The sequence below is a fragment of the Lactuca saligna genome, chromosome 2, assembly GCF_052625555.1.
Source record: "Lactuca saligna cultivar CGN05327 chromosome 2, ASM5262555v1, whole genome shotgun sequence".
Classification (NCBI taxonomy): Eukaryota; Viridiplantae; Streptophyta; class Magnoliopsida; order Asterales; family Asteraceae; genus Lactuca; species Lactuca saligna.
In genome coordinates, this window is record NC_136418.1 from 158,677,709 (window position 1) to 158,749,580 (window position 71,872).

Below are 71,872 nucleotides of genomic sequence, written 5' to 3' on the forward strand. Positions count from 1 at the left end.
AGCCCCGAAGATCCTCAGAAGTGCAATTCCCGAGCCAAAGCTCTGCCCGCGAGGAGTCCGGTTTTTGGGAAGATCTTCCAGATCTGCCGAAGAATACTACTTCTATAAGCCGTAGTGTTGTCCGATCATCTTCTAATCAAGTGAGTGTGTGGTTACTTTTTCCTAACGCATAATTACGAAGTATTTTATACGAAATACGTGTTATGTGTATATTTTGTTGTTATATGCGTGAATGTATATTCACTTTCTTCTATCTCATAGATATGATTTATTCTCTATGAAATACGTGTTATGTGTATGTGTCTCATCTGTTGTTTGGATTATGTATTGAATGAGAATGTTATACATGTTTTAAACTATGTATAAAAATATATATTTTTTTATCTACTAATATGTCAGGTAGAACATGGGTAGATAGTTGTGTGATAAACAGATGAGAGGCCTCGATGTTGTTTTTTGATTCGGTCATCTAGCGGAGTTTAGATGACGACCACAGACTTTTCTAGACAGTCCTATGGAACGCTAGCAGGTTCGCCACCTGTAGGTGTTAATGAACTTGGGTGTTCATCCGCTATACTCCATCCCTCTCATGGTTGCCTTATTTGACATATATTACCGGGAAACCCCCGAATGCATGTGTTGTTGCCCCGATGAAATATTCTAAGACTAGGTCTCTTGTGTTAGTTGTTTTAGGGACGTAAAGTGAGAATAATGAGAATGGGTAATTGGGTTACTATTGGATGGTGGAATTAAATATAATTATTTATTGTAGGTTGAAAACCCTATATGCTCACCAGGCTCCCAAGCCTAACCCACTCAGTTTTATTTGAATTACAGGAAGTGGCACAAGTGCATAAGATGGATGAATCATCAAGTTGTTTTGTTTACAAGTCTGTATATGTATATATTTGTTGAATGACTTGTAATGTTATCGTTGATGCTTTATGGTCTGTATCGGAACCTGACATCCCGAGTTTTGATTATATAATGAAGATGTCCAAATGTGGACTAAAAGACTCTCTAAATTCTAAGAAAATCGCAAAAAGATATGGTGATGTAAAGAGACCGGATATGGATTCTACTCGGGGACAAGCACCAATGCTTCATCCTAACAGTTCAAACATGATCAAGTGTGATCCTCTCCGCGGTAGTGACCGCAAGGCTAAGAACACCCATTGCTATAGTATATCCTACAGTTGTTAGTATTGTATGCATAATTCTTCATGAAAACTACCTGTCCATGATCACTTACCCCTTTAAGCTACCAGCATCTGATCCCAAGTATGAAATCCCAAACTGCAGCTAGTGGTCCCGGTTCGATGGGTGAGATAGCAACAAGATCCTGGACCAATAATGATACAATAACTATGAACCTGTTCCATGGCATCCAAGAGAGGTGAGAATAAACAGACAACAAAAATGCATGAATGCTAATGTCTTAAGCTAAATGTTATGCAAAAAATAAAAAGTAGAAAAGAAGAAAATAAAATCTTTTTTTTAAAATTTAATAAAATAAAAAAATGAATGCAAATTAACTTAAACTAATATGTTATGCAACCTTACTAAAAATGCATGAAAAAGAGTAAGAAAAAAAAGGGAAATGCCCCACCCCAAGCTTAAGAACAAGCATTGTCCTCAATGCTTAAGGAAAGGGCGGAAAGGACCTAAATCGGAGGGTCGGGCGGCGGGAAATGTCTGTGGCGGTGGTTTCGTGAAATTACGACCGGTAGAACTCCGCCAATCTTGAATTTTCAAGCGAGGTGGGTGCTGGAAGGTTATATGAGAGGAATGGAGTGGGAGGTCAAGATGATTAAATGAAGAAGAAGAGAAGCTGAACATTTTAATCTATGGGTCAAAAAGGGTCAATTTCGGTCAATGTTGGTCAAGAAAAGTCAAAAGGTCAACTCATTAAAACCTTTGGTCAACACCTGGTCAAATAATAGCCAAAAATAGCCCAAATTGCCCAGCACAGTGCGCGGGTCGCGCAGTGAAGCACGCGGGTCGCGCAGACCTTGCAGTTAAGTCTTGGGCCAATGTCGCTTCATCACACCTGGCCGCGCAACCCACCCGCGCAACAGCACGCGGGTCGCGCAACCCCCTGATCCTGATCTTCATTTTTGCTTCATTTTTCTTCGTTTTTCACCCGTTCTAGCTTTGGAAGGCCCCAAAAACCTAGAAACTCTTGATTTCTTCAAAAACAATTCTTTTGAATCCCAAAAGCATCTTCAAAAGTCATTTATTCAAATTAAAAACACAAAAACACAATGCTTTCCAAAAATGCCATTCTTTAACGTCTTTGGCGAGACGCCTCCAAACTTCACTTTAACACTTTGGGGCGTCCAAATGGACGACATCTTGGACATTTGAATCAAAAACTTCATTGAATGGCTTCAATCGATGTCCATTAACCTTGTAAATTTTCCCCGTGTCGACATTTTTTAATTTCCGCACCTCCATTGGGACTCTTTTCTTGTATTTGACTTTCTTTTTACGGGAGAACCATACCGGACTCAGACCTTTGATAATAGCAATCATCCAACCATATTCTTTCTTGTACTTGTTTAGTAAGGTGACCAATTCTTCCCTCTTTGACATGGTGGTTGAGTAGGTGACCGGTTGGGCGTCTTCTTTCTCGGGATAGGTATCCTTTGAAGGGTCCGGCAGATTTATCGTTTCCGGATCTTGTGATTGTTCTACCACTAGAGTTAGTTTCTCATTGGTAGTGGGTGGCTCAATCTCTCTTCCGTTAACTCTTATTACTTCGTTTATAGTTTCATTGACAACATTCTCAATTTCTTCTTCCTCTTCTTCATATAACACTCTTAAGCCATCAAAAGTTTTCTCATCTTTCAAAGGAATGCAACATGCGTTATGACATGGGCTCTCTTCAGATGGTAATTTGTGTTGAGCTTCCACTATACTTAATGATTGAGCAATTTGTGTTATTTGTTGCTCTAAGCTTTTGAGGCTAGTTTGAGTTGTTTCATGAAAAATTTGGGTATAAGTGGCAATGCTTTTAACAATGTCCTCTAAGGACATGCTTGGCGTTTCAGTTTGTTGAGGAGGGTAAGGATAGGGTTCTTGGAACAGTGGAGTTGGTGGGTATTGGTTATTTCCCCAAGTTTGGTATGGGTTTTGGTATTGGTTATTTCCCCAAACTTGGTTGTTGTCCCACCATTGATCATGTTGAGGTTGATCATAACTCGATTGGTTTGACAAATAGTAGCTTCCCTTCTCTTGCACGTCTCCCCATTCTCCTTGTAAATATGAACACATGTCGGAATGATGTCCATTTTGGGCACAAAAATCGCAAAGAAGAGGTGTGGGCTGCACACTTTGGTCACTTTCAATCATCATAACTAACTGAGCTAGCTCAGAAAGTCGCTCTTCGGTGCAAGGAGTGTTCATCTCCGAACCATACTTCTTTTTTTTTTTTTTTTAATTTCAGGAATTTAAATTTGAGTACCTGCACAATGAGATCTAGGCATAGAGAAACAAATTGATTAAAAATAAACCAATCCCCGGCAACGGCGCCAAAAATTTGGTGGTTGTCGAGGCCAACACAAATAATAACCCTAAATGTTACACACTAAAATAGTGTATAGTGGTAAAGGGATCGAATCCACGGAGATTGGTTCAATTTCTAACTCTATGAAAAATCTCTTTGTAAAAATACTTGTAAAATAACAATAAAAATAAAATGGGGGGTTTTGGTGTTTTGAATACTTGATGCTAACTAGAATTAACTATGATTTAAATAGACAATTGCAACAAAAATAAGAATTTGATGTAAAATCAATAAGGGAAAGATGGTTGACTTAAAGTTTTCTCACTTTGACTTTTGATGAATATATCATTAGAATTCAATGGTGCAATACTTGTTTTAAATCCTCAATTTGGCTATAGTAATCCAAGGAGCTTGAGATTACCTAGACTTTTCTTAATTGTTGAAATGGCTAGAGAAGCTCATAACAATTTCCTTAGTCAAAGTCACTAATTCCAAATAGCATGTAATTAGTGAAAGTCAACTAGCATTAAGAACCAAAAAGTCACCAAATCCAAGAGGGGTCAAATGCTTTCACCACCATGTTGGAGGAAATGTTTTTATGATTGTGTGAAGTAAAAACAACACAAAAATCATTTGTTGCTTGCTAATTTGAGGATCCTTTACTTAATCAAGAAATTAGCCAACTAATCACCACAAACACATTTAAACTCATGAACTAAAACATACAAGTAATGATAAGATGTTAAAACACAAAACATTTCCATAAAGATTCAAGAACATGTTCATGGATTCTTCAACATTCAACAAAAGTTCAAAGGATTAAACAAAAGTCAACCAAGATTAGTTTAGCCAAGCATGGCTAAACACAAAGAAACAAGGTTAGAGAAATTTGTACCAAACATTAAGCAAGAATCAAGAGGTAAAAATATGATGTTCTTCAAGGGTTCTTGGCCTTCAAAAGTCTCCAAAACTCCAGAGAGAATCTCCAAAAATCGGATGTGCAAGTGTATGCAAAAGATGGGCACCAACCTTCCTCAAATAGCTCAAAAGAAGGATTTCCGAAATTGCCCCTGCAGGGCCTTGCGCGACCCGCGTGCTGCTGCGCGGGTGGGTTGCGCGGGTGGTACCTGACATGGGCTCCTTTGAGATTTTGGGCCTCTAAAGCATATCCCACTAGCCCAGATCGAATCCAATCACCTCCTAGCCCACTTTCTTCAAGTTTTTCTTCATTTAAAGCCCAATTTGACCTCTCTAAATCCTCCAAAGCTCGTGAACTCGCCCGATTAATAATTTTCATACGCTTGAATGTTCCCCCGCATCTTTCAAATTTAAAGCTCAATTCTTCCAAGCCTTCAAGCAATTGACAAGTCCACCCCATGAATCACCTTCATAGCCATCAAGCATGAAATCTCCAATTCCCTTCAAGCCCAATCGCCTCGCAAGAGTGCCACCCCGCTAGTTTCCAAGAAAATCTGCAATAATGCTCAAGAAACTAGAAAGTACCCCGAAATGGTCATAAAAATAACAAAAGGGAAAATATGCATGAAAGTTAACTAAAATGCGAATGAAATGTACTAAAATAAACTATAAAAATAAGTAAATAAAATGAAGCTATCAATTATTTTATCACGTTTTGTTTTTGGAAACAAATTCCGCAACTCTTTCAAATCAAAATGATTTATTCTGAAATTATTTTAAAGACATAAATGAAATCGGTCTTTTCTAGCCGAGATTTTGGGGATGTCACACTTTCGGTTTAACGTATTCTACGACTTTCATTTAGATTGCTAAGGCTAAATCTCGCTCTATCGTAAATTCACTATTTATGTTTCCCGGTATCGTGTCGGTTCCGTCACGAAACTTCGACGGGTTAACTTCTTCGTTATAACTCGGATTTCGACGGTCTTTATATGTACGGAAACCTTGTAACATATACTACAACTTGATTAAGATTATTTATTCTAAATAATATTTTGTCGAAAATTCATTTGAACACTTATTGCCTCTAAATTGACTAGCCCGGATCTACGGACGTTACAAATTTGGCTATCTCCTCTCCTCTCTCTATATTCATCCTCTTTCTAGCTTAGGTGTGATCCATTAGAGGCACGACAATTGTAATGTTTGCTTCCAGTAGATCAACAAGAAGGTGTTCATTGTTATTTGCTACAATAACAAACAAGAAGGTGTTCATTGTTATTTGCTACAATATCCGATATTATCCACAGCCGGGGGGGGGGGGGGGGGGGGGGGGGAGTCAGCGAGCTGATCCTCATTACGCCCAGCGTAATTTTAGATTACGCCCAGCATAAATCGAAATTCCATCCCCTATAAAAGGATGTCGAGGGTAACCGAGTTCTTTGCTCATTTCTTCCCTTTTTCTTGCGTTTTTGCATCGTTTTCGCGCAAGAATTATCCCGAAGCCCCGAAGATCCTGAGAAGTGCAATTCCCGAGCCAAAGCTCTGCCCGCGAGGAGTCCGGTTTTTGGGAAGATCTTCCAGATCTGCCGAAGAATACTACTTCTATAAGCCGTAGTGTTGTCCGATCATCTTCTGATCAAGTGAGTGTGTGGTTACTTTTTCCTAACGCATAATTACGAAGTATTTTATACGAAATACGTGTTATGTGTATATTTTGTTGTTATATGCGTGAATGTATATTCACTTTCTTCTATCTCATAGATATGATTTATTCTCTATGAAATACGTGTTATGTGTATGTGTCTCATCTGTTGTTTGGATTATGTATTGAATGAGAATGTTATACATGTTTTAAACTATGTATAAAAATATATATATATTTTTATCTACTAATATGTCAGGTAGAACATGGGTAGATAGTTGTGTGATAAACAGATGAGAGGCCTCGATGTTGTTTTTTGATTCGGTCATCTAGCGGAGTTTAGATGACGACCACAGACTTTTCTAGACAGTCCTATGGAACGCTAGCAGGTTCACCACCTGTAGGTGTTAATGAACTTGGGTGTTCATCCGCTATACTCCATCCCTCTCATGGTTGCCTTATTTGACATATATTGCCGGGAAACCCCCGAATGCATGTGTTGTTGCCCCGATGAAATATTCTAAGACTAGGTCTCTTGTGTTAGTTGTTTTAGGGACGTAAAGTGAGAATAATGAGAATGGGTAATTGGGTTACTATTGGATGGTGGAATTAAATATAATTATTTATTGTAGGTTGAAAACCCTATATGCTCACCAGGCTCCCAAGCCTAACCCACTCAGTTTTATTTGAATTACAGGAAGTGGCACAAGTGCATAAGATGGATGAATCATCAAGTTGTTTTGTTTACAAGTCTGTATATGTATATATTTGTTGAATGACTTGTAATGTTATCGTTGATGCTTTATGGTCTGTATCGGAACCTGACATCCCGAGTTTTGATTATATAATGAAAATACATTTCTTTTATGAAATGTTTTGGTAAATATTATTTTATCACGTTTTGTTTTTGGAAACAAATTCCGCAACTCTTTCAAATCAAAAGGATTTATTCTGAAATTATTTTAAAGACATAAATGAAATCGGTCTTTTCTAGCCGAGATTTTGGGGATGTCACACTTTCGGTTTAACGTATTCTACGACTTTCATTTAGATTGCTAAGGCTAAATCTCGCTCTATCGTAAATTCACTATTTATGTTTCCCGGTATCGTGTCGGTTCCGTCACGAAACTTCGACGGGTTAACTTCTTCGTTATAACTCGGATTTCGACGGTCTTTATATGTACGGAAACCTTGTAACATATACTACAACTTGATTAAGATTATTTATTCTAAATAATATTTTGTCGAAAATTCATTTGAACACTTATTGCCTCTAAATTGACTAGCCCGGATCTACGGACGTTACAAATTTGGCTATCTCCTCTCCTCTCTCTATATTCATCCTCTTTCTAGCTTAGGTGTGATCCATTAGAGGCACGACAATTGTAATGTTTGCTTCCAGTAGATCAACAAGAAGGTGTTCATTGTTATTTGCTACAATAACAATCAAGGTATGTAGTCCTTAACCCTAATTTGGTATTTTCGAAAATAGCCTAGTGTTCTTAGGATTTCCTTTTGTTGTTCATAGTTATAGGTTCAATAGTAAAAACATAGATATTTATTAGGGTTGCATGCACACTTAAGAGTTTAGGTTTGTTTGTTTTGCATAAAGAACATCAACGGTATTAGAGCTTGACTTGTTTTCTATTAAATTTGTTATAATGGATGAATTGATCAAATTAGGGTTTATGGAAATTAAACTCTAAAATGCCCAAATTTCTATTTTAAAGTTAGGTTTTTGAAACCCTAATCTTGTAGTGGTAATATGTATACAAAATAAAAAATGTAAATGACTATATATATATATATATATATATATATATATATATATATATATATATATATATATATATATATATATATATATATACAAAAAAAAACATAAATGACTAAATATGTACAACTAAATATAAATGATTAAATATGTACACAATCTAAACTATCTTACTCTTCTAATTTATTATCCCTATCTAAAATCATATTATTTTACTTGGTGGTGTTAGACATAAAAATTAAGGTAAATTACATCAATCTTCCCTCGTGTATAAGCCAAAATGCACGTTTAGTCACTACTTTCAAAAGTTAACTCGGACCGTTCCTCGTTTGTTTACAACTTACACGCTTAGTCCCTCGTTGCTTTAAATTTGCACACTTAATCATTTACCATATTTAAAATGACTATACTACCTTTACTATTTTATTTTTTTATTTTTTTAGAATTCATTATATATTAAAAAAAATTATAACCATATACTATCTTCCCAATTTACATTTTTTCTTCTTAAATCAGTTGAAAGCATAAAACATCTTCACCACCACCATCAATTGATGACCACCGTTAGTGACCACCGCCTCAACTCTTAAGTAGATGTCACTCAACTCTGACTACCTACTACGTTTCTCCTTTCTCTCATAACATTATCAACGACCACCACCGATATAAGGTTCCCTGATAGAAGATGGTTTCTAGCTAGGGTTTCTTTTCGGAGTGCAGATCTATAACCTTCTGTTGTAGTTCCATCAACGATGGTCTCTTTGTCTCTCTTGCACCAAAAAATATTGGAAGAGGAAATCGATATGAGGTTCCTCGACAACGGCGGGATGAACTCCAAACCAAACCAATATAAAAAAACCATAATTGGTTCTAGAAATCAAAATAAAAATGGTTGCAGAAGTTAAAGTCGAAATTGAAATCATACAAATGGTGGTAATGGTTGCTCTATTACCTCTTCGTCGGATATGGACTCAGGTTTAGAGAACGTTGAGTGGTCAACTAGTTTCAGACCATGGGCGTTGACTAAAGAGTCCATATCGAAAATGTTTGTTGGTTTGAGATGGAAGGCTCACTGATGAGAAGCCATTGTAGCCGGAGATTTAGAGGGAGATGTATTGATTTCTTTGTTTAACATCTTGAAGAGGGTTTGGATTTTGGAGTCGGTGGATCTGATTTCACCTACTTGAAGAGGTTTTGGACTTTGGTCTCAACGGAGAAAGGAGGAGGAGTGTCGAAGAAAGTATGAGGAGGAGTGTTGTTGGGTGGTTACAGGCAGTGAGTGTGAATGAGGGAGACGGAGAAGGAAATAGAGGGAAGGGGAAAGAGTGGGATATTAACTCTTTTTTAATCTAAAACCTAATAAATAAGTAACAGAAAGATAAAAAAGAAATTATTCATGGCAAAATAGTTTTTTATAGCCATATGGATTAAGCGTGCAAGAAAAAAAAACCAGTGACGATCTAAATTAACTTTTGAAAATAAGGATTAAACGTACGTTTTGGTACATGCACGATGGACGAATAATACAATTTACTCTAAAAAGTACAACAAATTTAACATAAAATTATACTTACAGAATTTTCCATTACATATGTATGACAGTTCACAACAGTATACCTACTCACAAGTCCAAAATTATATACTAAATAAAAAGGTTCCTTTTATTGAAGAATCAAATTCCTTTCTAGCAATTTCCACGTTATCCTAATATCCTTTATGCTTGAGCTAAACACCAAAAAAGGTTCGCTCATAGTTGAAGCTAGAAACGATATACAACTTTAAATAACTTTTATAAAAGCACACAATTTACAAGCTTTACCTCCCTATGATCCTAGATAACCATTTAAAAATGTTTTTTTTTTATCTAAATGATAGATGTCAAAGATCCTCTTTTCTATACTCTTAGATTATTATCACTATTTTCTTTTACGTATGTTACCTTAGTACACAAGTTTGGTGTAGCAGGTAAACTTGTGAACCAAGACATTATATGTATAAGAATAACTATCTTAGCGATATAGATTTTTAATTTTAGATTTTTTTATTATTTTAAGACTTTAATGTATATGAATTTCTATTTAATGTCATATTTAACTATTGTTTAATTTAAAAACTATCTATCTGACCATTTTTCAATTCCATTAAGATTGTTTATTCACATAACAAACATTTATCTTTAATATAACAAATACTTCGATTTTATATAACTTTTGGTTAAATGTATTTTTAAATATTATTTTGAATTATTGTGATTTTTAAAGAACTTAAAAAAACATTTATTTATTTTTTGATTATTTTAAAAAATATCTATATTTTGGGGACATATATAAGTTTATTTGACATTTTAATTTTGATTTTATATGTATTATATTTACTATCTTTTAGTTATTTAAAAAACTAGTTTTTGGACATATTTTAGTTATTTTATTTTTTATAAAGAAAAATATATTTAACATAATATTGAAAATTAATAAATAAAATATATTACGTTGCAAGTTGAAAAGTTATAACATTAATAATTTTCCTTAATTACATTAAAAAGATTTGGTTGATTGCTACGTTGAACAATAAGATGAAATTAAAAATAATGGTTATTTAAAAACTCATCACAATCATGACCAAATAATTCATTTAGTTTGAAATTTTACATAATTTTATTCATGTGCACAACTCAACTAGAGGTCGTTGAAATCATGCGGGTTAAGATTAATATTTATCTTAAACCATTTCAGTTTTAGTTTTATTTTGTGAATTGTTTTTAACCATTATAACTAATACATCTCTTCGATTTATGCTGTCTAGTAGATGTCTTTTTATAACATGCTTCAAGATAATAATAATGTTTAATACCAAATTTTCAATTTACTGTAAAATTTATTATTTTATATTTGATAGTATTTTTTAACAATAAGTCAATAACAATACAAAATTTCAATTATTATTAAGCAAAAACTAAATGTTAGAGGTTTACAACGTTACAACCCACAACAACATTATTACAGTATCAAAATAACGAATTTAACGAGTAGTCGACTTTAGATTTTTTAATCCAATGAAAGGAAAGGAAATACACCTCCCTAACAAGTATTTCATAGCTTTTCTCCTTACGGTTGAAAATTAGTTGATTTTCTTGCCTGAGATGGCCTAACTTTTGTTATTCTTTTAACCACATTTATTTATTTATATTTTAATTAAGTTTATCTATTTTATCTATATTTCAACTATAATATTCTAGTTTGCACTTTACACAACACGACACGCATACATTTGCCTGAAAAAAAATATTTATATTATCTATTTACAGGTTTTACCTCCGTCCCATCGTCGTGCTGATAGCTATTGTTGCCAGCATACACATTATCTCGAATACGTTGAAAGAATGATTTGTCTCGGTTTTATAAATAAATGTTAAATTTACCAAACTGATTGTTTTTTTCCCATAAATAGTTTTAAGGTCTCCACCCATTTTATTATGTATCATATATTATTACCATATATGATACTTTATTTTATTTGATAAAAAATGAGTAGCCCTAGCCAACAGTTTATGTTTTTCCGCTTTAACCTCAACCAAATCTACACCTTCATTATTAATATTTTATATCCAAATTCACAGCGAAAACTCAGCTGCAAAATCCCAAGAGAAAAATAATACGAATATACGATTCCCCATTTCTTGATTACCGTGCCCCCAAAACACAGAGACATATTGTTGGTGTAAAATTTCTTGGTATCGTGTTGTTGTCTTCTTGCTATACCTCTGCGGAAAAACCCAGAATTGGGTCCATATTTGATGGATCTCTGTTGATCCAATCATTTGGGTATTAGTGCTTTTTGTAGTGTGTGCTTTTCTTTACTTTTCCCCTTTGGCCTTTCTTCAAGTCGTTCCCCTAAGTCGTCTCCATACCTTGTCGAGTTACAGAAAGAGCAGGCGATAAGTTATCTCTTATTTTTCAGGTGTGGGTAACTAGGTCATAGGGTTGGAATTGGGTGCTATTTTACTTGATTGTGCCTAGTGGTGTGGTTTTTGCAAAAAGGTCCTCGTTAAATCAGGAATATGTAAAGAAAGCTTGAAAAGGGGTTGTAATGGTGGCAACTGAGGAAGGTTTTTGCATTCAGATGTACACGAGACAAGTGGCTCTCTTTCTCTCTTCGCAGAGACAGCAGTCGATATTTACTCCATTCTCTCTCTACGGCTCTCACTAAACTCGATACACACTTGACAGCTCAACCATCACCTTTTTCTGTATCTCACCGCTAACCATTTCCTCCTAATTTTGGCAAAAATCCAACTCAAGATCTCAATTTCCTTTTCTGGCTTTTCTCGATTTCAATCATGGGTAGCTATCTTTCTCCTAAATTCGTATAAAAATCTCGATTTTTTTTTAAATTGTTTTAGCTCTCTATCTCAAGTGCAAATCAATGGCGGCAATCCTTCGGTTCCGAAAGTTGTGTTTCATTGAGCCAACATTGAAAAACACTGGATCATCTGAAACCCCAAAAGACGAGAAACAAGAAGAAAGTCGAACAATTACAAAACACGAGTGCGATAAGACCAAGAAGAATAAGAAGATGCAACGGTGGAAGTGTATAGATTCGTGCTGTTGGTTCATCGGGTGCATGTGTACTACTTGGTGGCTACTCTTGTTTCTGTACCATTGTCTACCTGCTCATTTGTCTGGGTTCAAATCCCCTGAATCACCTGGTGTAAGGCTCAAAAACGAAGGGTTAACCCCACTCCACCCTGTCGTTTTGGTCCCTGGAATCGTCACCGGTGGCCTTGAGCTTTGGGAAGGTCGACCTTGTTCTCATGGCCTTTTTCGCAAACGCCTTTGGGGTGGTAGCTTTGCCCAGATCTTACAGAGGTTTTTTTTTTTTTTTTGTAACTTCAATTAACCACCTTCAATCTTGATTTCCAAGGAGCAAAAAAATTGAATTTTAATACGACTTGTTTGTTTAAATTTTAGGCCATTGTGTTGGTTGGAGCATTTGTCACTCGACAATGAAACAGGACTCGACCCGCCAGGCATTCGGGTCAGACCGGTTCCGGGCCTTGTTGCAGCAGATTATTTTGCTCCTGGATATTTCGTTTGGGCTGTTCTTATCGAGAATTTGGCTAAAATTGGGTACGAAGGGAAGAATATGTATATGGCTGCTTACGACTGGAGGCTTTCTTTTCAAAACACTGAGGTAAGGGATCAAGCGCTAAGCAGATTGAAGATCAACATCGAGCTAATGTACGTAACAAACGGTAACAAAAAAGTGGTGGTGGTGCCACATTCAATGGGTGTCATCTACTTCCTCCACTTCCTCAAATGGGTGGAAGCACCACCTCCGATGGGTGGTGGCGGTGGTTCAGGGTGGTGCGACAAGCATATCAAAGCAATCATGAACATCGGACCGGCGTTTCTTGGTGTCCCCAAGGCAGTTAGCGGGATGCTATCAGCTGAAGGCAAAGACGTTGCTTTTTTCAGAGCCATGGCTCCTGGTGTGTTAGATTCAGAGATTCTAGGGCTTCAAACTTTAGAACACATGATGCGTGTAGGTCGAACATGGGACTCTGTGATTTCACTACTTCCTAAAGGAGGAGACACCATTTGGGGTGACTTAGATTCCTCCCCAGAAGATATCCAAACAGTAAGTAGTTATCAGAGACAAAACAACACGAAACATCAAATCGAAATTAAACAAGAAACGAAATACGGAAGAATCATTTCATTTGGGAAAACAGCTTCCGAGCAACATTCTTCAAATCTCACAACTCATGACCTTGTAAAAGATAAGTTATTGGATTCAGGTGGAAAGTGTGGTGAGGTTTGGACTGAATATGGTAAGATCAGCCGTGAGAACATCATGAAACTAGCAGATAACAAAGCGTACACAGCCGGAACATTGATCGATCTACTACGGTTTGTGGCTCCAAAGACTATGAAACGGGCGGAGGCCCATTTCTCACATGGAATAGCATCGGATCTTGATGACCCGAAATATTCCCATTACAAATACTGGTCAAACCCATTAGAGACAAAACTACCACATGCTCCAGACATGGAGATTTACTGTTTATACGGGGTGGGACTTCCAACAGAAAGATCATATGTGTATAAAGTCTCACAGTCTGACAAATGCAATACAATTCCGTTTCAGATTGACAGCTCAGCAGAGGGGAAGTGGTTACGTGGCGGAGTCTACTTTGTTGATGGGGATGAGAGTGTACCGGTTTTGAGTGCGGGGTTTATGTGTGCAAAAGGGTGGAGAGGGAAAACAAGGTTTAATCCATCTGGCAGTAGGACGCATATACGGGAGTATAGACATAAAGCTCCGGGGAGTTTGCTGGAGGGGAGGGGTTTGGAAAGTGGGGCCCATGTTGATATAATGGGGAATGTGGCGTTGATTGAGGATGTTTTGAGGGTGGCTGCCGGAGCTTCTGGGGAGGAGATAGGCGGTGATCGGATATATTCTGATATATTGAAGATGGCAGAGAGAGTAAATATCAAGTTGTAGATGCTTAGTTTTGTGGTTTGGGGATGATCTGCAATGTTCAACTAAGGGATGAGAGGTATGATCAACGGCAGTGATGGTTCACTGACTATCATTGCAGAAAAAGAAGAAAACATATCATCATCATCATCATCATCATCAGATCTAGAGAGAGAGAGAGAGAGAGAGAGATGTTCAATATCACCGTAGTTTTGTCTTTAAACTTTAGTTGTTCAAATAAAGTGCTCGAGTGAGCCGTGTTAATCGTGTGCTTGTGAATACAATCTTTTTAGGGGTGTTATGGAAAATGGACACGTGACAATTTTGATACATTGGACAGTTTAAGTATGCCTTATTTCTAACGAATCAAATAGAAAAAATAACAAATTAATTTAAAAACAAAGTCAAAAGTCGTTCAAAACCTATTTTAAAGTTTAGAGCACGGTAGAGTAGGTTTTTTTAACACAAAATAGCAACCAATTTACACTATTCAGTGACATGTCAAATTTTAAACAAACGCCTACACCATTCAAGATCAACAACAATATATTACTTACAAGTTTTTCATGCAAGCATCTTCTCTGGTGAACCTTTCACATCTTTGATCACCAAACTAGAGTTCATTAAAAAGTCAAGAAATCAGTATCAATTCAAATATTGCTTTACATATTTTGATCATTAAACTTTTCACATACAAGAAAGTAATGAAGCAGCTAGAGAAATCGACTTACTTGCTATATTTACAACAGCAGTCCTTTAATCTATCAAGATCACGTTCATTCACCCCAAATTTGCTAGGGCTAACCCCATCCTTTAATGCTAACCATTTACTTACAATACAATCAATCCTTTTCAGCTGTTAAAAAAAATGATCAAGGGATGCACAAAATTTTGAAAAAATCAGAATTCAATTAAAAAAAAAAAAAGGTGAAATTCTATAAATGAAAGGATACATACTGCTGTAGTTCTTATGGAAGCGGTTGAAGTTTCTTGATCTTTATTTGTAGCAGCTAACTGGTGATCAAGGAGCTCTTCTTCTATCAAATCTGATTTGCTTGATAGAATCGATACATATTGTTGGAGATTTAAAGAGCTTATTTCTCCTTCTTGAATTTGACCCAATAATCTTGAAATGATATCCCAAACTGCATTTCTAGCTTCTAAATCATCCGAAGCAAAAGGGAATATATCCACAAGACCCTGTAAGAAAGGCAAATCTGGATGTATCTAAAACGTCATTATCGATTTCAAGCTCCGTGAGGGTAAATTCGTCATTAAGTCTTCTCCAATATATAAGAAATTTTACCTTGATTTATCTCTAAAATCAGATCATCAGAGTCACTCAAAAGATTGGCAATTAGAACAGCAGCTGTCACACATGAGGTAGCTACCTCAATTTTATCACCAAGTTTAATCAGAGTGGCAAGAAGATGAACAAGTTTTTTACTGGAACAAAGCTCTTGTGAATAGCTGTCTATTACAGTTAGTGCTTCAATAGCCCGAAGAATGATATCAAGAACTGGGTACCTGATAGTGATATTACAACCATTCATATTATAAAAAATAAAATTAACAAAATGTTATGGATGACAAGTCAGCAACTAGATAATAAGACAAAAAAAAACATGTACCTTTCGGGTATTCGTTCATCTCCCACAACTTTGGTAATCTCAAATGCCAAGAGGTTAATTAGAATTACTGGAAGACCTAATTTCACCAAGTTTGGGAGAAGAATAGCTTTTACTTCATCTTGACTTTCTGATATAGTCAACAGAAAACCTACACTCTTTAAAAACATGCAGTTGGTATCGAAAATCTTGGAAATATTCATGATCAGAAATCAAAATACAATAATCAAAATAAAAATACCTTTTCTATAAGTTGTGGATTCAATGTGTTTTCTACAACCCATAATACACGGGATAAAACATTCTCAGGCTGCAGGGCTTTAGCCCAAGTTATACTTTCATTACCTTGAAGACACAAAGTTAATAACCTGTGGAAAATTAGAGAAAAAAGGATATTAGATATTTAGATTAATATTTGAAAATCAATTCTTCAAGTAAGAAATTATTACCTAAATTCTTCACACAAGCATGGAGTGTCATCTACAAATAGTTGTTCCACAATAATTTCAACCAATCCTTTTACAGAGGCGATTTGTTTGCGTGATACTTCATGGCAAGCAAGGTTCCCAATAATTCCAAGACTAATCTCCTGCAAAAAAGATAATTAAATTGAGAATGAGAAACTTAAGTCTATATATTTATGCAAAGCAAAAGGGAATGTAACCTACAGTGACACGTGGTGACTGGGAAACAGTCAGAGTTGCCAAGATAACTTCAAGAACCAGATTTTGAACCTACATGTGAGATTTGAACGAATCAATGATGTGATAAAAACAAGAGGATGGAAGACTTTATCAGAAAATTCATGTACCATGAGTTCAGCATGTGTTTTGCTTGTTGCAAGGTCCCATAATATGCATCCATGTTCTTCCCAAGATTCGTCTCCAACTAAGGGATCCACATGCTTCTCTTGATCATTAGAGTTGTTGATCTGATCAATGATGTCCATGGTCTCATGTCTGTTTTCCAAAATTTGATCTTCAGCTTGTGATACTAAGCTTCCATTTGTTCCTTCAGTAGCGGAATCACAGCCACTAATCATGTCAGAAGTAGTAGTCGTATTCATGGTTGGTGGTAGAAGTTTCCTTATCAAGGATATAACATAACTAGGATCAACCGTGGTTGAGATGTCGAATAACTGTAGAAAGTCATAACAAAAAAGTTTCACTCTGTAATACTTGTAATGTTTAATGTAGTTATCACAGAAATCTATAAAGAAAAGTGTAGAATCCACTATGACTCTGTACTTTTAAAGTGAATATTGATTTTTTCATTTCTCAAATGTAGAGATCGATACAGATTTGTTCCGATTTAACACAGAAGGCTCTTCTATGGTAGATGCTTGCTACAAACTTCAATACGATTACCAAGTATTTACTCGAAGGTATAATATTCATGGCAACTTTTAGAAGAACGAAAGAGATCATTGTTAAGGGATTAAAGAAAAATCAAACAATTCGTGCATTATATAAAATTTTCGAATCAATATTTTTTTTGTTACAGTGCCCAAAATTTGTCTACACCCCTTCATTTTTTTGTGATTTTATTCCTTCATAACTAAGAAAACTCATAGTTAGCAAAAGCATTCATCACTGACACAATAAGAATCAAATTATGGACTTCTTATTTTGTCTTTTTGTACAAAAAACTTTTTGCATCAAATGCAATAGAGTTCATATACGTAATAGGATGCATTTTATGCAGAAATAACGATGCTACCTCGTCGGCGGGAGCAGGTGGGTGGTGCGCTGGCTGTTCGATTCCTATTTCTTCTTCTTCTTCAGTCACTGACTGCGATTCTATCGACATTTTTAGGCTTCAGAGTTCAGCCTGGGGGGTTTTGAAAAGGGCTCGCTGTTGTTTATAACTTCTTTCCGCTTTCTATTTCCCAGTCCACTTATTTATTAAATACAAAAACTTTAAAATTGATCTCAATGTTACTCAATATATTTTTTGATTTGTATATATACTTAGTTATTGATAATTTTTTATCCATATTTATCCTTTAACCTGTTAAACTGTATATATTTAGTCTTTATAACCGGCTGTTCCAGGTTAACCGGTAAAAATGATTTAATAGGGTAATATATTTCTCACTTTGTACACATTTAGTCTTTAATTTATTTTTTGTTGCAAAATAAGTCATTTCTGTTTTTATACTCATTCAATACTTATGAATGATTTCTTTAGGTTTTTCTTACGATCATCTTACATGGTATAGCCATATGATAGTGAGATAAGTTGAGGTTGTCTTACTATATGTTATAGGGCAAGATATCAGGTGTAGACCGGTTGTAAGTCGTAGGCACGGAGGCTTGAAAAGAACGATTGGGTTAAAGCGGCATGCCGACAAACCCTGGATATTCAAGTCCAATGACTGATTGGATCGGTTGCATGTTGACATTCTAGTCCGATGACTGATTGGCCAATGTATTTTATCTTATGAGTGTGGGCCCGTTATGCATGATAATACGTTTGTTGTATCGAGTATTTTGGAGGAAACTCACTAAACATTGTGATTACCCAGTTGTTTATGTTTTCATGTTCTATCATTGATCGTGGGAAGGCGAATGCATTACTGTACACATTCATCAATAGTATTAAGGATTTCATATTTCTTATATTACTTTGATTTTCGATAAATGTATTTTGGAATAAAGATTTTTTTTTTCTTAATAATGGATTTATAATAAGGTACTTTTGACTTATTTAAAAATGAAAATTTTTTGTTGTGAAAATGAGACGTTACGCATAAACATCAAAAAGTTTCAAACACTTCATCAATGATTGTCCCACGTAAGATATCGTGAGAAAAACCTATATAAATCATTTATAAGTATTGAATGAGTACAAAAACAAAATTACTTATTTTGAAAACAAAAAAATATTAAGGACCAAATGTATACAAAAATATTAATGACTAAATGTATACAAAATGAGAAATATATTATCATATTAAGTTATTTTTCCCAGCTAACCTGGAATAACCAGTGGGTAAATGTGGACGAAAAAACTCAATTACCAAATGTATACAAATAAAAAAAAAATATATTACCTTTTTAGGTCATTATACTATGCAAAAAACTATAGATATAATTAATTAGAAAAAAGATTCTAATTTAGATGGAATGTCTACAATCAAAAAAAAATTATGGTTTTGATCTTTGAAAAACTTAAAATGTCTACTTTGCCCTTTTAATTTCATTTTTGTATATTTTTATATTTTCTTTAATACTTTAGTAATTAAAAATTAAAAATAAAAGAAAATATAAGAATATACAATAATGAAATTGGCATAGTAAACATTTCAAGTTTTTCAGGGATCAAAACCACGGAAATTTTCTAATTTTAGATCTTCCATGCAAATCAAAAACTTTTTGAACTGTATCTACATTTTTTAAATACCATAGAGACCAATTTTACAATTGTGTCTTTAGTAAATTGTTTTTTCTTATAAGTTTACAAAGATGGTCCATGTTGACTTGTTGGCACAAGTTGAAGTTTTAAAAGTTTGGCACCATATTCATCATATTTTCATTTTTTTGGTATAATTTAATTCCTAAATTGTTAGATCTAACTATATAACTGTTAGATTTTCATATACTCCATGACCATTTTTCTTCTAACCAAATTGGTAGAAACTATAAACTATAAGGCCAAATTTGTAATATACTCATATTTTTATACAAAAGCTTTTTCTTAAAATGAACCCACTATCTTACATCCATCCTCTAACCGTTTATGGATTATATCCTTTGAATGGACTTCTGCACTAAGATCCTTGTTGTAGCACTTTTATAACATCAAACTAGTAAAGGATCCCCCGCTTTGCGGGGTTGGTAAGTTTTTGATGATTTATTTCGGATTATCAATTATTTCTGCTGTGGTTTTGAAATATATTGATAATATTTGTTAAGAATTAACGAAAAATTAGAGGAATTTTTCATGTTTTCACTTGCCATTTCTGTAATGGGTTGGGTTAGAAGTAGTTCATTCATATTTTTTTTTTTAATCGGGAGTATGCAGAAAGTGACGTCAAGTCTTATTTATTTAACGTGAAGACGAAGTTCATTACATTCGTTTAAACCTACTGGATAAAAACATTGATAGAAAGTAAGTCTAGTGTTAGCATCTATTTATCCGGTGCCTCCTTTATTACATGTTTGTATTTTCCAATCCTTTTTGTGGATTGATCCAAGCATAAAGGAGATATTGTCTTGCATGGAGAGGTCCTCAACTTTGGCTTCTTCAAGTATGTTTTTTAAAATTTCATAATTGTCGTTATTGTACTCTGTTTTGTCTTCTGTGGTAAATCTTTCTTCAATTCTGGTTTGGACTGCTTCCATGAAATCTCCTACATCGTGGAGGTAGGCGATAAGCGCCTATATGACGTTTTCGACTTCTTTGTTTTTCATTTTCTTGGTTTTTTGGCTGGGATTGGTATTTTCTTGTGAACATGTGCTGGGGGATTGGGTATTTTCTTATATAGTATTTTAAGTTGGGAGGTGGGTTTTGATAATTGACGTGGAGGTATGTATCGGTTTGTGAGTGTCATTAAATTGTTGTAGAATAAATTAGTTATGCTGTGTAAGTCTATTTGGATGATGCCGTGGCTCTTTCTGATGGTTGTAGCAATACTTTGTATGGTAGGCTATGATGGTGGGTGTATTAGTTTGGGGGTAAAATATGTTTATTTTACCTTTATAATTTTACCGTAATTTTGTAAGAATCGTGTGAGTGTTTTTGGTGCAATATTTTTTACAACAAATACTCACAGAAAATAATAATTTTTTCACCCAATTCTGGTTTGGACTGCTTCCATGAAATCTCCTACATCGCGGAGGTAGGCGATAAGCGCCTACATGACGTTTTCGACTTCTTTGTTTTTCATTTTCTTGGTTTTTGGCTGGGATTGGTATTTTCTTGTGAACATGTGCTGGGGGATTGGGTATTTTCTTATATAGTATTTTAAGTTGGGAGGTGGGTTTTGATAATTGACGTGGAGGTATGTATCGGTTTGTGAGTGTCATTAAATTGTTGTAGAATAAATTAGCTATGTTGTGTAAGTCTATTTGGATGATGGCGTGGCTCTTTCTGATGGTTGTAGCAATACTTTGTATGGTGGGCTATGATGGTGGGTGTATTAGTTTGGGGGTAAAATATGTTTATTTTACCTTTATAATTTTACCGTAATTTTGTAAGAATCGTGTGAGTGTTTTTGGTGCAATATTTTTTACAACAAATACTCACAGAAAATAATAATTTTTTCAATCAAATCGGGTGTAAAAACTTCATAATCTGCAAATAATATAATTATTATTAAATAGTTTTGGAGTAAGGGTTACATGTTGATTTTTAGTTAAAAGTAGTTTTCTAAGTAGGGGTAAAACAGTCATATGTGTTGTAATTTTTTTAATAATTTTTTCAATCAAATCGGGTGTAAAAACTTCATAATCTGCAAATAATATAACTATTATTAAGTAGTTTTGGAGTAAGGGTTACATGTTGATTTTTAGTTAAAATTAGTTTTCTGAGTAGGGGTAAAACAGTCATATGTGTTGTAATTTTTTTTAAGAACACATAGTCACACAACAAATTATTGTAGTTTCCTTTGTAAAAAATGTTACAAAGAAAACTTACTCAAACATTACAAAGAAATAAAAAATGTTAAAAATCATATTGTTATAAAGTACAATGCTATTTTTTTGCATATTTTCTAAAGTTTTATTGTTAAATTTGATCTTTCTATAAAAAGACCAAAATGACCTTTATCCAAAAAAAAAAAAAAAAAAACTTTTCTTATCTTTTTAACTACGCATTTGCACGTATCACATCTAATAATTTTTTTAATCAAATCGGGGCAAAATAGTTTTTAAGGAAATATGTCATTGGAATGAAAATTAGATTTGTTAATAACCTTTTCTTGTATGGCAAAACAGTTACATGTGTTGCAATTTTTATTTTAGAACATATAGTCACATAGCAAAACATTGTACTTTCCTTTGTAAAAAATGTTAAATCATATTTTTTTTATAAAGTACAATGTTATTTTCTGTATATTTTATAAATGTGTATTGTAAAATTTTATTTTTCTATAAAACTACCAAAATGCCCTTCTTCCATAATATGACCCTGTCTACTATTCTAGAAAACATGTTGTTTGCGTTTTATTAAAGTTAAGAGTAGTTTTCTGAGCAGGGCAAAATAGTCATATCCGTTGCAAATTTTTTTTACAACACATAGTCACATAGCAAAACATTGTATTTTCCTTTGTAAAAAATGTTAAAAATCATATTGTTATAAAGTACAATGCTATTTTTTTTGCAGATTTTCTAAAGTGTTATTGTTAAATTTGATATTTCTATAAAAAGACCAAAATGCCCTTTATCCAAAAAAAAAAAAAAACCTTTTCTTATCTTTTTAACCACCCATTTGCACGTATCACATCTAATAATTTTTTTAATCAAATCGGGGCAAAATAGTTCTTAAGGAAATATGTCATTGGAATGAAAATTAGATTTCTTAATAAACTTTTCTTGTATGGCAAAACAGTCGCATGCGTTGCAATTTTTATTTTAGAACACATAGTCACACAGCAAAACATTGTAGTTTCCTTTGTAAAAAATGTTAAATCATATTTTTTTTATAAAGTACAATGTTATTTTCTGTATATTTTATAAAGTTCTATTGTAAAATTTTATTTTTCTATAAAACGACCAAAATGCCCTTCTTCCATAATATGACCCAGTCTACTATTCTAGAAAACATGTTCTTAATAAAATACGTCACCGGAATGAAATTAAGATTTTTTGCATATTTTATGTAGTTTTATTTTTTGAATATTTTCTAAAGTTTTAATGTTAAATTTCATTTTTATATAAAAAGACCAAAATGCCCTTTATCCAAAATAAAGACGAAAAATAACTTTTTGTGTTATTTTTAACCCACAATTTACACATATCACATTTAATAACTTTTTTAATCAAATCGGGGCAAAACAGTTTTTAAGAATCTGTAAACAGAGATACAAACTTTCCCAAACAACACATACTCATACAACAAAACATTGTACTTTTCCTTGTAAAGAATGTGAAAAATCATATTTTTATAAAGTACAATGTTGTTTTATGGATATTTTCTAAAGTTTTATTGTGTCAACATCGTTTTTCTATAAAAAAAAAACCTATAATTATTGATTTGCAGTAAATTAATTAACTTTTAAGATTTTCTTTTGCAGACCAATATTTCCGAGTCTAAAGTTAATTGTTCTAAACCGGTAATCACATAATTTGCAGAATAAGTCATTTTTAACTCGATAATCACATGATTTGCAATAACTCATTATTAACTCAAAAGACTTTGCTAACTTGATGTAGAAAAGCACGTATTAGACTGTGATGATGCAGAGATTTGGAACACTATGATGTGAACTTGATCTTTGAAGAAATAGTGATAGCACACGAATTGGAATGTAGTTATACATAACTTATAAAAATTATTTTGAAAAGGATATCAAAGTTTAATTTGAAAATATATAGTATTCAAAATATTAGCTATGAATGAAAGGGATTGCCGTGAATTTCAAAGGTAGCATATGATAAGTAAACATTTGTTGTTTTTATTTTGAGTTTTATTTTGTGTGTAAGGATTTTGTAGTGAGGTGAGTATGATTTAATTTTTTTCTTACATGTTGATTATGTCGTAAGTTTTTATTTGTATAAGATGACTAAAAAGATTTTATTTCTGAGTTGATATTGCTTACTTTATGTTTTGTTTGTGAATGATTTATTGTGTGGTAGGAATGGCGTTTTTTTTAACGATATTACTTTCTTTTGGAATATTTAATAATACTTTTATACAAAAGGTTCATTACTTTGTGGAGTATGTGTTTACAATCCATAGTGCAAAATGACGGTTACATGTTTGTAATCCTGATAGAGTACAGTTGTTAGAGGGGTAAGTGGTTTACATATAACCTACTGCCTTTTATATCGGATGGTACATAAGCAGAAATTTGGGATGACAACATAAGGTGAGGTTGGTGTTTACTCTGCTCTACGTCCTCGCTTCGGTTGTTTCTTCAGTACAGATTCAGCTGTATGGTAATAAAAACTGAGTTATAAATTGACATTTTTTATCCAAGTAAAGTGGATATGTAAGTACCAGCGGTGTCGTATGTCAATGTTCTTGCTGTGTGTGATGTTTGTGATGTTGTAGATGCCATTCCAAGTATAGGATTGATTTCAACATTTGCGGAACCTTGAAGGTCTGCTGGAGTGATTGGTGTTGCTGTCGTTGTAGTTGTTGAAACTTGTGTTGGTGTGACCGGTGCGACTGACTGATTAACCATGGTTACTTCATGTATGTCAACGATTATGAAACGAATGTTTTCAGTTGTAGAGCCTTTTAGCATTTGTATTGACATGGTCTTTGATGTGCCCTCATGATCATTGATAAGTGTTGGTGGGAGCTTTTTATTGTTTTCATGATCATCAGCCATTAGTTTTTCTGGTGTAGCACCAATTAGTTTTTGAGCCGCGCCATCGGTCATGATTGTAGTTAGAGAGCCCGTTGGGTCCGTCAGAGTTGTAATTAGTTTATACCTGTATGGGGTTATTATGTGTTAATAAAACTTAGCATAAATAACTTTTGCTGGTATTACATTTCTGGGACATAGTGATATTTACAGGAATATGGGTGAGGCTGTTTTTCCATGAGCACTGCAACTCCAGTAATTGCTTTTCCTGAAAATCGGATCTTTGCAAGTTGTGCATAGTACTTGGAACCAGCAGTCTTTGAATGTGATTGTTGTCAGTGTAGCTTGTACATTGAATGTTTTATCCTGTATTTATAGATTCTTATATCATTGTAGTTTTGGTAATAGTATGTCAGAAGGTTGTTATAGAGGTAGATAACATACCACCAGTTCACTATGAATCTTGTTGTTTAGCTCATGCAGTGTTGTTAATGGTCCAGATGTTGTGGAAGTTGGGGGTGTAGGGCCAGTGAAGCTACAACCGGATTTGAGTTGTGAATGTATGATATTAATATATAATAATCTACCTTATCTTTGGTAAAGTATAACAGACCTGTGGATTAGAAGTGTTGTCTCCTGGATTGGGGGATTGACATATACGTGTGTGGCAGGTGATGATCCGAACCTTAAAGTACCTGCTATGTGTATTGATGAAGGCTTTATATTTGTAATGGCAACAACTGTTGTCGCAGGAGGGGTTGCCAACTCTTCAGGTCTGAATTTCTCACGAACATCAATACACTCTTTCCATAAACTGATCGCTATTTCATCACCACTGAATTTTATATACATAGTAAACATTAAAAAAAAGTAAAAGTAATCATAAGAAAGACTGGGCTTTGTTAAATGTTGTCAACCTTTCGTCTGCAAGAATTAGAAGAACGAATTCTTCTCCATTACGCTTTGTGCAATTTCTCATTTTTTTTAGCACGCCAATGAAATCTGTTAGTTCAAATAGAATGTAGTTAAAACTGGAAGTAATATTAATATTACATCTTTTATGTATATACCTGGATAATACGACGGGTTTTCACCTAAGTTGAGGAGATCTGTTTTCGAGGCAAACCGGAACCAGGTTGCAGGGATTGTGACAGTGTCAGGAAGAGGAGCAATTATGGAAATCAGGCCAACATCCATATAGATTTCGTTTTCTAGAACTTTCTGATACTCGTCTAAATAGGGACAGGTGTACTCTGATATTGTGTAGCAGTTAGAGATATGGAAAATTGATTCTATGTACCCCTGATTTGTTCTTTGTCCCAGAATCTGTATAGCATCTCCCTAATGTATTGAAATACAGTTAACTGTTAATAACGGTCAGTAATCATAGTGTATTTTTTTAATGAGGTTTGATTTGCTTACGTATTTGTCCACACCGAGATACCATGTTTCATGCCGACGGTACTGTGGTTTCCATTTGCGCAGAATTCGCACCTGTAATGCTCCTCCTTCGCATGCATACTTCAGGTCAGATATGTTAGTCATGTCTCTGTTAATTCAAGCAATAAAGGATGGGTTAGTGATTATATATAATGATATTAATGTAAAGAGGCACAATACAAGTAAAAGTGAATTTTCAGGGAAAGAGTACATAGGTAGATAGTAATGGAATTATCAACCTCATTACAGTTAACTTTGGATAAGAAATCTTTAAAAACGACATTTTTTGTTTGATTATGAGGTGTACATTCGTCATTGTTTATCAGGATTTTCAGGGATGTAGGTGATGTTGCTCTTGATAATGCAACATAAAGTTGACCATGTGTAAATACGGGCTGTGGCAAATAGATGCCAATCCTTTTTAGTGACTGCCCTTGGCTTTTGTTTATTGTCATGGCATAACAAATTTTAATTGGGAACTGTTTACGTTCAAAGGCAAACGGTAGATTAGCAGGTTTGTGAACGAATTTAATGCGAGGTATGTATACACGCTTCCCAGTGCACGTTCCTGTTATAATTGTTGCTTCAATTATGGTTGGAAGTAGTTGTGAAACAATTAACCGTGTGCCATTACACAAACCTTCCCTCTGGTTAATGTTTCTCAGCAACATAACAGGAGCTTTTATTTTCAGCTTGAGAGTGTGAGGTGGGATTCCAGCAAAGGTTAGCTGATTTAGATATTCAATGGGATATAAACCCTCTAACTCTGATGTATATTTGCCATTAGGTTGCATAGCGTCTGTACTTTTATAAACCCTTTCATTGGTCTTTACCATTTCCAGAATTATTGCGTTTAACTTGTCAGCAGTGTCATTTGTGGGACAAACAATAGCCCTTACAGATAGATCGGATGGTGAGGGATTGTCCAGCAGTCTATTTCCATAGACAAAGAGGATTAGGTTTTTCAAAGACTCACTATCTATTGGTATTAAAAGCGAAGGTGGTATTTCTACCCAGGTTGTAGTATGTGGATTGTCTGCATCTGGCACACCTAAAGTTCCATTCCCAATGTTAAGTAGCCAGTCAGCGAAGGCAGCTATGGATAGACCCTCACTTACATCAGTGGTAGTCTGTGTTAAGCGCATGTTGTGATGCAGTGTACAGACCTCAAAATATGACCACAGGTATGAATTTGGAAGGGTTAATGCAATAATCTCAGTTCGGGAACTTTTTGGGGAAACTGGAAGTGTTTGACGGAAGTCACCACCAAGTAAAACTGAAATGCCACCGAAAGGTAGTTTTTCACACTCCAACACATCTCTAAGAGATCGATCGAGGTACTCAAAACATCGGCGGTCGCTCATCGGTGCCTCGTCCCATATAATGAGGGATGTCCGTTTTAGCAAATCTCCAAGTAATGTCCTTTTCTTGATGTCACATGATTTTTTTTTCAGCCAAATTGATTGGGATGTTAAACCGTGAGTGAGCAGTTCTTCCAGAAGGCAAAAGTAGAGATGCAATTCCCGAAGCAGCCACTGCAAGAACGATTTTCCCAATAGACCTGAAGTATGCAAGTAATGTAGTCCATAAAAATGTCTTTCCAGTCCCGCCATGTCCGTACACAAAAAGCAACACCTGTTTTTTGTTTTCTTCGGATATGACAACGGTCTTATAAATACGCATCTGATCTTCATTTAATTGTAGAAACATTTGTGAGTGTTGGTGTTGCAAGGACTCCTTATCATAACTTGACTCTTCTAGCAAGAGACGATTTTGCAGAACTACAATAGTATCCGGATTTGGCACGGGTAAATGGAAGTCAGCTAACGATCTAGAAGGTGTAGAAGATCGGAGTGCATTTTCTAGTTCAAAAAGCAGTTGTTGCTGCACTATATCATCATTCATATGAAATCGTTTATCTGGGAACTCGGTTTTTAGTTTAAGCAAGTAATCATCTATCATCTTCCGCCATGCAACATCCCAAAGTGATTGTGGATTACTTACATCACAAAAAAGCAGTAGATGACAGAAGAGGGAACGTAACTGTGAAGAAGTAGCCCATGATGAAGCTTCAATGAAGGCCGTCAGCCATTCCATGTCCTCACCTATTAACCCTAGTGCGTTACATGCACTTCGAAAAGTTGGATGAAGATGACCGTGCACCGTACGAACATCTTCATAAGATGTGCATCCTTTTTGATGACAGAGTAACATCCGAAGATAGAATAACTCTCCCGAAGATGGATGGACAAACACATGCCTACCTATACTTTTTGAAGATTCTAAAACTCTTTGTCCCCATTCCTTTGATCTAGCATCCCACACGTATCTATTTGGGTAGTCTATATACGTAAGATCTCGACCTTGTGGATCTCTTGCATTGCTGTCAAACCATCCAAGTAGTAGTGTTCTTGCAAAACCAGGATTGCGAAGGATATCTTCTATTCTACCAGCCTCTTTGAACATAACATGTTGCATATTTAGTAAGTGGACAGGCAATATCATGACAGGGGGATTCCGTCGATGGATGTCGAAATTAAAGATTCTCCATGCGGCCTCATGAGGACATATATAACGTGCATCTAGAAAGTTTTGGACTTCGTTCAAAACTCGAACCTGTGAATTTGGATCACCAGAGTCGGCCGCCTCACTCTTTTGAACAACAAATCTAACACGTTCAACCCCTTTTGAAATATATTTGAATAGATATTTGACCATCATATTCCAGCCACAATATTCGACGTTTATATGCGCATCGAACCGACTACACAACCGCTTGTTATATGGGACAACATATCCGTTATCGATAACAATACCATTTTGCATTGTATGACGTCTCACTGCATCCCTTTTGTAGTGTGCGTAACCTTCGTCATCAAAAGTTGTAGCGTCACGAAACGGTTTCGGAAAACGCTTGCTACATTTCCCATCCTTCATACAAGGAGCTTTATTATTTAACGGACCACACGGACCATGGATCATACACGTTGTCACTGTCCGATGCAACAATGCTTCTGAAACAGGATCTGGAAGTTCAGCACTTATAAAGCTATCAATATCAGCAGGTTCTTGGATAGAATCTGATTTCGACACCCACAGAAGTGTGTGACAATGCGGTAATCCTCGCTTTTGGAACTCAATAGTGTACAAATCTGGAGAATAGAAAGATGAGAGAAAAATTTAGGAACCGTAAACAGAAGATATAAGTAGTAGGAAACAAAAACTAACGATACTTACGTGCTTGAACTTCGCCAAAAGTTTTATCTTCTTTTAGAAAGTTAATAAAGGCAGCCACTTTTATCTCGAAAACCCTAGTTATGATGTCAGGTCTATTGTGAGCATCACGCTGACCATAACTTTCCATGTGTCGTCTTATCTCTGGCCACTTGACATTGCATGTAAATGTAATAAAGTATTGTGGATTCCCATACACTCTACAAATCGATAAGGCGTCTTGATAATGACTGTACATATATCGGGGACCACCAACAAATGATGCAGGTAAGAAAACACGTTTACCCACGAAATGGTTCTCTCTATCCCCTTTAGAGAGGGCATCATAAAGACCGGACAAAAATTCGGATCGTAAATGGTCCTGATTGTTTAAAACATAATCTAACCGACCAGCTTCAATACAAGTATAAGCGTCGACAAGGTACTGTTGGAAAAGCCGACCGGAATTGAGTATAAGAGAATACATACCTCGACGTGCATGGATTTGATAACTATAATACATGTTTACCGTGAGGTTCCTAACACTGTTCCCCGTCTCATTATGTAATTTCAAACGTGGAGACCAACCCTCCTCACCAAATGGGAAAAGCAAAGGATATTGTAGTGGCATATAACTTGGGTGAAGTTTACTTACTCGTTGAGGAATACCAGATTTCGAGTGAACAATGATGTCATACTTGCTACAATTACTGTCATCGCCAGTAACAATACAACCTAAACTACCAGCAGCCGGGCAACCATACCTACGATCAGGGACGTCACTGAACAAACGAACTGCATAGGAATCTAATTTCATAGCTTCAGCCATTTCTTTAGCTGTTTTGAATGTCCTAACATATTCATTATGAACTGAAAGGGATTCCATTAGAATTTTTACAACAGCACCATCTAAATCTTTTTTAGTAGAGGTGTGAAAGGCTTTCAACCGATTAGAAACCTCATTAGCAGTATCGACAACATACAACTGCAAGAACCTTGGACCTTTAGACTCATCAGGACACAAAGACCCTATCCAATGACAAACCTGACCAGAAACCTTAAAAACATATGGACCATGACCGTTGTTAATATCCTCGTCAACAGTAGACCCAAAAGACGTCATGGAAAACATACTATTATAACCTCTAATGTCATTCAAAAAATTAGCATCTGTATAAAGGTTTTAAAGTTCAGGAGGAGGCATTCGCGGAAGAGGTAACACAACAGAAGCTCCTTTACAACAGTGATTATACTTAGGACGATTAGTTTGACGACGATTTCCAAGCCTTTCAATATACCAAAACAAAGCTCCACAAAATTCACAAACACATATACAATCCCCACAGTCATAATACGTAGGAAGCGCAACAGAAGTAAAAAATCGAGATCGTTGACTCCTGCGCAAAAGAGGAGCAACAGAAGCAAAAGAGGGAGACCCACAGTCACTAAGCTTACGTTTTCGACAATTATTCATAATCAGAAATCAAGGAAATTAAAAGCTGAAAAAATTTACCATAAGCAAGAAGAAAACAAAAATTAAAGACGCAGTCACAAAAGCCCTAATCGACAAATGATAAAGAAGCAGCAGAAGAAAAATACCTAGAGCAGATAGATAACCGGAGAAGAAAGAAAGCGGAGGCAAGAAAACCAAGGAGCATCCGGTAGACGACACGAAAAAACCACGTAGGCAAGAAAATTAAATCAAATCCACAAAATAATAACACGTGCGACGGAATTATATATTATATAGATATATATAAAAGGATATGGAGATAACAGAAGAAAAGTATACCCAAAACAAAAAAGTATCCAGAAAATACCAAAAAATCGAAAACTTACAATTGTGAAGGTCATGTGGTAGAATTCGGAAAAACAAAAATTGTGGGAGGAAACATAGAGAAAAGGCAGCGACGTGTGGCCAAAATCGGAAAAGCAAAAAGTGACTGTACATAAGCTATTTTCAACTTTCACCCATATGAAGCTACTCCCACTCCTAAACGAACATCTTCCTGTAATTGCAGTGCTTACTTGTGCCAAAATTAAAATCAACAAAATAAGATCGCTGATCTTGATTGAAGACACATCAAGCGAAAATAGTGAAATTATCATACAAAAAAACAAACGTCGCTTTCCTCTGGAACAGACTTTCGGCGAGAGAGAAGAAAGTGGAAGAGCTATGTATGAAATTGGGAATACAAAGACGCTAGTCAATGGCGGTGGAGGACTTTATCACGCCAGTCAATGGAGGTGGAGAATTTTATTGGAGGAAAGAGCGGCAGCAGGTCAAAAACAAAAATAAAGTAGGTCAAAAACAAAAATAAAGTGTCAAAAGTCCAAAAACGGAAGACTTTGGTGACGAAATGTGAAAGGGCAAAAATGTACTGTTGGTAAGGTGCCTCTCGATTTATTATATATATAATTAGTTAATGAATTTTGGTTGGGAGGAACTAAAATGATGTTTATCCATCGATGAAGATCAAAACTCGAATAAGTTTCAATCTTATCAAACTGACCAATTGATGTGGTTTTCTAATAAGCATAAGTAACATCAATTTTACCATTTAAAATCATTCATTAAGATGATTTTGAGAACCCAAAGTAGAGTTCATCTATTGGTTCACACCGCAAAAAAAATCATCAACGAAAATAATTTCAAACTCTTCTTCTCCAATCCTTAAACTTGAATGCTTAAAGATAAAGCAAACACTAAGAGTATGTGCATGTTTATTTAACCAATAATACCTTGTATAGGCTAAACCTATTGTCTAACTTGCACACCAAGCAACTATCTAAAATAATGACATAATTATCTATACTTAAATACATAATTTTCTTGTTATAAGTCAAATATAACTAACTATTATCTTTTATAGTTCTCACTATTTATAGATTGTACTTTGCTTCCAGCCTAGTAGGCTTATGTAATGTCAACAAACAGCCTGGTACTCTTATCTAATGTCAACAACTTGTGTGAGTGAGTATTTTCAAAAAATAGATCGATGTCACATACCCTTTTTTGTTGAAATAACCTCACCTTGACATTTGAAAAATTTTGCATTAAGACTCTCTAAATTAAATTCAAAAAGTACTCATAAGAAGTTTAATTACTGACATGGCTTCTCGGTTAACTAAATGATATCATATGTTGCAAGTGGTGTACACCTAATATATCTTCATTCATAATTTATAGTGTATATGAGTTAAATATTACATTTGAAGAGTAGGTTAACTTTTCATGCCTTCTTTTGCTTATAGCTCTGATTTCCAACCTTATCGACTCTAAGCCTAAATGAGAATGTTAGGTGTGACTATCATAGATGCTCTACAATGTGAGTCATCTAACATTTAACAGTTAGATGTACAGTGTTAAAACTATTGACATCTATGAGTCAAAAATTATGCACATTCCTACCATAGGTACACAAAATATTCTCATTTGTTGAAGTTTATAAAGTTGAAAACTAGAGCTAGTAATATAATAAGGGGTGGAGAGTTGGCATGTTCTTCAAATTGGACACTCTAAAGTAATGAACTCATAAACCCTAAAAGTTGCTAATTAGGATATGCTAGATGCACAATACTTTCCATATATGATGTCATATAGAAAAACAAAAATCAATGTCAATTTTAAACTGAAGAGGTTTAACATACCAAACTATAGAGGTGAAACTATAAAAATACAAAAATATAATGGTTTTTATTTCTATTGCCCTATATTTTATTTTAAACTCTAAAGTAATGAACTCATAAACCCTAAAAGTTGTTAATTAGGATATGCTAGATGCATAATACTTTCCATATATGATGTCATCTAGAAAAATAAAAATCAATGTCAATTTTAAACTGAAGAGGTTTAACATACCAAACTATAGAGGTGAAACTATAAAAATATAATGGTTTTTATGTCTATTACCCTATATTTTATTTTAAACATGAGAACAACTAAATCTATGGGTATTCATAATTGGATATACAACGTTTTTATAGAACTATTCAGTCCAATCATTCACCGGATATTAAATATTATCAATTAATCCAATCAAGTTAACATTAGTCGATCAAACCGAACGGATCCAATTAAGCATTGAATTGGATCGTTTATCAATTGGTTATTTCCTTCGGTTGTATCTAATTGGATCCATCCAATGGATATCCAACATTCAATCTAATCATTCACCAGATATTAGATATTGTCAATTAATCCAATCACGTTAACATTAATCAATCAAACCGAACGGATCCAATTAAGCATTGAATTGAATCATTTATCCATTGGTTATTTCTTCGGTTGTCCGGTATATCTAATTGGATCCATCCAATGGATATCCAACATTAATCTAATTTTACATCCGGTTACAAACGGTCAAAGTACATACACATTTTCAAAAAGGACATCCACTTCGTATATAAATTTAAAAGATTCAATTAAACCCAAAATATTATAATAATAAAGATCAAAAGTAGAGATTACCAAACACACAATCCATAGTTCCGCATATGCATTAATGATGATCGGATATCTAAATGGATTGGTTCGGTTTATAATTGGATCCGGACGGTTATTCAAAAACCGACGATCAAATTTGGAGGTTAAATTTCAAATCGGTATTAATCCGATTACTATTGGATAATATATCGGTCCGTTTAATTTGATCGGGCTTCCAAACAATTGCGTGTCGGGAAAAAAAAGTTTTGGGTGAAAGATAACGGGGATACGGTCGATGAAACCGACGTGGACACAACATAACCACCAGAACAGCAACTGTCATCCTCTTCACTAGCTAGCTCTTAATCACCACAACCACAACAATATATTCTTACTAATTTCCAAAGAATTCGAATTCAAAACCTTTTGTATTATCCTCTACAAACAAAACCAAACCAAGTAAAGTTCGCCGATGAAATACTTCAATTGCAAGAACTAAAATGGCGTTAACAACTCCGATTTCTTCGCCATCACAGTTGATTCAGTTACCAGTGGTTCATCCGCCATCTCTGTCGCCGTACGTTTCATTTAGGGGATACACCTTGATCCGGTCAAAATTCCAAGTGATCGCTCTGCGGAACACTGGGAATTCGGTGTTTCCGGTTCCACCGAAAGTCTCGTCGACTGTTAGGTTTAGGTGTTATGCAAAATCGACGGAGGAGAGAGAGGCCGACACGTTAACAAGTGACACCGATGACGATTCCAGTGAAGAGACTCATCAGACTCCCAATAATGTGAAGAAGGCGGAGGACGGTAGTTCTCGGAGGAATGTATCGTCTTTGTCTGATGCTCTAAACCTTGGGATTCGTGAACCGGTTTATGAGGTCTGTTACGAAATTATCCAATTCCATTTTTGCTTCAGTTGCAGTTCAGGGCTTCAGGCTGGGGAGATTGATATACCTAAAATCACTTTATCCTAATTCTTAAGTGGCAGTTTAGTTTAGCTTATTTCATCATCAACCTCATCGACTTTTCTAATAGAGTTGTATGTTTATTCCTCTAAAGGTTGTAGAAGTGAGTTCAAGTGGAATGGTGTCGACCAGAAAAATCAATAGGCGGGATCTACTAAAGTCAAGCGGTGCGTGGAATGTTCTAATAACATAACTTTTGCTGTTCTACTGAACAAAATTGTAGCTGTTACTTGTCATTCTCTGTTCAATCTATATAGCACTTTTCAAAAATCTATGATGTTCAAGCTTCTTCATATGCACATACAAGCTATTCCTAATTGTATTTCACCTTATTAATCCCTGTGATTAATACCACAACAACTTAGTTAAGATTATTGAGATTACTTTCTCTGCATCTTCACTTAAATAAGGTTTTGGTTGCAGGTCTTCGCCCTAGAGACATTCGCAGTGTTGATCCTTCACTATGGTTGACCAACACAATGCCTTCATTACTGGTATTGCTTTAACTCAAATTATCATCTATGGTGTTTTAGTTCATGCCTAAGAAAGTCAAAATCCTATAGCTTCTTTCTTCATCTCCATTATGAGATGCTCCATTTATCCATTTGCTGCCATCAGCACACCTACATAGTATTATACCTAAGGTGAAATGAAATTGTCATGCTGAATATCTCTTCTTAAAACTGCAAGATAGATCATGGGAATAATCAACTCGTGAATGACTTATAATTGCATTTAGGCTCAACTTGTGATCCATTAGTATTTTTCTTACCACTTATATGACTTGTGTGGTTGATGTGTAGAAGAATTTTGTGTTTTATTCAGGTTCGTGAGAATGCTATACTACTAAATTTGGGCCCTTTGCGGGCAATTGCAATGCAAGAAAGTGTGTTTATATTTAATTACAACAGGTAAGCATTGTTCTCCTCCATATCTCGCCAAATCAAAGGTTAAAGAGATGGTTAACATTGTTATTTTGTGGTTTATTTATGTTAGGAGAGCAGGGAAAGCTTTTATAGATGCATTATTACCTCGATTAAATCCTAAAAGCAGTAATGGAGGCCCTGTAATGCCCTTTGAACTTGAGGTTGGTGAATGATGATTGACTGATTTCTCTCCATGTCTAGATTCTGAGTTTTACAAGAAGTTTGAACTTGATATTTCAGGTAGTTGAAGCTGCCCTGCATTCACGAATACAACGGTTTGAGGATAGACTGATGGAGTTAGACCCACGTGTGAGTATGGAAACATAGTGAGTATATATGTAATTATCTTTTATTTTACAGCAAGATCATATTTATAATTTATGGAAATGATGAGAAGCTTTTTTTTTTTTTTCTGTATGTATGTATTGTTCAGGTTCAAGCTTTACTTGAGGTTTTGCCAAACAAGTTAACTGCTGACATATTGGAGCAACTTCGTATTAGCAAGCAAACCTTGGTATGGATTTACAATTTTACATCACATCAACTTGCCATACATATATAATTGGAATTTTTTTTTTTCTTTTTGGCATTGAAGGTTGAATTGGGATCAAAAGCAGGGGCACTGAAGCAAATGTTGTTTGATATACTTGAGGATTCTCATGAAATACGTCGCCTTTGTATAGTGGGCAGAAACTGCATCCTCAGTAGAAACAATGTTTTGGAGTGCTCTGTCCCACAAGAGAAGCAGATAGCCGAGGGTACTTACTTGTCACATATTTTCAAACTACATTCCCATTCCCATTATTATTGACTGTTGAATATGCTGATTGTTGGAATGATTCTCATTTCTCACATGCAGAAGAAGAGGAAGAAATCGAGATGCTACTGGAAAACTATCTTCAAAGGTAGGTAATTCCACTTGAAGCCCAGAATTGTGATTTATCATTTATGTATGTGTGTCTGTGTGGTTGCATTTGCAGATGTGAATCATGTCATAATCAAGCAGAAAGGCTTCTTGAGTCGGCAAGAGAAATGGAAGACTCCATATCTGTTAACTTAAGGTTTTGTGATCTGTCTGTCTGTGTTGTTGATGGATTTTTACTATTATTATTAATTACTAAATTTTGTTATCAGCTCTCGGAGGCTTGAGGTGAGCAGATTTGAGTTGCTTCTTCAGGTTGGGACCTTTTGTGTTGCTGTTGGTGCTCTTGTTGCAGGTTAAAATTCTCCATCCTCTATTCTATAACTTTTTTTCTTTTAAATAATAAAAACATACTCACTTTCTGTTTGTTTTTTTTTTTTTTGGTTGTATTTGTTATTTGTATTATTGTAGGTATATTTGGCATGAATCTAAAATCCTACCTCGAAGAACATGTGGTATACTACTTTTTTCTTTTCTTTATTCTAAGCATATGGTTAATGGAAAAATCAAATCATATGTCTTATTTCTACCATATATACGCAGTTTGCATTTTGGCTTACAACAGGAGGAATCATATTTGGTGCTGTTGTGGCGTTTTTCGTCATGTACACGTACCTCAGAACAAGGAGAATACTTTAGGCTTAATTTGCAAATAATGTACCAAGTTACAACTTACACCCGTGTCATCAAAGTCACATCACATAAACTCAGATATTATCATTTCAGACTTGAAACAAGGAATTACCATTTTTAGCCTCACCCGTCCAAATCAAGACATGATGCAAGATGACAAAACTCTCAAGTCTAGTATTGTACTTCCCCGAGAAGATATTGCTGATTTGGATCTTTCTTCTTCTTGTGGATATAATTTATTTATTTATTATGTGAGGGAGGCCATACATACTATCATTATTAAAATGTTAATGCTCGAGTGTGAAGTACTTCAATTACTGTTGAATCATATTTTATATATAAATAGAATGGGGGACAAAAAAACAGGTAAATCATCAAAACAAATAGACAAGACATAACTATAAGAGTATCCAGGACAGGGTGGGCATTGATCAGAAATAACACAAAATGAGGGCCCAAACTTGCTGTCAAATAGGACCAAAGAGATTTCAACAGATTGGCAAATAAAAGTAATATTAAAAAAATAATAATAATCCAGATTAAGACATGCGCATATGCATTAATGCATACTCTCATTTGTTTGGTAGCAAAAGAAAAAGAAAATCACGGACCCAGTCCAATAAGATGTACAATTGGTTTGGGATCATCATAAATCATACCAATCCAAGCAAATCCCCCTAATACATAAATTGTACAAAGAATATGCATACAGCCTTAAGAAAATTGGCAATGTTTTCCAATAACCTGATGCACAAAATCCCCATCCACGGTCAAAAATATCAACTGCTAAGCCCAGACAACTGAAAAGTTTAAAAAAAAAACAAAACAAATAAATGTATAAGATATTACTTTTAAATCAAAACCTAAAATGATAAAATACTTACCTTAAGAAGCTTGTTTTGATGGTGTCTTTGAAACTCCACCAATAGCTATGTTCCCAACTCCAGCCTCCATAGCTTCCCTCTCATGTTTCTCTTTACTTTTCTCACAACTCTTATTATCATCATCAACAACAACATCCGCCTTGGGAGTAAGGACCCGAGGTCCACCAGTGAACCATGAATGACTAAGGCATTGAGCAGCTGTAGGCCTTTTCTCAGGGACAAAATCAAGAATAGGAACAAGAAAATCAGCCAAATCAGTCGCTTCTTGTTCACTAAACTCATATTTCTCCTTAAGCACCTTATGCAAAGGCCAAAACCGCAATCGCCTTATATGCCTCAAATCCCCATGTCTGTTGAAAAACTCACGCGAGTATCTCCCACCTAAAGCTATCTGCAAAATCAAGTTTTTTCATCTTATAAACCTTAAACATAAATCATCAAATATCCATACCCACCCAACTCACCTTTCGAGGCATCATTCCAAGAAGTTCCATCATTAGAGCCAAATGATCCTGTAAAAAGTACATACCATGTCATTATATCATAACTCATTATATACTCACAAGTCAGAACAAAAGTAAAACATTAAAAAACTTACCTCATCTCTATCGTAGTTGTCACCACTATGAGGATCAAAGAGGACATCACCAGTTGCAAGCTCAAAGCAAATGCAAGCAAAAGACCATAGATCAGCAGAGGTTGAATATTTGGATCCCAGTAGAACCTCTGGACACCTGTATTGCCTGGTTTGAATATCTCCAGTAAATTGTTTATAAGTCCAACACGCGTTACCAAAATCAACTAACTTGCATTTAACATCAACATCAGCCAACAGCTTTTGTCTTGTTGATCGACTCCCTCTTCCGCGAAGTTGATTCCTTTCCCTTACATCAGGATGAGTCTTGGAGTCATCTTTCACAACTGAAGAAGAAGCATGGTCTTCAATGGAGTCCACCTCATTTGGTTTCTCATTAGGGCAAGAATCAGGATTGATTGAATCGTTGTCTTGTTCAACTTCATCAAGATCTTCCCTTCCAGCACCGTTTTGGGCAGCCTTCTTAGCCTTTTTCTTGATTTTCTTTTTCTGGTTCTTGGTGAGATCGCCATTTGAATTCTTAACTTCTTTAGAAGGCCCGGAGTCAGCTAAAAGATCTTTACTTGAAGAGAGGATGAGGGGTGTGCCTGATTTTGTTCGATCTCTTTCTGGATCAATCATGGATAGAAGTAAAATGTTTTCTGGTTTAAGATCAGTGTGTATAATGGAAAGCTGGCGATGTAAGTAATCCAAACCCCCTAAAATGTGGAAGCAGATTTCTTTAACCTTGTGGAGAGGGACTCCTCGGTAATCTGAATACTTGATTAATGTCAGGAGGTTATCACCCAAATACTCAAAAACCATACAGACATGCTGTCCATTTGGTCCTGAGTGTTTGAAATGATCCAAAAGCTTCACAACAGACTTTTGATCATCTGGATCCCCCTCAGCTATCTGTTTCAATATAGTGATTTCATCCATTGCTGCCTCGGTGTAGTGTTGAGCACTTTTTTGAACTTTTAAAGCTACATATCTCTATAAACCAAATCCAGGTTTTAATTCGTCAATTAGAAAACATCAAGCGATCATAAACAACATAGCAGGTAATTTCAGAAATCAAATACCAATCCTCAAACAGCTAATTTCAGAGCTCAAATTAAACTAATTAGCTTTAAAAGCTTATTCTCTCTGTGCTAATATATCGCGAATGATAAGCTTGAGAATCTTTGTAATGCAAAGAAGCAAGTTTTCTAAAGTAGAGTTTGGCATAGTTGAGGGAAGGAGGAAGTAGTATTAGAATAGAAAACAATTTTGTCCAGAATCAACGAAACCACTGATATTGACTAACGGAAACTCAGGTACAACGAAAGAAGTAGAAGACATACCGATTTCTGAGTGTCCCAAGCGAGCCAAACGGTGGAAAAATGACCCCAACCGAGCTTGCTCTGAACAATATATCTCGAATGCTTAAATTTATCACCAATACGAACAGCATGATAACCTCCGCGCCTGTAATCCTCCGTCCCTTCGTCCTCGGATGAGTAATCACTCGTCTCGCTCCGATCGTCTCCAGTGCCGCCGTTTCTTCTATTATTATCTTCCGCCATCGAACAGAACACAGCTGTACGAGTAGAAGCTCCAACAACGGGCGGAATCAAAGCTTCCAGACAAACCGATTGCGATCGATCTGATATTGGAACCCTAAAAATAAAGAGAGTGTCTCGAACCTTGAAAGTTGAAACTAGGGTTTCTACTTGCCCCCTGGTCTTTGTGTTCTAGTTTCTTCTTTTTGTTCTCGTGTAGATAGAAGATTAGTTTCGTTTTCCCTTTCTTTACAAAATAATCATTTTGACAAACATTCGACAAAATAATAAATAATGATTATTTTTTTGTGGGGGTGTTATCAAATTTTAATTAAATATCTTCTAATCAAAGATTTTATTTTAATAATTAAAATGAACATAATAATGTTCTATGTAATTTGAGATACTGAAAACATGACCGTTTACCCAAAAAAATTTTCCATTAGTTTCTATTGAATGATTGTGGATCTTGCTCAAACCTTTAAAAGAAATCTAAATGATTTAAATAGAATGATTTTAAAACTTGATTATTAATTAGCGATCAAGCAATTCCAAATCTTTATATTATTAAAATTAAAATAAAAACTGAATAATTGAACCTCTTAAATATCTACATATAATCTTTAATGTTTTTTTTTCTAAAATTTTATTGAAATAGTATAATATTAATCCATGGTTGTAATCAATTTGCACATTCTTTCCTTTTCATTTTATCCGTAGGCCTTGAAAATTAGGTAAAAAGATGCATAAGTATCATTTATGTTCATTGGTACTCGATTAGATAAAAACGTGAAAAGTAGAATTAACGTAAGAGAACAACCTCTTTATCAATTTCATAACATTTGTTCATTTAACATTAGATTTGTTTTTATTTATTTTATTTGAGCTTATTTTTTAATAAACTTATATTTATAAATATATGGATTATAAATGAAACATCTTGATTTTGGATATTTTTATATAATAAAATCATTAAGTGAAATCATATTTTATATGATGAAAATATTGTTTATAGTTTATCATCATATATCGATAACGATGATATCGGACAAAAAATGGATTGTGAATTTTTTGTGATAACTCTCAACTCATTAATCCATTTTATCAACTAAAACAAAAGAATCAAGAGGAATCAAATTAATTGGTTTCTTTTTCTTCAAACATGCATTTACAAACTCATGTACCTATGGTTCTTCTTGAAGTATATCATCCATTTCTTGTGTTTTCGGTTCATGCCAATTGCTTACTACACAAGTCACATCTCTGAGTTTTATAAGAGCATTGGGTGTGGATAACAAGATGCAATACCAAATTATGCCACCTCACATGCCACATAAGCAAATGGTGTTATAATATCAAGTGAGGAAATGAACAACAAGATGCAACACCAACTTTTTGAAAATAAATATTTTTATTTTTGTATTTTTTTGCTATTTTGTTTTTTTATTATTTTTTTTGTTTTCATTTTTTTTCTTTTTGTGTTTTTTTAATAACTAATATATTTTTTATAAAACATATAATTTTAAAAAAAAAAAAAAAAAAAAAAAACGACATAATATTTAAAATCTAAAATTCCGATTACAATTAAAAAAACATAATTTTAAACCTAAATTAATAACTAAAATACCATTCAAATTACTACTAAAACCACACCAATCCTAATTAACCATTAAAAAAAACATCATTTCCGCCGCATCTTTTGCTCTCGTCTCCACCTCCTCCGCATGTCTTGCAGCGCGCCTCGCTTTGTCGCGTCCGGGCAGTCGTCGTGGTGGGGATATCTCTTGGATGTCATCCGGGATCTCATCGTCATCGGCGTTTGGGTCGATGTTAGTCCGTGCGTCCGACACGTCGACCGAGCTAGAATTGCGAGACCTTTTGGATTGAACCTCCGACGATGTAGGCGTTTTATTCCACTTTGGATCCGCTCGCAACAATTTCCATGATTTTTCAAAGTCGAAAACATGACCCATTTCGATCCGATATTGTTCCTTAGCAGATTTGAACAAATCGAAGTCGTTGGTTCCGCTTTGTTGTTGCGCCTCAAGCCGGTTGTAAATACCGTTGAATTTGCCGCACCGCTTAGTTATCATACCCCATTTGCTGTTCAACATGTCGTTGTTGTGATACAGATTTTTCTTTAAAATAGCGTGAAAGTTGTCGAGCATCGTCCCCCAATAAGCTCGTTTTTTCATTCCATTTCCGCGAAGTTCGTTTTTTGAAGTAGCACACCAAGTCGCCGTCAAAGCGTATTCCTCTTCCGGTGTCCACCATTGTGGAACGTTTATATTTTCTGTTTCTACCGCTATTAATTTCCCTTTTGATTTTCCTTTCCCTTTCCCTTTCTTACTACTTCTCGCTTCCACTTGAACTGATGGTTGTTTTGTAGGCGACGGTTGATTGGTTATTTGTTGCATCGAACCAAAAGAAGAGAAAAGATTTTGTTGTAAATTTGGGTTTTTACCAAATTGATTTTGTTGAACATAAGGTGAATTGGGAAGTTGCAGTGGCGGTGAAGCGAGATTGAAAGCGACACCTTGGTATAAGATTTGTGGTGAACCTTGAGACGACAAAATGTTAAAATAATTTTCATACCCCGCAAATCCGAGAAGCGATGTTGTGTTTGGGTTTGATGATGGAGGGGGGGGGGGGTTGTTTGGGTTTTGCTCCATTTTTTGATTAACAAAGTGTATAAAATATAGAGAGAATTTTTAAAAAAAAAAAATATATGTAAACTTTAAATTAAAAAGATATATATATATATATATATATATATATATATATATATATATATATATATATATATATATATATATATAAGTAAAAAGGTAAAAAAGTTTTTTTTTAAATTGAATATCGACCGTTTGCAAATGGTCATAAAAAACAACGGTAAAAATAACCGTTTCATTTCGTCATAACACCCACGAGAATTGCTCCACGAGATGCAACGAGTTAGGGGGGGTGTTCCCCCCGTCACGACGGCATTATCATGTGCCACATCATCCGGTTATATCTCGTTGTTGGCCCGTACCGCACCATCTAAGTCTTATAAGCTTGATTTGAGTGAATATTGTATTTGATTTATTACGCCACATGATGGATAGTCATGCACGTTACAGGTAAATTCAACATGAACATTCTTCTTGTATTTTTGTTATTCCTAATTGTGGTTATAACTTTAAAATTAATTATTCTCTCTTTCCTTTTTTTTTTTGTGAAATGTTGCTTCCAAATTTAATAACCTCATTTTCATGTATTATTTTTTCCCTATGAATCATTTGTAGTTTACCCATTGGCAAGGAATATATGTTTAGTATTTGGTATTTCGAGACAATCAATCGGTGTCTTTAATGATAATAGAATCACATCCTCATTAAAAGAGAGAAGTTACAAATGTTCTTTATAGAAAAGCTTAGAGTTACAAACAAGAAGAGAAAAATTAAATACTTGCAAGAACCAAACCCTAATTTAAAGTCTAAAAAGCTCATAAACATATGGGCTAACCCCCCCCCCCTCCCCCTCTCTCCAACTCACAATGTCACAACAATAAGCATTGAGAGTTTGTCACACAAAAAAAACAAAATCAAGACGCTGATAGAGCCTTCATAAAAATATATGCAACCTGCAAGGTTGATGGAAGAAAAGGAAGTGATATGGTCTCGAGCTGTAAGTGATGACGGGTGAATTGATAATCAATCTCAATGTGTTTCCTCCGCTCATGGAAAACATAATTTCTTGCAATTTATATCGTTCTTTTGTTATCAAAATGAGGGGGAATAGGTGAAGAAATGTGAACCCCCATATATGCAAGAAGCCACTGTAACTAGATAATCTCACATGTAGTCACATCCATAACACGATACTCGGCTTCACGGAAGATCTAAAGATAACGTCCTGGTTATTACTCTTCCATGAAATTAGGGACTCTCCAAAAAACACGCAAAATCTGGCGGTGGATTTACGATCATGACAATCATCCTCCCAATCAACATCACTATAGGCATGTAACTTAAGAGATGAAGTTGTGGGAAAAAATAAGGTCTGAAAGTGAGTGCCATGAAGATATCTCAGAATACAAAGTACAGCCCCCTAATGAATAGAGGTAAGAGCGGTAAAAAATTGACTGACAACACGAACAACACGAGCAATATCCGGATGAGCAACTGTGACATAAACCAAACTTCCCAAACAGTCCGGTAAAGATTCGAATCGGACAAAGGAACACCATCAATAGGACAGTATTATGTATTGGTTTCAAGAGGATTATCTACAATCCGATTGTTAGAGAGGCATGCCCGTGTAAACAAGTCAAATATATATTTAATATGTGATGTGTGCGAAATGTACTAGTTTTAATCCTACTAACTTAAACACAAAGACAAACACACGAAAGGCAATGTACTTATCGGTTAGTAGTTTAGTTCAGCTAAGTAGGGTATCTAACACAGGGAACAGTAAACAATTAAGATTATTACTAATATTATCTAAATAAAACAAGTAAAAAACTAAGTTTTTTTTCTCTAGTTTTGCAAGACTAGAAACTTAAGCAATAATCAAACACTGAAACAATAAACAATTAACGTCTAAGGAGATAGAAGGTAACTAAATTCAATATTAAAAGAGACTTTTGTTTAGGTTCGAATCATTTATTCATATGGTTGATTTTATGGCAAGTGCAATGGATTAATTAGCATTGGCTACCGATTAGTGTGATTAGGTTCACGTTCGCTATTACTAATTCTTAGAAAACAAATTAATTCAAGCAGTGATCAAGTGATTAAACTAATAAATTTCCTAGTTTATTGATTCGGGTTAAGTAAGACTTCTAGTTAGATAATCAAATTACAAATTCAATTAACTTCTTGTTGATGGTTTGTCACACAAGCTCACACATTAACTTACCTACTTTCTAATTAACTCTAGTTTCACGTTCGCTATTCCTAGGCATATAACAATGTTTTCACATAAATCATGATGAGATAAGCAATTAAGAGATGTTCATGCAGCTTAATATACTTGTAATTAACAGAAAATAGTTGTTGTTAACACATAAGGTTCTTTAACAAGCTTAACAAAGAAAAAATTCACCAAATTAAATTACTCCAACCATAAAATCAAGTCATATTCATAAAGTCATCTATCCTAAACAGAAGATACGAGTTTTAGCTCATGTCCACAACAAATAACAACATAAATTCAAATTCTAATGATTCAAACATGATTCAAAACAAAGATTAAGAAAAGAAGAATAATTATTTGCCTTTGATCTCTTATAAATTGCTTCTTAGGTTGAATTCTCGAAAACTAGAGCTCCAAGAACCCTTCTGGCCTCCAAAAAACCGTCCAAGTCTTCCCCCATTAGTTAGGGTTCGAATGAGAAGCGTTATATATATATATATATATATATATATATATATATATATATATATATATATATATATATATATATGGTAAGCAGGGGCGACTAGTAGAGTCCAGTGACCGACTCGATGAGTCCATCACTTAAAATCCGTGGACGGAAAGTCAGCGTCAAGAATCGTGAAACTTCTAACTAACTCATCGAGTTGATGGCCAACTCGTTAAGTCCATTTGGAATAAACATTTTCTCAAAACACGAAAGTTGTTCGAAATTGTGTCTAGTTTTCAGAACATTTTGAATCTCGTCAATCAGAGTTACGGTTCATGAGATATGGCCAAAATAACGACTAAGGGTCAAGTTGTCCAGAAACATCCTTCTTCCTTCAAAATCCAAGATCCAAGCTTCCAATTGCTAAATCCGTTTCCTTTTCCATCAAAAGCTCATATTTTAGGCTACAAATACATTTTAAACATATTTAAGTATCTTTTGTTCATAATTTGAAATAAAATAGCCAAAAAGTATTAAGATTACACAAAATATATGACTAATTATGCTCATATCAGTATGACAAAGAATATACACTTTCTTAAACCGGGCTACCTCAATGCCCAAGAAATAAGGTAGCAAGCCTGAATCCTTCATAGAAAATCGGTGAGCTAGATCATTTTTCAAAGGCTCAATACCACCATGGTCATTACCTATAATAATCATGTGATCCACATATAATGACAAAAGAATCTATCATGCACTCGTGCATCTAATAGACATAATCAAATCATGATTGTTCTAGACAAATCCAAGAGAGGTAATCACTTAGGAAAATTTCTCAAACCAAGCATGAGGTGCTTGCTTGAGACCATACAAAGCTTTGTGAAACCGTCAAACCTCACTCGGTTGGTGTTGAATTCCTCAAGGGAGAGATATCTAAACCTCCTAATGGAGATCACTATTCAAAAAAGAATTCTTGACATCCATTTATATGATCTCCCACTGTCGAACATATGCAACCACAATCATAGTACAAATTGTCATCAACTTTTCCATTGAGGCAAAGGTCTCATGATAGTCAAAACCATACTGTTAGGAATACCCTTTCGTTACAAGTCTGGCCTTGTACCACTCAACATACTCATTAATTTTTGTTTTTATCTTGTACACCCAATGACAACCAATCATATGTTTCCCAGGAGGAACAGAAACCCAATTCCATGCTTGAGTATTATAAAGAGCAGTGAGTTACTCAGCCATAACATTATGCCAAAGAGGATCTAAACGACCTCTTTATATAATTCAGGTTTAGAAAAATGATGGTTGTTGGCTATAAATAAAGAAAATGATCTTGAGTATGCAGAGTAAACAAAATCTGGAATCTTGGTGGACTTGATAAGACATGTAGACCTCCTGAGGGGTGGTGGAGGTGGGTCTTCAATCTCAACAGTCGAAGGAGCCGACTCAGGAACATGAGGAGTCGAGGAACTCTTTGAAGAAGTGGGTGTGTCATGAACTGGAGGATCAAGCAGCATAGATAAATCTCGAGCCTCTATATCCATATCAAAAGGATCAATGTGCAGAAGATCTGACTTTGTTACGTTGTGGGATGTAACAGGAATCGAGTAGAAAGGAATATGTTCAAAAAGACATGTTGGGAAGGATATAACTTTTGACTCACATGATGATAGCAATGTTATCCTTTATGTCCAACACTATACCCCAAAAATACACAAATAGCAGATTTCGGCTCCAACTTGTTCCTATCAACATGAGGACGGAGAACAAAATAAGTACATCTAAAGACTCATAAAGTAGATTAGTCTGGTAGGTGAAAATGTAGCTTCTCAAAAGGAGACATTCTTAAATTCAATGCAGTATAAATACGATTAATCACATAAACAACAGTTAAGATTGATTATCCCCAAAAGGCACTAGGGACCCGCACAAACAAGAGCAATGAGCGGTCAGTCTCAACAATATAACGGTGTTTCCATTATGTCGCATTGTTTTGCTACGGGTTATCAGTACACGATGGTTGATGTATGGTACCATCAAAATCAAGTAACTGAGTAAAATAATTAGAGGTATATTCACCCTCTAAGTCACACTCGATGCACTATATCACAACCGAATGTTGAGTTTTAACAAGATCTCTAAAATTGTTGTAAATGTCAAGGAAATCCTATATGTGTTTCATAAGAGAAACCTAGGTATAGCGAGCATAATCATCTATAAAAGATACGAATATAATCATCTATAAAAAGATACATAATAGGTTGACCCACCCTTTATGGATACTGGTGCAGGACCTCATACATCATAATTAATAAATATCAGAAGGAGCAATAGAACAAGACATACTTTTACTGAAAGGTAAAGATAGTATTTTCCCAATTTACAACCACTATAATCAGAAATATCATAAGTGTTTAAGTGACCCAAAACTGTAACACCCAGTCCTTGCAGGTAATTTCTTTTCCTTATTTTAAAGTTAAGTGTTGGGAAACTTGGTCCTACGCGGGGCGTAAGGTAGTCTCATACGTAGCGCATACTTGGACATGGGGCTTAAGATCTACGCAAGTGTGGATGAAGCTACGCGAGGCGTATGAGACCATAAACCAAACCCTAATCTTGGGGGTTTGAGCCTTATTTAAAGGCTCTGACCCCTTGAGACCCTTCCATTCTCAGCCTCCACTCCCCTTGAGCCACCACCTCGAAACCCTAACCATTGTGTGTGAGTTTTGGTGACCTTTGATTGTTTTGTGTGCATATTTAAAGGAAGAACTCCATTAGCAAGCACTTTGGAAGCTCCAAGCTTTATGGATATGGAACTTGCATCATATAATCATCCACCTGAAGGTATAAAGCTCTTGCCTTGATGCTGTAACGGGTGATTCCTGGTATGTATTTTAAATCAATTTATTCATTTTTGTACATGAACTCGACGAGTTGGAGGCCCCAAACGCGTCGAGTAGGAAATTGGACACGAAACTTAAAGTCTAATCGACGAGTAGGGCCGCAAGAATGAAACCCTAATTTTCAGGGTTTGGCACCCTATTTAAACACCTTAACGTCCAAATGTTGGACTCATTTACAACCTCCATCATCCCAAACCCTATCCACAAAACCCTAATATGTTTTTGAAAGTTTTGAGCCATTCTTGTTGCTTTCTTGAGGTTTTGAAGAATAAGAGACTTGAAGAAGGGGCACGAAAGTGAAGGAGATTTTTATGAAGATGTTGGTCCAAGAATGGTTGCTTTTGGGATTTAGACGTCCCCAAGCAAGATACTTTTAGATCTGGAAGTATTTAGGGTGGTTAAGGCATAAAGGTGCAAGCTTTATGCCATTAGAACTCCCCATGCAAGGTTTAAGAGGTTGTTATGGCCTTTTGAGCAAAAAGGGCCATGCATGGATGTAAAGGTAGAGGCTTTGCATGTTATTTCGACCATAGAAGGTTAGATCTGGGTCCTGGATGCTTTGTGTCTGATTGAAATCGTTTGAATAGATTTAGACTTTGGAGGACTCGACGAGTTGCTCTTTGGACTCGGCGAGTTAGTTTGTTTTCTTGCCCAAAACCCTTCTGTTAGTAGGTGTGATTTAAGTTGAAAAATGACTCAACCAATTGGGTTCATTATGGACTTGAAGATCATCGTACTCAACGAGTTCAAGGACGGACTCGACGAATCCAAGGCAAATCCCTAACTTTTAAAGATGGAATCGACGAGTTAAAGGGTGAACTCGGCAAGTCAGTTGAATAAGGGTCCCCACGTGTTTGAAGGTGAACTCAACGAGCTCAAGGAAGACTAGAAGAGTAGGATCGAAATCCAGAGTGGCATGTGAATATGTTAGTATGTTATGTTATTATGTGATAGTGGTAGGAGTGAAATAGTCCCAAGTTACTGGTTGAAAGAGACCAAAGGGAGGCCCACACCTAGATATTCTAGGATGTATATGATTTATATGTATATTCTAGGGTGTTATGTGGTAGTGGTAGGGGTGAAATAGTCATCGGTTACCAGTTGAAAGAGATCGAAGTGGAGGCCAGCACCCATATATGCTAGGCAGTTACAGGTTGAAAGAGACCAAATGGGTGGATAACACCCAGATATGCTATGTGTTATGTGATTATATGGTACGTGGTATGATGGGGGAACTCACTAATCTTTGTGCTTATGGTTTTCAGTTTTGGTTTCGGATACTTCTTCTCGAAGGGAAAGGAGCTAGCATGACTGCAACGCATCACACCACTATTTTCCGCACTATGATGTTCTTAGGAGTTGTACTCTGACATTATTATGACTTGTTTTGAGATATATGACTTATGGGTTTTGATGATATGGGATAACTCAATGATGTTTTAATAATTTGTTTTATGAATTATTAAATTAAAAATGAAAATTTTGGATCGTACATTTTGGGATGTTACAAGTTGGTATTAGAGCCTTGGTTTGAGGGATTCAGACACACGTTCGGGGGTTTATGGACTCAAATCGAGGGTTTGAAAGATCTTTACAAGAATATAATTTTTTCTAAAAATTAAAATAAAAAGTTTTGAGAAAAAACAAGGTGTGTGATGCGTGCAATCGACCGAGCTCAAATAAGTTTTCTCTAAGGTACCCATACATGTTTGTTATGTTATATGATATGATTATGAGAATGGCATGCTAGATTAGGGATAAGTTTTCTCTAAGGCACCCAAATCTCATAACCAAAGTAGATCTAGATACAAAGGAGGGAATATAGCAGCTTATTACCTCTAAGATGAACACAACTGAAGTAGATCTTGGATCTACACCTCCCCTTTTGAAGCAACCTTCTTGATCTTCAAGTTCCTTTCCAAAGTTTCCTTCCTCCAAAGCTATTTCTCTCAAATGATGGAAGCTCACATGAAATCAAGGGTTTACAGGTTCTCTAGGATGATATGGAGGCTGAAGGAGGAACATAACACCCTTTAAATAGGATACAACTCCCGGGATTAGGGTTTTCCTCGTTCAGAACAGACTCGCCGAGTCGGTCACTTACTCCTCGACCCGGATCCCGCTCGGACTCGCCGAGTTCCTCCTTGGACTCGCCGAGTCACCCCTTAAAATTAGGGTTTTCTTTCCTTTCTTGGCCTTCCAGACTTTGAGTGTTACAACTCTCCCCCACTTAAACTAAACTTCGTCCTCGAAGTTTGCTATGATCCACTGCCTGTGATCTGCCTCCGATACCCCACCAATTATTCTAACACTAGATGCCTACCTTCGTTAGTCTTCCGTTCAGTCATTCAGACTAACGTCAATCCTTGCGGATAATAATCTCGGGTCAACCCTGACCCTGAACATTCTAGAAACACAACTTACGCAACCGACAATCCTTCTGGTACTCTCCAATTACTACACTGACCCCATAGGGGTCCACCCCTTCTTTCCTTGCGCGATTTCCTTGCCTTCCCAAGGCAATGCTCAATAACCATCTATTTCCTCTGCCACTATGAAGATCCTATCTTCACCAAATCCGTTATTCCCGCTACTTCCAATATGGTCATTATCGCCAGTATCCACTGGACATTTCTTTCTTCTATAATTTTGGTGTCGAGCACCCCACGATCAACTAATCTGAATTCCACCATACGCTGCATACCCGCACTGCTACCGACTGGAAATTCTTCTATTCCTCATCTGGCTTCCGAATGAACTGGGACCACCTTGGTCGCTACCAACCTATCAATATCTGGATTACCGGCTCCCATCGATCGCTGACCCAACACAACTACTAGTCGCTCCCAGCGGCTTTCGAAGAAACTTCGACCACCTAAAAATTGCTCAATCTATCCTGCCATGCTGGCACTAAAATTTTCTTGGGATCCCCGATCCCCTATCCAGACACTAAGATCCCTACCAGGTCCCACCTGTGCTGCTAAAGCTCACGGGCCTCACCCACGGGTCTCACCCGCCCCTATCCTTCTAGTCTCACTTGTCTAACTACTCTCGCACGGGCCTCGCCCAAGGGTCTCACCTAACCATACTACTAATCAACCCTGCTCTCAGGTCTCACCTACACTGCTACTCTCATAGGGGCCTCGCCCCTGGGTCTCACCCCACTATATCCTAGAGTGGCCTCTCCCAAGGCCTCACCTCTCAAGGTCTATACAGGCAAAATCCTTACCATTCTCATCCATAACCCATTCTTGATCCTTATCTGAATGCTAGGAGATAAGGGTCGCGCCCCAACTCCGCCAACGAAGCTACTATGTAATGCTACGGCTTACTCGCAGTCTTACATTACCTTCTATTGCCGTCTGCTAGTGAATGCTACGGCTGCCCCGTAGGCTGACAACACTTCCCACCACTGACTGCTAGTGAATGCTACGACTGCCCCGTAGGCTGACAACACTTCCCACTACTAACTGCAAGTGAATGCTACGGCTGCCCCGTAGTCTTACAACACTTCCCACTACTAACAGCAAGTGAATGCTACGGCTGCCCCGTAGTCTTATAACACTTTCCACCACTGATCGCTGCTGAAGAAGGCTGAGGCTCTCCCGCCGCTCTTCCATGCTCTACATGCTGCCTCGGTCACTATCTACTAATACGAAAGCATCTCATGCTGGCTGTCCTCAAGATCTTCATTCCGACTCACACGAGTCCTACAAGCGATCCTTCGACCTGAATTCCGAACCACGTACTCACCATCACCATTACACACATGAACTGATGGGGAGTTTCTCAAACTCCCAACCCTGAACTACTCAATCCATCAGACGCTGAACTACCTTTTTCCTTATCAGAAATTGCGTACTCGATCTGGATTTGCGTGCTCGTACCCTTGTACACTCGGAGGATTCTCCCCCACTTCGATCATGCTTACACCTCGCTGCTCAAAGAATATAAATCCCAATCCTTGCTACCATTCCATAATCAATCTGCTGAGAAATCCCAAGCTTACCATAGCTAGGGATCTAACCAGTCCATTTCTAAAACTTATACGGCCCCGAACTAGCGAGACATACCGAGTCTCTCCACGGCATGCTACAGTTACTTCATCCTAAGCGACCTTCTCCAATAGAACCCATCCCTTAACTACTATCCAAAAATCCAAGGTATGCAGATGGCATATAACTCGATCACAATCAAGCCACTCAAAACTAAAATACTCATACCGATAATGATGCAGAACCATAACAACATAATTATGCAAAAAAAAGAACTAAAAACGAAAGTAGCATACCTGCAACATCCGGCGCTGCTCGCGTCTCCAAGGTAGCCATCTGAAAAGCCCTGCCTCCTACCACAGACGCCTCTGCACGGCCCCGACAGCCGTCTGTGATCCTCAAAGTTGCAGGGGCAGGTGCTATCACCCGTCCTACTGAAAACAAACTGGGGTACTGGGCCTTCTTGTGGCCCCGCTGATTATAGTGAAAACATATCAAATCTGATCCCTGAGTGGTGGTAACAGTACAATCCCTGCTAAAATGACCAGTCCGACCGCACTTGAAGCAGCCAGACTTCCCACTGCTACCACTCCTGCACGCGCCCCCGTGCGCCCTGCCACACTTCCCGCTTCGAATGCGGTCCTGATAATCCCTCGATCTCGAATCCGATCCCTTGGGCCTTTTGCCCGAACTCGCGGCTACCTGAACCTCATCCGGCTTCCTCTTCCAGATCCGCTCCAAATCAATTTCCCTCCCCCTGGCCCGAGAAATCATATCTTCCAACGTCTTACAACCGGACTTGCTCACGAACTCCCTGATGTCAGCCCTCAGCATCTCCTGATATCGGGCCTTCTTCATCTCCTCATCTGCGACATACTGCGGTACGAGAAGAGCCCTCTCCCTGAACTTGGCAGTGATCTCCACCACAGTCTTAGTGGTCTGCATCAAATCCTGAAACTCCCGTGCCAACTGCTGCACCTCAATAATTGGCGAAAACTCCGCCCTGAACCTGGCTGAAAAATCGCTCCAAGTCATCGCGTCCAACGTGGCATCATCACCCAAAGCATGACCAATCTCTTCCCACCAATCCCTCGCTATGTCCTTCAGAAGACAGGAAGCGAGTCTGACCTTGTCCTCCTTAGGACCCCGGCTCGTACGGAACACGTTGGCAACATTAGCCAACCATCTGCTGCTAGCGATGGGGTCCCTAGCCCCATGATAATCTGGTGCCCCGCAAGCCCTGAACTCCCGAAATGGCAAGGTACGCGCTCCCATCAATGCCATCATCTCAGTACGAAAGGCTCCCAACCTCTCATCCAAAATCTCCAATATACCCTCCTTGACCGTGCCAAAGATCACAGGAGTCTGATCTAGAATATCGCGCGTAACATCAGCTGCTATCAACTCCCTCATCCGCTCCTCGAGCTGCTCGGCCCCTGAATCCGAGCCTGATCCCTCTCCGGTGCCTGATCCGCCCACTGGTCTCTTTCGCAACGTCACCATGCTGAAACATATAACATAACCACTATCAGAATACTCTCCACTGCTGCGAGGCCAAACATACGTACTACCAGGTTCCCGGTCTTGTCTTAGCCTTTCCCAAATCGAGTACGAATCCTCTACTTTCAGTAGTACAGGCCCATACTACTTTGACTCCACCAGGTCCTTTTTTCTACTACTACTGCTCCCAATACTATCTCATCCTAGGCTTGCCATAGGGAAACCTCTGACTCAAACCAAAACCAATCCTCAGCTGCTGAGGTCTCCTTGTGATGCCAATTAACCATCACCTGGATACCATCACATGTGATGAGGCTCAGATAATCCTTCAAGTAAAAGACTCGTCCCTACCACGGTTGGACTCAAACAAGAGCTGCGCAATAGGACCAAACCTAGCACTTTGAGATTATTCAACCCTGATCACATGTGATGTGTCGTATCCACCTAATGGCTAACTCCCATCACTCAGAATCCCACAATGCACAAAGCAAGCAACATTCAGACAAGGTAAAATCTAACCATACATACTCAAACAATCATATCAATATAGCAAGAATCTGAACTAGCATGCAACACAAACTCATAAACTCAGGCATAACCTAAACATGCTACCCTACTACTATTAACTGATAATCAAAACATAAGGCATCCTTCCTGGATACTTAGTCCTAATCTAGCATGTTGTTCTATTAACTGATAATCAAAACATAGACTTGTATGGGTATTTTGGGGTACTTACTTGAGCTCGGTTGATTGCATGCACCACACATCTTTTCTCTTTTCAAAGTTCTTTTCTTTCTGAATTCTTTTTGCTTTTCTAAAACTGTTTTCTTTCTCAAAACTCTCTTTTAACAAAACTGTCTTTTCGTTTTGATAACTTCTATACTAATTCCTCAATTTGAGTTCAGACACACCCGAGAGCATGTCCGAATCCCTCAAACCAAGGCTCTGATACCAACTTGTAACGACCCAAAATTCAAGACTAAAAATTTCTTTTAATAAAACATTACTTAAAGCGAAGTCATCATTCCAAAACATAAACATAGTATTAATTTTCAAAACACATGTTCGTTATCAGAGTAAAACATTCCCATGTTGTCTAATCAATGGTGTGTACCATGCGATCACCCCGAGCTCTTCCCTCCGCTACCAGAAGTACCTGAAACCAAAACGGAAAACCATAAGCACGAAGCTTAGTGAGTTCCCCACCCTACCACATACCATACATAACCACATACTGCACATATTGGGCCACGCCCGCTATCTTGGGCCTCGCCCCCTGCCTCGGGCCTCGCCCGCTATAACGGTCCTGCTTGGCTTCGAGCCCCGCTCGGATACAAATCTGTTTTACTTAGGCCTCGCCTGTCACAGGGCCCCGCCCGCCAACAAATAATAACACATAAACATATCACAGGGCCTCGCCCGCCAACAAATAATATCACATAAACATATCACAACAAATAAGCTAAACTCATACGACTGATCCTATCCTAAGGCCTCGCCTATCCTGGACCTCGCCCTTGTCCTACTACTGATGAGTCATGGAACCCCGTCCACGCTTCTACTGGTAGTGAGATATGGGCCCAGCCCACTCTTACTCTTCCCTAACTTGGGTCTCGCCCCTATTCTGCTACTAATGAAATGTGGAACACCATCCACACTCTGTTATTGGTGAGATACGGGACCTCGCCCACACTCACCTCCCTACTAGGCACATACATGTATCACACAGACAACAAGTATAAACTATCATATAAACAAATCCTTGGGCACCCGCCCGCTATTAATGGACCTCGTCCTGAATATCATACTAGCATACTGTGCCTAGGGCTAACCCCCGAGCCTTCTACTCATAACTACATGGGCCGACATTGTGGCCTTAGACTCATTCACACAAAGGGAAACTCACCTGCACTGGCTGAACTTGCTGATGATCTCACTAGTTGCTGCCCGACAACTCTCTGAACTCCTGCTCCCCTTGCTCCCCGAACTACCAATATCAATGAAACACTGAGTCTAACCGACCCCCGAGAGACAACCAAGTCAACTCTGGTCAAAGTCAAAGTCCTGGTCAAAGTCAACCTTCCAGGTCAACCCTACTCGCCGAGTCACCCTACTGACTCGTTGAGTTCATATGTTTAGAGTCCTTTCATTCGCGTCTCGACTCACCGAGTCTACGGATTTCTGAGTCCTGACCTGACCAACTCACCGAGTCTCCATTCGACTCACTAATTTGAGTCTCATCTCGAAGGGTTTAAGGTATCGCGACCCGACTCGCCGAGTCCAAGAACAGACTCGCCGAGTACAAGGTAATCTTTAATAGACTCGCTGAGTTGTTCTTCCAACTCGCCGAGTTCCTGCCCAACTTCATCCAACTCGCCGAGTCCACCCATGTGACTCGCCGAGTTTCACTAGTTCTTAATCCATACAGTGGCTTTTCGAGCCATGCAGGGGCTTCAACTCATGGATCCATACTCCCAAAGCTCAATCCTCACATAAAGTTGCAAACTTTACGTATAACTAAAGATATCTAGGCTCAAAACACTCTAGGGCTAGGTTTAGGGACAAAAGGGCTTCACCAACTCCTCATCTTTTGATGCTTTATGACATATTAGACCATCCCAACACTAGATCTGAAGTGGCAACAACATATCTAGGCCCCAAACTCGAATTGGGTCTCCAACAACCATAAAAACCCCCCAAATCTCATAACAAAAGTAGATCTAGATGCAAAGGAGGGAAGATAACAACTTATTACCTCCAAGATGAACACAACTGAAGTAGATCTCGGATCTACACCTCCCCTTTTGAAGCAACCTTCTTGATCTTCAAGTCCCTTTCCAAACTTTTCTTCCTTCAAAGCTATTTCTCTCAAATGATGGAAGCTCACACGAAATCAAGGGTTTACAGGTTCTCTAGGATGATATGGAGGCCGAGGGAGGGATATAACACCCTTTAAATAGGATACAACTCCCGGGATTAGGGTTTTCCTCGTTCAGACCAGACTCGCCGAGTCACCTTGGCCGACTCGTGGAGTCGGTTACTTACTCCTCAACCCGGATCCCGCTCGGACTCGCTGAGTTCCTCCTTGGACTCATCGAGTCGCCCCTTAAAATTAGGGTTTTCTTTCCTTTTCTTGGCCTTCCAGACTTTGGGTGTTACACTTCCCTCAACTTCAGACAATGCTAACTTTTTTGCATTCCTACACTGCCCAACACTCATATTAATGTTGTATCTCTTAGATACCAGGGCATTCATTTTCCTCAAACTCAATTTAGGACTCTCTAAAACATCATTCACAAATTGTTTCCTTATCCATTTATATGTTACAATTGACCCAAGTTTGAATGCCCTAGAGCGCTTGTGCTATGTTATAAGAGACTTAATTTGAAAAGTGTGTTCCGCTTTCATCCAGGAAGCATACAATCTAAAAGGGCATGTTGGATTCTTTCCTTTACAACACCTAACTAGTAACCTACTCTTGTCATTCTTGTCATACCACATATCATAACCATTTGCTACAACATAGCAACTAAGAGAGTATTTAAGTTCAATAGTAGTAGAGTATTTCATACCTAATCGCGGCTTCATCTCATTCCATTCCTGAGTATGATCATGTCTTGGGTAGATAGTCCGTATTGCATTATGATCTTCTTCAACCAAGTCATCATTCTGTATTGGACAAAGTTTGTTGAGGAGTTGATCACTAAAGTTTCTTTTGAGAGATATAACTTCACCGCCCTCTACATGTTCAGCTTTCAGACCATCTTCTAAAATGGAGTCAACATCATCAATAGAAACCAAATCATCATCTTCAAGGTTTGCTTCTTCCTCCTGAATCCAATCAAACAAAGGTTAATGATGATCCACATACACATCCAATCTCTTCTTTTCATTGATATCGTCAAGAAACTCGTTAAAATCGCAGTAATTCTAAATAACATGTAATCCCTCCGATAACCTCACTTCATGTGGACAGTGATGCACATCTTTGCATCTTCCGTTAGTAAGCTTTTCAAGAAAGGGGATGAAATCAGGGAAGTTCATCTTGTTGACAACCGTGTATGGTACAAAGGCTTTCACTCCATTAAAATACATCAATGGAGTAGGTGTGAACACCCCATTATAGTGTACATCAATGATTGTATCTGCATCTTCTGCCATTGTTGATGGTGATTGTGAGTCAAGAAGTTTGAGGGATTATCGGTTAAGTGAATGGAGGAATGACTGATTAAATGAGCCCTAATTGTTGTTTCAATGTAGTGTAATTTAACAATATCCACGTAAGGTGACATGTGGATGCCACCTGGTTATTTCATTTCAAGAAAATATAATAAAATTCATATATGACCGGTATACCGGGTATAGCCGGTTAACAGGATTACATAATTACAAAAAATTGGATAGAAAGGTTTAATTTACAAAAAAAATAAAAATAAAAAATAATGCCTAAATACCTATATTTCAAAAAGTACCTTGACCTATCAAGTTATTTTTTCAAGAAAAAATTAATAATAGAAAAATGCTAACCACTATAAATGTTGTAAACTATTTATACTAAATGATCACAATTTAAATATGATCATATAATAGAATATACAATTGACAGATATCTGTTTTTAAATACAAAAATAAAAAATAATTAGAATACAAGACTGTTGTTGGTATTTAATGACTTGTGTGATTGGGTCAACATTTTCCGTCCGACCTTTGTGTCCACTTTCCTCGGGTTGACCGACGCTTTTTTCCTCTACCCACCCTTTCATGTGCCTCCAACTACATCTAACAAATAAATACTGCAAATACCTTTATATCTCATTTTAATATTCATCATCTTTAAATAATAAGCCATATTTCTGTAAATATACATATAATTATACAAATTGAATTAGGGTTTTTTTATATGAATAAAGTGAGTAATGAATAATAATGTTTGCATCGATAAAATGTTGTATATATAGATATAGATCGAATGAATTATAATTTACCTTTGCATTTCAAAATCAATTTCATAATATTAATCAATTACTATAACATATGTAGAGTTGCAAGAAAAAAAGAAAGATTAACAAATACGTAAAGGGTTAAGACGGTCCAGATTATTAATACATTATTAAGGCAATCTTTTTGGTTTAACTCATCAAGTCATATGGTCCAGATTAAATAAAAAAAAACAACATGTATAACCTATTAAAAAAAACCTAACATACGTGTTGAGTGTCGTGTAAAAATGATTAGTTTCTTATTACATCCAAAGATTCTAAAATATTGAACACAACTTATGTAATCAATGTCAACCTTGTATTTCTTTATATGTACGAGTACATCATATATATATAGACTATCGTGTGCGTGTATAAATATGTAAAATGTTACATACAAGACTTTAGACTCTAACAGTATGTAATCGATAAAAAGTGGGAAAAAAATGGACAAAAAGAATTAAACTCTTTGAAAATCACTCTAATTACTACTATGAAAAACCAAAAAACATCACCACCAAGTGTACTATGGACACAAGAAGAAGGACCGGAATTAGTTGGTATCGGGTGATCCGCAATGAACTGCCGCCGCCTCCAATCTGACCGGCGTTCACAACTTCACTTCTGCCGCCACTTGAGGTGGAGGAGACGTTTACATTTGTTTCACCTAACAACATAATTTAATCATTTTATTTTATTTTTCTTTAAAATAAATTTTATTCATTTTTTTTATATATAACAAACTCACAGTCATAATCCGCCCATCCAATCCTTTGACCACCCAAATCGTAAACGATAATCTTGTCCTTAAGAACAAGATCTACATAAAAACAAAAAAAAAAAAAACAAAACAAAAAATGTCAGTTTAAAGTTTTTTCAAGTCCCATGATATTATAAATACTATAATTTATAGTTTTATACCTCCTAAAATAGTAATTCCTTGATTCGGAATCGTTTGAAAGCCAATACACCATACTTCAGCCCCATTCTAATTTATTCCAATAACAAAAAACAGATTCAAGTCAATAAAATTTATAGTTTTCTACGGCTATTTTTTATGATAAGGGCATTCATGTCTTTTACACAAACGCGATCTTTTGAGGTGGGGAAAAATTATAATTTTTTTTGTCTTGGTGACATCAGTCTCAATCCTAGTCACGTCAAATGCAGTACAATCTGTTCTGTTCTGTCTTGTCCTGTGTATGTGTACCAGATGAGGGCTTAACATAAAGTCATATAACATTATTAACATACCACAGCATTCTGCTGAAGAAGGTAGTCCTGAGGCCTTAAATTCATCGAAGCACCACCAGCAAAGTTGAGACTTACAATGGGAAATATGTCCGATACACTGAAAAAAAGATAAAAGATTTGTATTAAATAACACCAAATATGAAGAGCTATAATTGTCAATGTAACTACAAAATTATGAGTAAGAAAGAAAACCTTGAAGTAATTAAATAACACCGATTTCCCTTTGAGATAAGTGGCTGAACAGATTGTGAAACTGACTGTGTGATCTGCAAGATTACAAAACCATGTTTGACCATTAGTCAAACATCTAGAAATTCCCTTAATGATGACAAATTAACGAACAAAAAGGCAGATTTAAAAAGTTTTGATGATGGGATTTTTATATTGTTTTCACTTACAGCATTTACAAAAGGGGTGTAAGCTCCTTCAGCAAGGTATCCCAAAGTTGTTCCAGAATCGATTATAGTACCTCCTTGATTATCATCAATTGCAAATACAGATGGATCAATGGACAATGTTTGACCATTGACTGAAATACTCTGTAGATTTACATTATAATGTGGCCTGAAAATGTTCATGAAAGGAAATAAATTAGAATTAGGTGGTGTTCCTTTTTGAGTTAATGAAGAAAGAAAACTTACTGTGATTTGACTAGTGGAGTAAAGACCATATTTGGCTCGATTATTTGACCAATTACTAAAATACCACCACCATTATCAGATCCAACAAGACAATGAGAGAAGGAATCAGGAGCAATCCCTTGTGAAGAAAGTTGTGAAATTACGGATAAACCTTGTTGACCAAATCCAAAGATCCCATCAACTGCTCTATCTGACTTAACCAAATCCCCAGTTTCAGTTGTGCTACAGCTGTTCAATTTGCATAAGCATAACTCACTAAATCAATAAAAAAAAAAAACAGAGAGAGAGAAAGAGAAAACTTGGTGATAAGTGATAAAACTTACCCAAATACAACAGAAGCTGAAGTATTTGATGATCTTGAATCAGCAACAACTGTTTCTAAATGCATCAAATCAGATACATAATAACCTGATGTTCCACTTCCATCTCCATATTGGAATGTGTAGCTACACTGATCATTTGAACAGCTGGAATCAGAAGATTGACCAGCTTGAGAACATCTTTGATCTGAACATGAGATTGGAGATGATGTTGATGAGCTTGAAGGATCATAGAAGGAAACTGGAATCTGTTCAATAAATAAAAACATACATGCAATCAATACTAGTTCATTAATTCATAAAAAGTCGCCCTTTTATTGAATGAATGAATATATAAGATATGATAAGCATACTTGGAGTCCACTTGATTTAGGGCAACCATTGCAAGGGCTGCAACCCACCCATAACACATCACTTCCTGTATCAATTTGTACATAATAATCCTTTGGAGGAGATCCCAATGTAACTTGCGTGTAATAAAGCCTACAAGATAACCCAATTTCAATATATAATTGCTTGTATATCACTCACAATAGTCTTTTCCGTTTAGGGTAACTACTGGTTATCTAAAGATCACTGCTTGAATATAAAGGAACGAAATTATCTACAAGCAGGAAGTTCAAGTTGACCGAATGATGAAATGTCTGTAATTCGAGAAATTTTAAATTCATAAACAAAAATTGAGGAAGTTCGAGTTACCCAACGCGATAAGGATCATAAGTGCCTTTGACAGGGAAATCAATAACACCTCCTGAAGGAGACTGTTGTTGCAATATCCTACGGTGTCTCAAATTGTCTCTATCTCTAAGATGACTCAATTCAATTCGGTGGTTCACCGGAAAAGCTCTCTCCAACTTGAGAGTCGCCGGAAACCCACATCGAACAACCGACGCCTGCAGTAACAGAAAGATAACGGCGCCGAGTAATGTTGAAGTAACCGGATTTTGAATAGAAACTGGCATTCCTGATCTCTCCTCTTTCCTGAGTTCTTCCCCTGTATCAAGATTAATTCTACGAATTAACTGAAAAGCATACACATGTGTATGCTTATAGGTTGCTTGTATGAAGATTGCCAATCGTGTTTTGTAAATTTCAGGCGGAATTGAAAGGGCATAAATCAAGGAGTGGTTGATTTTGCGCCGGAGATGTTTGAAAAACTGTATTACACACGAATAAATCAACTTAATCAACCTGTCAATAAATACTCCTTTTGTCGTGCTGATATTCCTATAATTTTTTAAAACAAGTTACAGAAGTGACCCCTCGCCTATGGTTTAACTTACATTTATAGGACAATATGACAATTTTAGTATTTTAACGGTAATCCAGACCATTTTTGTTAAGTTGAGAATGTCAAAACAGAAATGTGTGTATCACATGCCGTAATGTTTTTTTCAAAGAAAAGATCAACCACGGATAACTGACTATACACTGTTAAATATTTAAAATACAGTATTGTTGTATTATTTATCAAAGTACAGGGGTCATTTGTGAAAAATTTCGTGCATACCATCATCATATACGTGTACGGTGACCACTGACCAACCGACCTTTTGTTTATCAGCTTTGACATAAACCCAAATCGTGCATCGAAGACTTGTACTAAATAAAGATTATGTACATATACGTGTTTGAATGTTTTGACAACAAGGCAAATTAATGCATTGAAGACTTGTACTATGTTGCAAATCTCTTGCACTCTACTAGATGATATAATAGAATCTTCTTCGCAATTTGTTAATGCATTTTGACTTGGTAAATATTTTGTGTAAGATGATTTTATTATGTCTTCATTATGGTCAACGAGACTATAAAGTAGATTAGGTGAACTAATTCAACGATTAATTATGAATTTAATCAGATGATTGCTTGCAACTATCCAGGTTGTTTTTGAGAATTTGTATAGTGGTATTAAACTGTTAATAAAACAAATTTTGTATGCTTTTGTCAATTTATATAAGCATTTTCCAGTTTGTTATTATTATTATTATTATTATTTTTTGGAGAGGGGAACTCATCCGTGAATCCAGAGATGTCACTTGTTTCCGAATCCCATTTGTGCAAGGATACATGAATTGAAAAAAAAAATGTTTAAATAAAAGCAATGGTAATGTTTTTAATATTGCTTACAATTAAACATGTGTGTTTGAATATTTGACTTAGATAAATGCAATGTTTAAAATCCAATATAAATCGTGTTCATCGTTTTCTTTTTTATTCTCAAGTTATTTGTCAAAAAGACAGGTACTTGTGTCAAGCACGTGTGTTTTAAACTTGGTATCAACACAAAGCATAAATGCATTATGTTACAGAAAATATATACATGAAAGCATAGGTATAAGTTATAATCAAACAAGATTATCATATGAGCATCGTACAATCTACCATAGTTATCAATTGAGCGTAAAATAGCTTCTTTTTTTTTTTTTTTTTCCTACTGAAATATACTTGATAAATAAATAAATTAGCTGTTCCACATAATCCAATTTTATGCAAGTAATTTGGTTTTTTTCTTCTAATTCCATCACAATAATTCATGTAATGTATCTTTACTTAGCATGGTGGGTTGTCCCCACAATTTTTTTTTTGAATATGTATCCATTACCATCAACATGCTTTTACATAATTGACTCATATTTTAACTATTAAAAAACTTTATAAAATAGACTTGAATATCTTTCACTTTTAGTATGGGAACACCTTTTCTATTGTGGTATCAAAAACTTTGTATTTGTTGTTTTCCTCATTTACATGATTTATATAAGATAGTTTATCCACATAAAACAACTCATTGATACGGAAATGTCCGCACCTCTATGAATTTGAGCCTAAATATTTTTAATATTTTGTAATAGGCACGATGCTAAAAGTCGTTGTAATCCCTTTACGAGTTTAGGAAAGTTTCTATTTTTTTTTTTTTTCCAACAATTTTAAAGTGAAAAATTAGGATCATGGCTATTAAAAATATTATTCAAGTCATCGATTGATTCTATAATCATCAAATTTCTCAAACATAAAGTAGTTAAAGAAATGAAAACAAAATTTGACAACTGTACTTTTAAACAACTGGAAATTAATTTATAGACTCGGTAATAATTGGATATCTAAAATAGTAATGTTGCTCATTATGTGGTTTGTTAGTTTGAATAAGGCTTTGCACTATAAATATATTCAAATTCAATAACTTTCAATTTCTTTTAGAAGATACATGTACTCCAATAATGGAACCGGTTTGAAAAGGATTTTTTTTTAACGGCGAAAAATTTATAAAAAAACAACAGGACCTGTAAAACAATTGTGAAGTGCAAGTTAGAGTAAATTACACATTTGATTCCTTTGTCATGCATTTTTCTATAGGTTTGATCATAATTTTAAAAATTGATATCAGTCATCCTTACGGATAGTAACGGATTTAGAATAACCTAGGGTATAATTAAAAAAAATTATCATGTCATTGAAAAGAAAAACGAATTACATTTTAATTTGTTATTTATAAGTTTTTATATTTTAGGAAATTTTTTAATTATATAAACACATGTTCTTTTTTTTTTTTTTTTTTTTTTTTTTTAATAACTTTTTAAGAAAAATCAACACCCTAATTAAAGAAAAAAGACATGAAAACTAACGACTTTACAACTTTAAATTGAATACATCAAAATTTCAAAATTTTAAACCACGTTTCTTATTAAATTTTCATAGAATTTATTTTTTCTCTAAATTTCTAGAGAATCTTGATATATAAAGTAAACACTTTTGTTGTAATTGTGTCGATGAGAGCACACAAGCATTTAAATGATGATATGCAAACTTAGTATTTATTGTTTTAAAAAAATGAATTATTTAGAAAATTAGCACTTGTACATGGGAGATGATTTGCACACAACAATTTTTCTTCACACACAACAATTGATGCTTTAAATGTTGTATTGTACAACTTTATAATACATAAATTGTTGTGTATGATAAAAAACTGTTATGTACGAATCACTCAGGGCCAATCCTAGCCAATTTGAAGCCTGGGGCGAAATAGAAGATGAGGCCCTTGAAATTACATAATTTTATATTCAAATGATTTCATGTACTAATTCACTAAAATTACAATTATTTGATGTTGCTACCGCTTAAAAAATAAACTTCATCGATGAATGCATGTTTGAAGGCTTTCAAGTTTTGATAAATATATCTTTCTCGATGCATAACATAGCTATGTCATGTTCATAAATTTTCATTAGGCAAAAAAAGTGAACAAAACCACTATATTTGTACCACATTAGAGATATATCTAATCGAGGAGGCAAGCCATAAGACACATCGATAATTTGAGATTGCAATACAGTAAAAAAAAAAAAAAAAATTAAACGAAAAAGAAAGTTGATTCTGTTTTACATCTAATTGTTGAACTTTATATTAAAATTGTTACCATAGTAAATACCAAATTAAATATGAATACAAAATTTTGATTTCTACAATGAAATTAGCAAACAGGATAGAAATTAAAAAAAATAAATAAATAAAAGGAATGAAAAGGGAATCGCTTGCGTCATTTTGAGAGCCACAAACAACCTTTAATAATTAATAAGTAAAAAATATATTAAAAAAAATCAAAACATATTTCTTAATAACTGAGAAGTTGTTTGCGAGGGAGGCACACAACATTTAATAGATTATTAAGTAAAATATACCATTAAAATTTTTAAAAAATGCATTTCGCAAGGATCCAACCGGACATCTACAACTTTAATTACTACCAATCTATCATCTCAACTACAAGCGCAATATACTTTTTTAGCCGCATACTATATTTTATATCATAAAAATCATATATATACATTAATCGTAAATTTTAGAGGTCCTGAGATTTAGCGAGGCCCGGGGCGGTCGCCCAGGTTGCCCATACCCTAGGGCCGGCTCTGGAATCACTTCTCAACTTTTTGTACAAGATCAAGGTATGCAATAATGCAAGTGCATACTATTATTAAACACTAGATTTGTCCATGCTTACGGTTTCCATATTCATTAGATATGGTCCTTTAGCCAATTACCATCCATCCAACTCCGTTAAATTCTCGTAAAATCATTTTTATATCTATAGTTCTACATAATGTTAAACGTGACTTGACGTTAATGTTATGCCTCAAACTTTTACTAGTTGTGTTGAGCCTAGTCATTTGTAACACAAGACTTAAGGCGGTGATTTTGTAAATAATTAATAAATCTATATATATATATATATATATATATATATATATATATATATATATATATATATTCTAGTATTATTTATTTTTATATACACATATAACTTAAGACGTCATTTTGTTAAAGTTTGGCGTTAAGTACAAGACTTAGAGTCATGACGCGCCATGACGAGTTTTTAGAACCTTGTTTATACCTCTCTTTTTACTATTATATTAACTCCAAGAACTATTTTTGTAAATTTTCGAAAAAACCTAAACAGACTAAATGCTCATCTATCACCATGTGATCTCTTCTCTACAACTCCAAGAAATCCTTCGGCCTCATGTTGCCAACATTGATGTTGGAACACACTGTCGATCATTGTCTCCAATGTATCCAACATCTCCTCAAGCCAACACATCCTCTGTTTCTTGAGCCCATCTTTACAACCTCGATCATCATTCTCACTACATTTATCCTCTTATTGTTGGCTCTCTCTCTCTCTCTCTCTATATATATATATATATATATATATATACACACACACACACATCTCTCTCTCTCTCTTAGCAAGACCAATGTCGTCAATCTCCTTTAGGGATGAGTGTTTGTACCTCTGGATCGGACCGCAATAGGATCCAGATTGGGTTTTTAGAGTAGGTTCGGTTAACGATTCTTTGAATCATGCAAAAAATTTGTTCGGGTACAAAACCGGGTAGATATGGTCTAACAAGTATTTGTTTTAAAGTAATAGATGAAGTTACTTTGCTAGGGTTTCAACGAGTTGTTTCATGTGCACCTAAAGTTACCGGTCCAATGAGTACAAGAACCAAAAAATTGGATCTATATCTAGACACAATAAGCCTCAACAAGTTCGATTCATGGTCCACCATTTTTTGCTAAACTGGTCAATACAGATGCTCACCCCTAACTTTTTTCTCCGTGCACCACTGCTAAACCATCGTTGATCTCATTCCCCTCCAAACACTGATATCATTCTTTTATAGGGTTAAAATGATTTTAATTTTTTTTTTTTACAGATTTTGGTTTAATTTTTTTGTTCCTGTTTCATTTAGTTTTGAGTTATAATGTGGTGAAAAATGATGATGGTAGTACTTGTTGTCTATGGTTGTGGAAAACGGACTAATAGCCTATAGGTCATTTGGTTATAATAATATTATTAGTATTAATAATAACTTTAAAAACAATAAAATATAAAATTTGAAAAAGACAAAAACATACGCATTTTAAGTATTTCATACGACTTAACGAAGAGGATTTACGGTAACACGGATAGGGATCATATATGATAAATTTGAAAACCATAAGAATGTTTTCTATCAACTTTTAAAAAATATGATCAAACTACAAAAAGACATATACCAAAGGACAAAAACCGTAATATATATACTCTTTATCTTATGACTATGCACTTTGGCGAAAAAGATAATGCCCAAATTTTGTCACAAACCTTTAACTTTATTTGGTGGATTGTCTTTTAGAGAAAAAAACAAACTATTTTTTAATTACTAATTATTTCAGTTAGTAATTTTTTTAACGACTATCAAATCATGTATTCATAATTCTAGCAATTAGCTATAATGAAAAAAAAAAAAAACAAATAATTATAAAGAGTTCATTAGCCAAACATTTTAAATAACATCGCGAGAAAAACAAATTACTTTTTAATTACTAATTACTTCAGTTAGTACTTTTCTTTTAACAACCATCAAATCATGTATTCACAATTCTAGCAATTAGCTATGAAGAAAAAAAGAAAAACAAATAATTATAAAGAGTTCATTAGCCAATCTTTTCAAATGGGAGATGATTTGTACACAACAAATTTTGTTCATACACAATAATTGATGCTTTAAAATGTTGTACTGTACAACTCTATAATGCATAAATTATTGTGTATGGTAAAAAATTGTTGTGTACGAATCACTTCCATTTTCAAATAACACCACATTTAGACACTCATATTTTAATCAATACTTTTTTTAACATTTTCCTAATAAATAAAACCTAAAGAGACACAATGACTAAAAATAAAGAGTCAACAATCCAAATAGGAGATTATATGAGATATCATTCAATCACTATGATTGAATCTTTAACTTTTTTGGATAATCTTAAAATAACAATTTCAACGACGAAGAAGACATAAGAACTAACAAATATTTATAGTGACAATTGGCTAAAATCTCAACCTTCTGACCAAACACCTTTCCTTTGTTTGGTTTAACAGTCTTTGTAGCATAATCTTAATATTTAAACCATAACTTATTCAACTCGCAATTGTGTGTAATATGTAAGTATCAACATACCTTTCCCCCTCCTTTTATGTATCAACTTTTTAGGATATTTCTTGCATAGATGGGTATGTTATAGCGTGAACACATAATGGTCATGTATTCTCTTCAATCACTCAGCATCATATTCAAGTCTTCAACAATCTAAAGATCGTTATTTATGATGCATATAAAATGAGTGGGTTAGCAAACTAGGATCAATAAAGACAACAAATAAGGAGAATGTAATAAGCCTCATGAACCTCTATTTATTTATACCACAAGACAGTTAAGTTAGTGGTGGTCATCTAGATGACTATGCCTAGCAGTGGTTTGATCCCAAGTGTTATTGAACAAAGTTTCACTTTCAGAACTACCCTATCTGACAAGATAACCTCATATATACCCAATATTGTTCTATTAGATGGACACCCTATTTGGCTTTCTAGAAAGTTCCCTCAATTACTTCGTCAATGGAAACGCTAACACACGAAGCTCGCCCGATCACTTCATAAAAAGAAACGATAAGTCACGATGCCCATCAAAAGAAAGAGTATGGGGAATACTAATATAACACTCATGTGCATTAAACATACCCCACAGGTCAACAAAGTCATCGGTAAGAATTTTAGGATGTAACGTCCCCAAAATACTAAGTAAAAATTTTCTTTTAGTCAAACAAAATAACCATTTGTTCATTCCAAATACCCAAATCAAGTGTAAGGAAATTGTATCAAAGTTATCAAAGTACAAAACAAAATAATAAAATGCAGAACATTGGTGGATGCTGTGTGATCATGTCGTGTCCTTCCCTAATCCCCTTTGAACTAGAGGTACTTGAAACCATAAATATAAAACTATGAGTACAAAGCTTAGTGAGTTTCCCAAAATACCACATACCACATACACATAAATGGGTCTCTCCCAAATTGCATACGGGCCCCACCCACAACATATGGGCCTTGCCCACAACATAACGGGTCCCGTCCAAATTGCATATAGTCCCCACCCATAGCATAACGGGTCCCGCCCACAATCTTATATATATATATATATATATATATATATATATATATATATATATATATATATAGCGTACATATACATGTAATAGTCATATAGGCAACAAACATATACAAGCATATCAACAAGTGTTACAAAGACCACTATCATCCTACAAACATAATCCAGTTGGCCGACATTGGTGCCTTCAACCCATGAGTACAATGAAGAGACTCACCTCAATCCGAAGACAGCCAAATATCACACTCATTGTTGCTACAAAAGCTCCTCACACTAAACATATCTAAAACAACCCTAATTAACAATTAAGGTGATAATCCATAATTAAAGGCCCATTTCATACTCTTTATTTCTCTCTCTCTCTCTCTCTCTCTCTCTCTCTCTCTCTCTCTCTCTCTCTCTTTCTAGGGTAAAAGGCCATTTCACCCTTCCAAGGCTAGACTTTGCCCAAGTTGACCTAATGTTAAAAAATGACTAATAACCCGTTCTGATTATACGCCATGCGTACTATAGCTCTATGTCATGTGTAGATCCCTCCCACGGAAGACGGGACAAGGGCACGCTACGCGATGTGTAATCCAAGGTTACGCCATGTGTAACCAAGTAGTTGCCAAAATCCATTTTTAAGGTTACACAGTGAATCTAATGGACCTCTAAAATTCTAAAGTTACTGACTTTATGCCTTTACATGGCTTAATGGAACCCAAAACCAAACCCTAGTTCCATAACTTTCTTTAATGTCCTAAAACCCTTACATTAGTGAAATACAACCATCAAGATCCCATGTTTATGACATATAATCCTCACAAATGACAAGATATGACAATCTTAAGCTCCTGAGTAGCTTTTACTCACAAGAACCAAAACCATGGGACCAAAAGCATTTAAAACTCTAAACTATCCTAGATCCAAACGATAGAACCATGAAGTTGAGAACTTTATACCTTCGAAAGTTAGCAAAATAGATGAAAGATCTGGATCTTCAAGCTCCAAGCTCTCCAATGCTTTTCCAATGGATTCCTTCATCACAATAACAAACAAAAACCACACTAAGGCTTTAAACTCTCAAAATGAAGCTAAGGTTTCAAGATGACTGATAGAGAGGGTGGAGGTTGGAGGTAAGAAGGGCCTCAAATAGATTAAGGTCTTTAAATAGTGGCCAAGAACCCAAAAATTAGGGTTTCATCTAGGCGTGCTTACAGGCTATGTACACAAGTTTTATGCCATGCATAGGGCTTTAAGTTCTTGCATCCTGTTTCCCTTGCTAGGTCATACGTATCCATTCTCTTACGTACCGCGTAGGACCATTCTCGAAAATAATTAACACTTTTAAGCCATAAATGAACATAGTTGAGAAACAGGCGTTACAATTCTCCTCCACTTGAATCAGACTTCGTCCTCGATGATGTTATAACTCCATGCTAGTAAATAGGTTAGGGATCCTCAGGAATTACATGATACAATTTCCTGATTTTGCGATGCTTGGTCGCCTAGGGGATTTCTTAGTTGTGTTATATGAAACTGACATTATTGTTGTTAGTAGCTAAGCGTATGCCTCAAAGTTGTGCGTAATTAGGGTTTTATAGCCTTAGAATGCTTAAGTTAACGTTACTTCCTATTCTGTTTTTGGTTGTGGGCTTAGGTTATAATAATATATTCAACTGTCTATTGGATCCGACATTATGTACAATTAGCATACGTAAGGCGACCTACAGTGACAATGAAGGTGTAACGACGTAAATTAAAAAAAATCATTTTTAATCATATAATATTCATAACCCATTTCAGAAAACATCATTTATTTAGTTAACTCCGGGTTTAATCGGTTAATAGTCCAGGATCCTCGAAACATAATTCTTTATCTGGTGTGTTGATATGGGCTTATTTAGTCATAGAAATCATTCATTATCTTATTAATTATTGTTGATTTTATATCATTTTATGAACAAAAGATACTTAATTAGCTTAATATTTAAATTTCAGCAATAAAATACATGCTCGGGTGAGAAAGGAAGAGGATTGAGTGATTGGAAGCTTGGATCTTGGATTTTGAAGAAAGAAGGATGTTGCTGGACAGCTTGACCCCTCATCAGTGTTTTGGCCATATCTCATAAACCGTAACTCCGATTGACGAGATTCAAAATGTTATGAAAACAAGACACAATTTCGGACGACTTTCGTGTTTTGAGAAAATGTTGATTCCAAAAGAAACTCGACGAGTTTTTAGCACAAACTCGACGAGTTGGTTAGAATGTTCCAGATTCGAAGATGCCTTGCCGTACACGCTGTATACGCGGATTATCAAAAAAACTCAACGAGTTTTTGGTAAAAACTCATCGAGTTGACGTTGTTTTCAGAATTTATATATATAAACTCTTCTCATTCGAACCCTAACTTTTTGTGGAGGCTAGCTGCGACTTTTGAAGACCATAAGGGTTCTTGGAGCTGCTATTTT

General features: G+C 35.7%; 6 protein-coding genes across 7 annotated transcripts; 2 read left to right on the forward strand and 4 right to left on the reverse strand.

The window, feature by feature from the left end:
* Positions 1–11,433: 11,433 nt before the first annotated feature.
* On the forward strand, positions 11,434–14,592 carry LOC145032371 (putative phospholipid:diacylglycerol acyltransferase 2). Its single transcript, XM_078981153.1, has 3 exons — positions 11,434–12,185; positions 12,259–12,710; positions 12,813–14,592. Exons 2-3 carry the CDS (start codon positions 12,268–12,270, stop codon positions 14,347–14,349), a joined length of 1,980 nt encoding a protein of 659 aa, XP_078837279.1. The 5' UTR covers positions 11,434–12,185; positions 12,259–12,267; the 3' UTR covers positions 14,350–14,592.
* Positions 14,593–14,691: 99 nt separating this feature from the next.
* On the reverse strand, positions 14,692–17,836 carry LOC145032372 (ARM repeat superfamily protein). Of its 2 annotated transcripts, none has more exons than XR_013677104.1 (10): positions 17,673–17,836; positions 16,765–17,091; positions 16,622–16,687; positions 16,403–16,542; positions 16,195–16,321; positions 15,957–16,111; positions 15,632–15,852; positions 15,279–15,542; positions 15,057–15,181; positions 14,692–14,938 (listed from the first exon to the last, which is right to left on the reverse strand). XR_013677104.1 is itself a non-coding variant. In XM_078981154.1 (10 exons), the coding sequence occupies exons 1-10, from the start codon at positions 17,760–17,762 to the stop codon at positions 14,890–14,892; spliced, it is 1,560 nt and encodes a 519-aa protein (XP_078837280.1). In that variant the 5' UTR covers positions 17,763–17,835; the 3' UTR covers positions 14,692–14,889. The 2 variants fall into 2 exon arrangements, 1 of the variants encoding a protein (XP_078837280.1); XM_078981154.1 differs by having other exon boundaries at positions 15,283–15,542; positions 17,673–17,835.
* A 9,467-nt stretch (positions 17,837–27,303) lies between these two features.
* LOC145030293 (uncharacterized) lies at positions 27,304–30,205 on the reverse strand. Its single transcript, XM_078978684.1, has 2 exons — positions 29,107–30,205; positions 27,304–29,021 (listed from the first exon to the last, which is right to left on the reverse strand). The coding sequence occupies exons 1-2, from the start codon at positions 30,203–30,205 to the stop codon at positions 27,304–27,306; spliced, it is 2,817 nt and encodes a 938-aa protein (XP_078834810.1).
* Positions 30,206–33,795: 3,590 nt separating this feature from the next.
* Positions 33,796–37,274, forward strand: MGT10 (magnesium (Mg) transporter 10). Its single transcript, XM_078981156.1, has 13 exons — positions 33,796–34,392; positions 34,574–34,646; positions 34,903–34,973; positions 35,305–35,390; positions 35,476–35,566; positions 35,646–35,714; positions 35,839–35,919; positions 36,001–36,163; positions 36,265–36,310; positions 36,386–36,466; positions 36,540–36,622; positions 36,739–36,782; positions 36,871–37,274. The coding sequence occupies exons 1-13, from the start codon at positions 34,009–34,011 to the stop codon at positions 36,964–36,966; spliced, it is 1,368 nt and encodes a 455-aa protein (XP_078837282.1). The 5' UTR covers positions 33,796–34,008; the 3' UTR covers positions 36,967–37,274.
* A 182-nt stretch (positions 37,275–37,456) lies between these two features.
* On the reverse strand, positions 37,457–40,217 carry LOC145032373 (uncharacterized). The gene is made up of 5 exons (XM_078981155.1): positions 39,765–40,217; positions 38,443–39,414; positions 38,309–38,356; positions 37,845–38,235; positions 37,457–37,760 (listed from the first exon to the last, which is right to left on the reverse strand). The coding sequence occupies exons 1-4, from the start codon at positions 39,984–39,986 to the stop codon at positions 37,846–37,848; spliced, it is 1,632 nt and encodes a 543-aa protein (XP_078837281.1). The 5' UTR covers positions 39,987–40,217; the 3' UTR covers positions 37,457–37,760; position 37,845.
* An 18,843-nt stretch (positions 40,218–59,060) lies between these two features.
* LOC145032375 (Eukaryotic aspartyl protease family protein) lies at positions 59,061–62,099 on the reverse strand. The gene is made up of 10 exons (XM_078981157.1): positions 61,622–62,099; positions 61,276–61,405; positions 60,926–61,170; positions 60,603–60,830; positions 60,360–60,525; positions 60,154–60,227; positions 59,962–60,058; positions 59,629–59,695; positions 59,456–59,527; positions 59,061–59,374 (listed from the first exon to the last, which is right to left on the reverse strand). Exons 1-10 carry the CDS (start codon positions 61,882–61,884, stop codon positions 59,199–59,201), a joined length of 1,518 nt encoding a protein of 505 aa, XP_078837283.1. The 5' UTR covers positions 61,885–62,099; the 3' UTR covers positions 59,061–59,198.
* Positions 62,100–71,872: the final 9,773 nt, after the last annotated feature.

Excerpts from the sequence above, each read along its gene's own strand:
- LOC145032371 (XM_078981153.1), top strand. The coding sequence starts at position 12,268 with ATGGCGGCAATCCTTCGGTTCCGAAAGTTGTGTTTCATTGAGCCAACA. Across the intron at positions 12,711-12,812 it reads TTTGCCCAGATCTTACAGAG|GCCATTGTGTTGGTTGGAGC; the intron begins GTTTTTTTTTTT and ends TTTAAATTTTAG.
- MGT10 (XM_078981156.1), top strand. The coding sequence starts at position 34,009 with ATGGCGTTAACAACTCCGATTTCTTCGCCATCACAGTTGATTCAGTTA. Across the intron at positions 36,164-36,264 it reads AGAGAAGCAGATAGCCGAGG|AAGAAGAGGAAGAAATCGAG; the intron begins GTACTTACTTGT and ends TCTCACATGCAG. Across the intron at positions 36,623-36,738 it reads TGTTGGTGCTCTTGTTGCAG|GTATATTTGGCATGAATCTA; the intron begins GTTAAAATTCTC and ends GTATTATTGTAG.
- LOC145032375 (XM_078981157.1), bottom strand. The coding sequence starts at position 61,884 with ATGCCAGTTTCTATTCAAAATCCGGTTACTTCAACATTACTCGGCGCC. Across the intron at positions 60,059-60,153 it reads TGTTATTTAATTACTTCAAG|TGTATCGGACATATTTCCCA; the intron begins GTTTTCTTTCTT and ends TCTTTTTTTCAG. Across the intron at positions 59,375-59,455 it reads TGGATGGGCGGATTATGACT|GTGAAACAAATGTAAACGTC; the intron begins GTGAGTTTGTTA and ends TTATGTTGTTAG.
- LOC145030293 (XM_078978684.1), bottom strand. The coding sequence starts at position 30,205 with ATGACGTCTTTTGGGTCTACTGTTGACGAGGATATTAACAACGGTCAT. Across the intron at positions 29,022-29,106 it reads TTTTGGCGAAGTTCAAGCAC|ATTTGTACACTATTGAGTTC; the intron begins GTAAGTATCGTT and ends TCTATTCTCCAG.
- LOC145032373 (XM_078981155.1), bottom strand. The coding sequence starts at position 39,986 with ATGGCGGAAGATAATAATAGAAGAAACGGCGGCACTGGAGACGATCGG. Across the intron at positions 39,415-39,764 it reads CTTGGGACACTCAGAAATCG|AGATATGTAGCTTTAAAAGT; the intron begins GTATGTCTTCTA and ends TTTGGTTTATAG. Across the intron at positions 38,236-38,308 it reads TTGGAATGATGCCTCGAAAG|ATAGCTTTAGGTGGGAGATA; the intron begins GTGAGTTGGGTG and ends TTGATTTTGCAG.
- LOC145032372 (XM_078981154.1), bottom strand. The coding sequence starts at position 17,762 with ATGTCGATAGAATCGCAGTCAGTGACTGAAGAAGAAGAAGAAATAGGA. Across the intron at positions 17,092-17,672 it reads CACCTGCTCCCGCCGACGAG|TTATTCGACATCTCAACCAC; the intron begins GTAGCATCGTTA and ends GACTTTCTACAG. Across the intron at positions 16,688-16,764 it reads AAACACATGCTGAACTCATG|GTTCAAAATCTGGTTCTTGA; the intron begins GTACATGAATTT and ends TCTCACATGTAG.